We start from the raw sequence: 72089 nt of genomic DNA, 5'->3' as shown, positions 1-72089 counted from the left end.
TTAAGGGTGAACGCTCTGAAGTGCAAAGGTGAATGCAAGACACGCAGGTAAGTTCAAGTGAGTTTATGGTATTAATTGAAATGATGGAGTTATGGCAGGACTACATTTATGCTTTAGGCAACTCTGACCTTGTCGTACAAGTTGCCCATGAGTCGTACATATTATATTAGACGTAGTTAGAGCTCATAAACCTACACCCTGGTGTTAGTGCTCCCGCCCGTGGCCAGTGCATAATCCTTCACGTGATGTCACCTCCCGCACCTTACACTCATCTTGGATCAAAGGTAGGTGCACAGTCCTGTCGTACAGACCACTATAGGTGGTTCCGACTCGTATATGACCCGCGATTATTCGCACAGTCTTCATGTGATCGTAGCACTTGAGCATATTTATTTACACCCAGTCCTGTCGTACAGACCACCTTAGGTGGTTCCGATTCTTGTGCAGGTATACTTAATGAGATATGGATAAGTCGTACATGTCACTAGAGGTGACTCTTGACTTATGAGCTAGCATATGTGATGAGATATGGATAAGTTGTACCGGTCACTAGAGGTGACTCCCAACTTATGAGCTAGCATATGTGATGAGATATGGATAAGTCGTACATGTCATTAGAGGTGACTTCCGACTTATGAGCTAGCATATGTGATGAAATATGTTATGAGCTAGCATATGTGATGAACTATGTTTACGAGCTAGCATATGTGATGAAATATGTTTACGAGCTAGCATATGTGATGAAATATGTGATGATATATGTTATGAGCTAGCATATGTGATGAGATATGTGATGAGCTATGGATAAGTCATACAGGTCACGTGAGGTGACTCCGGCTGGCATACCATTTCATATTGATTTATTTCACATGGATTACTTATTCTTGTTGAGATATTTGACACAGCATAACTGTGAGACTGTTATTTTGGTTATGGTTTTGAGTTATAGTCACGTCTGTTATTTTCTAGGAAATTATATAGGTGTTACGGCGAGAGGCTACTGCCTTTGGTAATTGAAATTGGTTTGAAAAGTTTTGTTTCACTCACTCACATTTTCTATTTTTGCACCCCTCCAGGTTCTAGCAGCAGAGTTTCTTTTAAGCACATATGTCTTCTTATAATGGCATAACCATTATCTTACTTTAAATTATTGTACCTATGCTCTATATCACGTGTGAAATGGGTCCAAACCTGCTCACCGCGCACTCGAGTACTTTGGGACTTTTGGGTTTTAATTTATTCATCATCATCATACTTTATGGTTTCGTCACCTTTCAAGTGTTAGTCAGCACAGCTCGATACGGAGTCCTAGTGGACATTTCGGGTCGAGGTGTGTCAACCTATATCACAGGTTAATTAATTTATCTACTTATATGATAGATTTTTTATAATCAACTAAGATTAATGTGTCTTGCTTGTAGATATCTATGTTTTTTCTACCTTTTAGTTAGGTTTCATATCTTGCTTGTAGGTATAATATTCATTCATATATTTGTTACTTGAGTTAGGGCAGAATGTTTTACATATAGATTTATGTTAGTATATTATTTTTTTGTTATAAGATATTAATTATATTTTTTGGAGTTGGAAAATGCATAATATTAGAATATTTTAATTGATTTTAATATTTTTAGACAAAAATATAAAATGAGTATAAAAGAAATAAAAACATGTAATTAGATAACTTGACTCATTCCTAAAAACCATTTATATTTTTGGACCTGGATCTAAAAGCCCCTTTTAGTTTTTGAGATTGGTCGTATGTGGGAATTGATTTGGTATAAAATACGTCCTGATCCAACATAAAAGGATTCTGGCCTTTTCCAATATCTAGTTGAACATTCCAAATGAAGATTTCTTTTTTTCTTTTTTTTTTTTGTCAACATTCCAAATTACGATTGTTTACTTTAGACATGGACATTATCTTATAGTAATTGGAACTCCAGTTAAACCTGGCAATTTCTTACGCGACTCATTAATATGATACATAAATGATAAAAAATAATGGGTTTCGGGTCAACACGATAATTAATTCGGTCATTATTAGGTCACACAATAAGAACCTATTAATAACATGTCCTTAACAGGTTTACACCAAAATGACACGCGGGTTACCCATTTCGACATGTTAAGAAAAAAGTTATTTTGATGATTTTAATTTTTTAAACTACTTAAAAAAACTTACTATAAAATACAATTAGCCATAGTTTATATGTATATATTGCATATTAAAATATGTATTATGGTATTATTATTCTATAAAAATTGGAAATTTGAAATTTTTATTTATTTTTATAGTATACTATAGGCAAAGAGTGAGATTACAAAATTATCAAACAAACTAAAAATAAAAATATCATGCAATTTAAAAATACCAAACACATTAAAAAAATATAATAATTAATTCACAACAAATGCTCATGATCGCATCCTCTACGCTTTGAGGATGGGTACATCGTTGTTTGAATTTTTAAAACCATACAGACCCTCATGAATAGTATTTTTAAGGGAGTTCAAAATAAACCAATATCATTTCCCTTGTGATTGTTGAAAATTGAAGAGTTTTATTGTGAAAAACATGCAAGGTTTCATCAACCTTGAAACACAACTCCTTTCATTTTACATATTCTTGAACACTTGGTATTTTGTAATAATGTACTAATGTTTTTTCATTAGACTCTTATTTTGGGTATGTAATACTTAAAAGACAAATGTTGTTTTTATGTTTTGAAGTAATATTTATGTGACAATGTGATATACATATACAAATTTAGTATTATGTTTTCAATTTTTTGGGGGTCAAATTATGTTTTTCATTTTCATTATTTATTGATTTAAAATATATTTTCCTTAACGGGTCAAGTCATATTACCCATTTACTTTAATGGGTGTTCTAAGACACGACCCGTTAAGATATCGGGTATGTCACGAACACGAAAAACACGACACAAATGTCAGGTCTAACTCCAATATTTGGGAATCAATCTTACCGGCCTTGCCATCCTACACTTATAAAGAATCATTCTTATCTTCTTCTTCTTTTGTATGGAGTTTTTGGTGATTATATACATAACATAAGCACATAAACTAGTGAATTGTTATTGACATTCTAAAAATCTCATTTTATACTTCAGACTTTATATAATCAAAAATAAAAATACACTTGTAAGAAGTGCGAGATGAAATTTTTTAAATGCTAATAAGAGTTCCTATAAACTAAATCATACTTATCTAATAATAGATGATGTTGTGGGCACCACCACATAATTGTGGTAAAAAATCTTCTTGGAAACGAAATTTTTGATACAATGATAATATACTTTGAGGAGGAAGATAAAGTCCGGACTGCAAACTCAACAAAAATATAATTTTTTATTGTCATTAATGAGAATGAAACATAAGACCTTTAACTTATAAGTAAAAAAGAATATCACTCGAGCGTAATATTAATTGATTCTCTTGAAGAAAAAAAACAAGTTATGCAAAGATTTTGACGAATTGAGCTACGCCAGGTAAAGAGATGATTAGGGAAATGGATAAACCAAATAAAGTAACCTTTTACGTCACCTAGAAGTCCGTCCGATTCTTGGTTAACTAATTAGCTTACGACATATATGTAATGAGCTTTTCTTTTCCACATTTTGCCTTTGTCACCATCCATATATATCACATCCCAACATTAACAAACGTCTTTACTTATCTCTAGCAGTGATATTATCTAGACCATGATAAGAGTTGGACAAATTAAGCCATCTAGTGAAATCCAATTCAAAATTTATCAAGACCGACCATCAGTAACGATAAGTCATTTTTTTTTTCATCTTTGTTTTTACAAAGGAAATGATACCTAGCTAAAATAAGTGTCAACCCAGCGTAGCTTAACTACTTTTTCATTTTACTGATACGGTTGGTCGATTCAAACTTGAATTCTTTTCCACTATTAAAAAAGAATACTAAACTAACAACTACTTGATCAGCGTAAATTAACACGAGTTTCCACGAATGGTACATATAAAAAATTTCATTTTTCATGTTAATTTGGCATGCAAAGTCTCATTTTCTTTATCCAGTTTCTTTTCCTATGATTTTACTTGATTGGTATTTTTAGGCCCCTGTCGTTTTCGCATGCCGGTCTCTGTGTACATTTTGTTGATCATTAATGGAATATTTCTTAACCTCAAAATAAAAATATATTCTTTCTCTGGGTAATGATGATAAGATTGGCTGCAATTAACATCTTCGAAGGAGAAAAATGATAAAAGTATTAGAATTAAGGGTTAATCTTAGTTTACTACTTTGAAGTTTTTTTGTTTTCAACATTTGGTACTTGAAGTTTTTTTCGTCCCAATCTAGTACCTAAAGTCATAATTCTAAGACACTTTCATTCATCTGTTAAGTTTTCTATTAGAACCTCCGTTAACTGATGACATGACACCCAAGTGGACAATGACTAGACGACACGTGTCAATATGGGTCCACGTGGATATTAAAAAAAATTAAAACTAAAAAATATTAACAAAAAAAAAAAAAAAATCCTTACAAACACAATCCGCCTCTTACTCACCCCACCACCCCTGCCTCCCTTCTCCCTTCTCCCTCCCTTCTCTCCTCTGCATCCACCCATCCGCTCCCTCTCTACATCCACCCATTCGCTCCCTCCCTTCTCTCCTCTACACCCACCCATTCGCTCCCCTCTTTCTCTCTCTTCCACCTTCTTCATCTCCACCCGTTGCAAAAAACCTAATCCCCAAAAACAAGATCTTGAAGTTTAGGAAGAAGATTGCAGGAAATGAAGGGGTATTTCAACCTCTTCTATCCCTCAAGATCTCATCCTGGGATTGGGGGCGATCCTCGACATCGGTTTGGGCCTCGACGACTCCAAAGCATCGCTTCTCCTCCGTGAACACAACGATTTCAGTCCGACTCATTACTTCGTCGAAGAGTTTACCACTCACTACAATGAGACCGATCTCCACTGCTCCTAGGTTCGGGTACAATTTCTATTCATAATGCCATTTTGATTCGGAGTTCTTCATTTTTTTTAATTTCTTTGATTATTTTTGCTAACTCAGTGGTTTTAATTCAGGCGGCAACGACAACGAGGAGTCTGGAGGAGAGGAACACAAGGTTGGAGGACATGGGCTGGCAAATTTGGAATTTGATGTGGGTTTGGTGGAATTTAAGGGTTTTGATGTGGGATTGAGCTTCTTCAACTCGACGTTCTTGGTGGAATTGGAATTGTAGGTGGATTTCAAAATCTTGGTTTGGTTCTTGGAGGATCACATGTTGGGTTTGCAAAGAAATTTTTTTTCATATATATAATTTTTAATTATTAATACTCACGTAGGCCCATATTGACACATGGCGCCTAGTCATTATCCATGTGGCGTCATATCATCAATTAATGGAGGTTCTAACATAAAACTTAACGAATGTATGAAAGTGTCTCAGAATTATGACGACTTTAGGTACCAGACTAGTTGGACCACCAAGAAACTTCATGGTAGTAAACTAGGATTAACCTTAGAATTAAACTCTAAAAGTCTAATACTAATTAGTTTACATACTTATACTCGAGAAAGTGGAGTTCTACTTGATGAGCTATCATGTTCAGTCCTGACTTTTTTGGTGCCTGGGGCGAAGGCTAAAAAACGTGCAATTTTTCAATATACAAACATATAATAAAAGTCTAATGCTAATTGTTTTCTTGTATTTTTTTTAAGAAAAATCATTGATTATATCATCATATTCCAAGTCTTCAACCTCATCATTTTCAATGCATAAGATTGCTAATCCATTTAGTGTTGGAAGTATACCCACAAATCCACTCATTTGATGTAATAGCTTTTGAAATACTTATTGTGTTAAACTATTATATGTTTAATGAAGGGAAAATCTTATTGTTAATCACTATTTATTGTATTATGTGTTTAAGCAATAAGGGGATCCAAGGACTGTATTTAATCTAAGAGAGAAGTGATCTAAGTAAGTAAGATTAACGAGACCTTTCTCTTATGTTCATTCCTAAAACGTTCATAGCCATAGGATTGCCAATTGGGCATTGACAATCCGCTAAGGTTAGTATGTGTTATGTTAACTCAAGCGTGAGTATGACTAGTCTTAAGTCATCTAGTGTTGGACACTGAGACAAGCACATAGGTGCTCAAAAGGTAATCAAGTACACTGAACAACGATCAAAACAGAGTTCAAATATACATGTCATGTTAAAACTCGTAAGTTGCAATATGCAAAGTAGTACTTTGACCTAAGGCTGTTGGAAATATGCCCTGAAAGTCAATGATGTATAGATGATTCTTATACATCAAATGGCAAAGATACTAATTAGGACTATCTCAATAAACAATATATGTCCTAAATAGTGAATCCATGGACAATGGATCGATTGAAGAAGTAATCTAATGATGTTAGACTATAGAGACCTTCTTCACATAACCATAATGTCCAAAAAGGTTCCTGGTCATTGGATTGTCGGAGGGATAATGACAATACTTAGACCGGTACATACTGTGTTTGCTTCAAATGGAAGGATGGAAAGTCTCATCCCATTCGTGTGGTGACACTAAGACAAGTATGTAGGTGCTCATTAAGGGAATGAGTTCACTGAACACAATCGAACGAGAGTACTTGCATGGAGGTCTACTCACATGTCAAGCAAGTAACTCTAATGGTTGGAATAATGTAAGTAGTCCTTTGACCTGAGGCATCGTCGTTGTCTTGTGGCTAAGTACTTAATCTTTGATTATGTCAAAGTCACCCCATTCGTGGGTGTCCACGGCATAATTGGGGTTAAGCCACTTAGTCATGAAGGCAAGTGAATGCGCAACAAGGAATCTCTAATCCTCAATAAGAGAGGAAGAATACTTTAAGATATGATTCGGGAATCTTCGGTCGAAGTATCGAGCGTAATAAAGGAAAGCATTCCTATACGACTCAATTGAATCATATAAGAAGGAATAATCACATTAGGGGTTTGACATGATATATTCATACCCTAGTAATGTGATTGAGAGTATTGTTTTAGAGAAGGATCGAATTACATTGTAATTCCAACTGAATAGGTTCTCCGAACAACTTTTACATTAGCTTGGGTAGCTATGATATATGGTTAGATGTCACTCGTAGCTTGTGAGTTCTTCTAGATAATTAAATGTAGTCATCAAAGAAGAAGGTGAATTAAAAGGAAGTTTTAATTCACTAAGTGATTGAATTAAATATAATCAATTGGATTGATGTCAATCACCTCACTACCTTGCTAATTAGAACCTAAAATGATTGTACACCGATACACTCTTGTGGTGAGTAATTAATGGATGATGGAAATAATTAATTGGATTAATTAAGTGTTGTGATTAATTTAGAAAGTCTAAAGAAATCATAAAAGCTATAAAAGATCGTTTTGGGCTTAAAGAAACGTTCGGGTTTAATTGGGCCCATTGGGCTTTTATTCAAGTATTGGATGACTAGAAATAAATAAAAGCCCAAAGCCCAAACCAACACAAATGAGATGGATAAGCAATTAAATGGTTTAATTGAGAATGGTCAAGATTAATTAATTAGTTAATTAATTATACAAAAGGTTTGTATTGAGCTTTCAATTTAGTTTCGGGTCTCGGGGGCCCAAAAGTGTTTTGGTTCACAAGGCCCATTATGTTTAACTTGTATGACAACTAAAATAAAATGTCAATTTCTCACATATTCTTAGCTAGGACAAAAAATTTCCTTCATTTAGCCTATCTTGAGTCATAGTGGTCCGCAAGTAAGAGTTCAATAATTTCAATTTTGAAAAATTTCTTTATGCTGATGCCATAGTCACAGGTATAGTCAATAATACAGATAAGCAATCAACACATTTTGACACATGTCAATTTCTCTTACAAACTTTGCTATTTCCATGGATGTCCAAGGCCTATTAGATTGAAATGATTTTTCAGGTAACATCGTTTGCAATATCTGTAATTCAGAACATAAGACAGCTCCATCTATATCAATGGAATTTCCATGTTTAAAATGTGCTTCAAGATTCATGCAAAATTCTTTTAGCTCCTAATTGTCCAAAAATCCTTCAATTGTTGAAACCTGTGATTCAATTGAGAAAAAGCAATATCCACAGTAACAAGAAAATAATCTACTCTAAATGATTATTCAGTAGACTATTGTTCCCTCCCACTACCATCAATTTCATCATGATGTCTTTTTCTAGTTCTATGACGTTTAGTTTGAAAAATAGGGTCAATTCCAAAATCAAGTGCAATTTCTTTAGCATTACTCATGGCAGAAGCAAAATCAATTTCTTTGTAGTTTTCAAAAAACATAACAAGTGCTTCTAATACCGTCACAGCAACATCAAGACGCATGTCTTCAGATTGTAATTGTGTACTCACAATGCTAATCTTTAACAAAATATCATACCAAATAACCAAACTTAATACAAAGTCAAAATTTGAAAGTTCTCCTGATGCTAAGCATCTTGGATTCGTACTCAATTAGGGATTCTCAGTAAATTCCACCAGCTTAAACAAAGCACCTATTCCAGACACTTGAGATTTAATTGTTTTAACACTTTCAATGTGACTCTTCCATCGAGTAGTTGACAATGATTTCAAAGTTAAACCATCAATATGTTCAAGTAAAATATTTCATCGCTTTGTAGAGTTGGAAAACACAGTGTATACATTGACATGCTCCAAAAAATACTTTCGTTTATATCACAAACTATTAGATTAAGACAATGGGAACCATGTGGCATGTAAAAGGGTCTAGGATTTATGTCTAACAATCTTTTTTGTACACCTAGTGTTTCCCTCTCATATTAGATTGATTATCATAACCTTGTCCCCTCTTGTTATGAATATCAAGAGACTTTAGTACATCTTGCAACTCAATAAAAAGTCCTTGTCTTGATGTATTTTCCACACTTAAAAACTCCAAAAAATACTCATTTTTATTGATCTACTTGACAAGTCAACACATCTTAAAATTAAAGTCATTTGTTCTACGTGACTTGCATCAGGAGTACAATCAAGAATGATAGAAAACAAAAATTTGGCCTCTTTCATTTAAAAAAAAAAATAGCAACAGATATCATGTCAATTAAAATTTCAACATATATTATAAAAATTACTTGCCAATCGCCACTCGAACTTTGTTGCTTTACGGTCCTAATACAAAAGTAAAACTAATTTTAAAAAGCAAACTGATTAGTAAACCTAAAACTTATTTATAAAAAAAAATTAAATTGAAAAAAAATTAAGAAAAACTGAACGAAAAATAATAAAAAACAAAATCGAGTGAAAAAGGACAGTGATCGTTGAAATAAAAAATTTAGTGGGACTGGCCTTCTGCCTCTGGGTCGTCTGACTCTGGCTTGTCTAAAGTTTGTTTGTCATAGTAATAGTGGCATCAGGGGTCACAACCCTCACCACCTCTGAAATTCTGAAATGGTTTTGGCTCGTCCACCTTTGGGTCTGGCAGTCTGCCGAGCGTCGTGTGGTGATAGGGAACGACGTGAATCGGTAAGTGGACGGATTGGTAAGTGGACGGATGGGACGTCGCCACAAGCAAGGAAATTGCTTCAAAATTCTGGAACAAAAAGTTGAAGGTACTTTGGTTAGGTTGTGAAATTATTCGAAAATTGCTTAAATCTAAATTCTGGGTTCTGTGAGTTATGATCCTTGAATAAATTAAATGCTTCAGGATTTGAGCTTGGAATTTGAAAACTTGGAAGTGCATAATATTAAAGACTATAAAGTTTTCGAAGCGTCAATGATGAACAGAGTCTCAAATTCGGGCAAATTCACTGTACCAATTTTGTTTTAAATACATATATATGTAAAAAATAAAAATAAAAAATTTGGTGCCCCTTCTAGCCCTCGACCTGGGCCTTGTTTGTACCAGGCCAAGGCTGGCCCTGTGAGCTATTCATTGTGCCTCAAGTAATAGTAAGACAATAAAAAACTCTTGTAAAGGAAGTAATCCTATAGGCTTTAGTATTATAGTCATAGGTTCGTTAGAATTTTTCATGTCATGCCCCGATCTTGACATATGTTCATGATTCACACGTGACGCTCTGGGGTAGAGGTGGCGAGGAATAAAAACAAACAAACAGTCCTACAACATAGTATAATTTCCTCTTATTTTATGGCTACATCTAATCTAGCATAGCCATTTGTAGTTCACCCTTTGTTTACTTGTAAAACTATTAGCGTACCCAACATTATATCATTTTCAATCATTTTATATAGTTCTACTTCTAATAAAAGTTTACGAAAAAATCTGACACTGCTTCTTTGGCTAAAAATACTTATATAACTATAGTTTACCAAATACTTAACTTCTTTATTTCACATTTATTTATTATCACAGCACAGCAGAAACAGTTTTTAAAAAAGCATAGCAACCCCAAACTAGGCCTTAGACTTTTTTAGATTTTTTAAGAAGTTCAGTCTTATGCAGTTTATGTTAACTTGGAATTGGGATCCTAAATAAATAAAAATTATTAATTATATTTAATTTGGCTTCTAAAGCGTTAAAATTGAAATCGAACCAATAGTTTTTTGTTCGATTCGGTTCGGTTCGTTCAATTTTTTCGATTTCGGTTTCAGTATGGTGAACGGTTTTATTTATTTATTTTTTTTTGTGTTTTGGTTTTTGGTTTTTCAAATCCACCCTTAGAATTGAGCACTATACAAGGTTTATGTCCCTGTTCATACTGTTATATAAGTAAACTTATCATATATTGTATAAATAAGTGCATGTCTATATTTAAAAAATACATAATTGTATTGGGATACATAAATTGAAAAATAGAATGATATATAGATTATATTAGAACATATTGAAAACATGGGAACCATAATATAATGAGTGTTCACCCAAATATTCAACAAGTTGCTTCCAATTTATTAAAAAAAAATGAAAAAGGAAAACTATCTATTTTTTGTCTAAGTGAGAGTTGCGACCTAGATAGGCGCCTAAGTAGGTCTAGACGCATTTTCTTAATTTTCAAACACTTAAGCATTAATAGGAAGCAGTGGCCAACCGACTAGCACCTAGGCGGGGCCTAGGCGGTGCTAGGTGAGAGTTTTTAGAACAGTGCCGCTATCATAACCACAACCTTTGAACTCCACATTAGTTCATGGATAAGGACCAATGGTGCATAGAAAAGCCTTCACCTTTTTCAGTCCTCATTCTCATGTTATCTCTACAAGTTCAAGATGGTTTCTTCTCCAGGTAATGTTGGAACTTATGAGGGACCATTGTCTCACATCGCCCATAAACTCTATTCCCTCTTTATAAGTGAGTTCACTCACTTATTGTTTGAAAGGAATTGGGCCGAAGTCATGGACCTTGGGCCTTGGACTTGGGAGGGATTTGGGTGTATACTTTAAATGTCAAAGATGGGCATCTACGGATGGACAAAAAACACAAATACGATTTTTACATTTTTGTTTTTAAGATTCGGTTTTTTCTGAAAGGATAAGACTGTTTACAGAAAACAGTTACATCTTTTCTAAAAGGATAAGATTGAATTAAACAACCATAACTGTTGGTAAAACGTTATTATAAATATGAATGTCATATCAGAAACATATCAATACAATTCCATCGCACTCTTCCATTTTTTCACAGAGAAACATATATAAATTCGCCAAGAATCCAAATTCGAGTTCAAGAACTTGGATTAGATAGTTGTTTCTTGCAAGTTAGACTTCTGTGAACTACTGCACTGGTATAGGGCGCATTTTTGTCTTAATAGATTGCCACTGTAAGCCTCTATCTTCCAAAATCAAGTCAGTGATAATTGTTGTGATTTGTTTACAACTTCGTTTATTATTCATATTGTGGTGTGTTTATATATTGTAATTGTATTTCAATATAATTTGTGTAATTATATATATATATATATATATATATATATAATCTGTAATTGTTTGGTTCTAATAGGTAAGTGATTAAGGTGTTTTGATAACCATGAAACATATTAAAGCTTACAAAAAATGTCATAGTTAATGATATACTGCCTTCATGCTCCTTATAATTATTTGATTAAATTAAGAAATTGTTTGATTGTCTTTAACGTTAATGAAATTGATTTAGAAGGGAAGAAGAAAATTATTATTATATCCTCATTATAAATCGCATAGAGACACCTCTTTGGATTATATGACAAATGTAATCTTGATATAGAAGTTATGTCCGTGCATTCATAGTGTTAAGATTTAGTGATAGCAATCGAAGGTAAGAGATTGAGTTCAAGTTAGGTCTAATCAAAGCTCGTTTCACTGCTAGTTGAAGTGGTTTGGCTCCTAATCAAAGCTTACTAGCAATCGAAGGTTTGCAATGGGCAGACTGTTGAAATAAAACAACAACAATTGGGGATGAGAAAAGAATTGGGCCTTTTGGCCTTTGAAAATATGGGTTTCCCTCAATGGTTTTGACAGTTGTTGTTTTTTTTTTAAACAGATGGTTTTGACAATTTTCAATACTGTTATGATTTTTAGTTACATTATAACCTTTGAATTTATTATTACAGTATCTTCAATATACCGTAGACTTAGGAATCGGGTACACTAGAGACTTAAAAACTCATATGTTAAGTTTTTGGTCAAAGAAGGATAAATATTAAATAGCAAAGACTAGTAAGATTTGAGTTTTGACTCCAACCATCTCCAAATTAACATACGCAAATTGTTGAAACTCAAAATGATTTATGATCCCAATATTTTCTTCTCCAAACTAATTAATCAAATCTTAAAACTGAAAATATAAGAATATATGTCCAAGAGTACAAACTCACCACCCATTCTCGACTTAAATATTAAAATATACGTTGAAGAATATGTCTTGCATGGGAGATGCTTTTAATACAACAATTTTTTTACACTTCACTTCCTATGAATATGGCCATAAGTGTATTCTAGAGAAGATGGAACGTATCCTGAGTGGTCTGTATACTACAACCATATGCCCATAGAAAGTCACTATGTGGCCGGCCCTACCTCAGGGATTGCACACGAAATTACGCTTTGGTATGATCGTTTGAGACACCCTGGATGAATTGTGATGCACCGTATTCTCAAATCTTCATATGGGCATCCTCTAACATGAAGTTTAGGTTCGAGTTAGGACAATATCGCATGTCAAACCTGCTCCATGGGAAGGCTTATCATTAAGCTTTCGACTTCTTATATTGTTTTTTTACAAAGGATTCAGGGGGATATTTGTGGACTGATTCAACCTCCATGCAGACCATTTAGATACTTTATGGTATTGGTTAACGCTTCCACATTTTGGTCACATGTATGTTTGTTGTCCACAAGAAACGTTGCCTTCTCCAAATTGTTGGCTCAGGTTATTAACCTCAGGGTTCACTACTCTGATTATCCGATCAAATCTATTTGATTGGATAATGCTGGAGCATTCGCATCGAAAACTTTTGATGTCTATTGCATGTCGGTTGAGATTAAAGTTGAACATCCAGTACCCCATGTTCATACCCAAAACAGTCTGGCAAAGGCATTCATTAAGCGCCTTCAAATGATTGCTCCATCGTTAGTCATACATAACAAGCTCCTAATCACTACTTGGGGCTATCCAATATTGCATGCAGCCATGTTGGTCTGCTTAAGGCTTGTCGCAACCCAACCATATAACGCCCTTCAGTTAGTTACCGAATACGAACCCAACGTATCACATCTGCGAGTTTTTGGTTGTGTGATCTATGTGCCGATTGCACCGCCCTTACATACTAAAATGGGTCCTTAGAGAACGATGGAATGTATGTCGGTTATGATTCTCCTTCTATCATTTGATACTTATTACCTTTGACAAGTGATATATTTACTGTTTATTTCGCGAATTGTCACTTCTATGAGACAATCTTCCCGTTGTTAGGGGAAGAAAAGAACTTCAACGTTTTCGAAGAACGACGCGATTTGTTGTGGACGACTCCTAATTTGTTTCATTTAGATCCCCGCAATGCCCAGTCTAAGATTTAAGTGCAACGCATTCTAAATCTTCATAACGTAGCTCAGAGCATGCCAAATGCTTTCACTGATCTAGCGAGAGTGACGAGATCACATATACTAGCTGCGAATATGCCTGGAAAGATGGATGTACCAAATGTACGACAAACTTCCCTCTTGGAGGCTTGGGACACCCTAGTGGTCGATCCACGTACATTAGTTGTCACGCCCCGTTCCCGACATACATCCAGGATCGATACGTGTCGTCACCAAAACTTGTATCTCAAACTTATTCCGCCTCCGGAATATGGAAAATTACAACTCCATAATCAAATTTCGTAGTGATTTTTCGTATATCTTATGGCTACATCTAACCTCCTTGTTAGACTACCTACATACCCTCAATAGGGATCAAGCCATTCGTAGTTCGTTGTTCACTAATTTAGACATTTATTCCAATGCATTCTAACAGAAATACATAGCATTCTATAATCAATTATTAGAATTTGACATGCATGACATTACCAAGTTCAGGGCTACAAAACAAACCAATATTTCGTTCAAGATTCTCATTCCATTCATCATATAAATTCCATGTTTTTAGCACGATATTGCCATCCACAACATGTAACATATCAAATAACCAACGAAGCACATATTATTCTCAAGCCACATTGATCAACTAAAATAATCATTATAATAACTGTGGATGCAAATTTCTTCCTCCTTGATCTTAGACAAAATTGCACCTACAAAATAGTTAACACCTTTGGTTAAGGCCAAAAGCCTCACGCGTCCACGATGAATGGGGGGCTTTGACCGAAGAACCTTAGATGCCAAAGTTAGAATTTAGAGAGAAAAATGTTTAAAGAGTTTTTGGAGTTTTGCAAGAGTGTGGTCCTAGGTTTTTAGAGAAAATGGGGTTCAATATATAGAGCATGGTTGGTCCCCCTTTTGAGAAAATGTGGTTGGCCCTTTGGGGTATCTTTGTGTGAAATGGATGATTTAATTGGTAATTAATGAATTAATTAGGAATAAATCCATTAATTAGCCAATTAACTCAATTTATATGGAATGTTTTGAAGGTTATGAAATAATTACCTTGTGGAAAACATAGGATGAGGATGAATGAAATAACTTTGAATTTGTTACCTATTTTGGGCACCTTTGACTTGATTGAGGGATGATTGTCCACTGCTCACGCGTAGGAATTCTGATGTGCCTCGAGGGTAATTTTGTCCTTCTAACCCAAAAATCCTCGTGTTGCCTCTTGATTATTTTTGGCTCCACAAATGCCCCCACACCTGTTGGGCTGCTCGCAGGAAAGGGCAGCAGGTGTAGAGATCTTTTTGCTTGAGGAAACATAAGATTGTTTCCTATTTTGATGTTGATTCCCTCTTTCCTTGGAAATTAGATCTTCTAGGGAAGAGAGATAAATTTCTCTCAAAGCTTATTTAGGTCCACCTTAAGTGGGTTATTAAATCAACTTTGAAGAGCAATTTATTCTACCCTACAAGAGAGAGAGAGATAGAGCTTAGAGGATATTTGTTCCCCATCTTCTAGCAATCTTCTACATCTTGCCTGTGCAAAGGACCGTCTTTCGTTGCTTTCTTCGTCTTCATCGAGCCGCACCGAAGTAAGAAAAATTTAATTTTCCTTGTCTTCTTCTTGGATAGTGTTATCGCAAGGCAGTTGTCGAGGTGGTGCGGCACGTCGGTTAGCATGGGCCAGGAGTCGGCTCGACATAAGCCAAAAAGGTGTTGTTGCAGGGACCACTGCTTGGGTCACTTGGCTTGGCTAGTGCCAAGGGCAGCTTGCACGGTTGAGGCCTCGGATTAAGGCGTTGGGGCACAGTGCTAGGTGAGTCGCATGGTTCTTGTCCTTTGGGCTCTTGGTCCTGACGCGGGCTAGGGCAGCGATTGAGAGAAATGAAAAGGTCGCGGGTCTCATGGGCTGCTAGAATGCTGGGCATGCATGCCTTTTGCCTACTGGTCCGAGAGAAAAAATGAGGGAAAAGCTAGTATGAGTTGAGCTCCTCTGTTGAGTATCGTGAACGGCGTTGATTGCTTAGCCTGAACGCTGTCGTGGAGCCTATTATGAATGAAGGTAAAGAGGATCGAGGTGGATGCATTTGCTCGTCTGAACGCTGTCATGAAGCCTATTATAAATTAAGGTGGAAAGAAGATATCTTCCCCACCTACTCCAGAGATGCCGGTTGAGAAAACTGAAGATTTCATCTGCTGCTTGTGAGGGTCCGCATGCTACCGAGAATCCTGTGATTGACATAACTTCTTCCAATGAGAAGAAAAATGAGGGGCTGCTAGATTTGAGCATATGGCGCTTGCCATGTCGAGAATGGCCTGTACGATTGTTAATAGTATTGCTCAGTGTAGAGGTCTTGTCATGCCTTCAGTGTCGAAGTCTGTGCAAAGACGTCCGTTGTGAGTAAAGTCTGATTCTCCTTCGAAAAGGCTTGCTATTATGAAGAGTGATAAAGTGAACTATGTTGCTAAAGTGGCGTTAAGGCCCACTCCCTCTGTTGATGAGACTGATTCGCCTGCTGAGGAAGGAGGAGATTACTCACGTGGGCAGCTATGAGAAATCCACTACGTCGGCTTTTGGGGAAGCTACTGAGATCTGTGTGCTCTTGAAACCAGATCTGTTTAAAGACATGGACGTTTGTGCCAAGTTTGTTAATGGTGTTTAGAAAAGTTTGTTTGCCCAAGTTCCTTTGCGAAGCATACGACCCAATATAGAACGACTACTCTACTTGCTATGATGAAGATATAGCAAGGTTGCCAAGGAGGTGGTGAAGACTATGGCAGTTGAAGCTTATTCCTCGACCGAGGAGATCAAGAGGTTGGATTCTGAGCTCGTGGCTTTGAAGGGGTCTAATATTTCTGCTCCCACTTCTCTATAGCTTGAAACCGCTTGCCAAGATATTGTTGACTAAGCTTGACGCGATCCAAGTTAAGTATGAAAGTGCAGAGAAAGAGATTAGATGTTACATACCTCAGATTCAAGATCTTGAGCTTGCAGTTTCTGAGCTTTGTTTTGCTGTTTATGCAAATGATGAAGAGTTGATTGCTTCTTATAATCAAGTGATCCACTTCAAGAGAATTGTCAATAGGCTTGAAGCTCAAGTGTTGGAACTTTAAGGTGTATTGAAGATCAACGAAAGTCTGAAGAAAAAAGTGGATGAGTAACAGCGTGTCCGTGTTAGTCCACTCGAGGAGGATGAGCAGCTGAAGGGTGAGAATGATGGGCTCGAGGTTTCGAGAACTTTTCTATTTGTACAGAAAACTTGCTTGCTTTTACTTTTGAGGCTTCTATTAGTGAAGTAGTTGGAGAAGTTGGTGCCCAAGTTGAGGCAACTGGGGTTGAAGCGTTAGATGATGTTGCTGTTAAGAGTGTCGCGGCTGCTGAAAGTGTGGCGACCAAGTAGTCGTGGGATATCTAAGCTACTAAAGTGTAGTCTTCTAGGTAACCTTTAGGATTTTCTTTGTTTTTCCTTGTAGCTCTTGTTTTCCTTGAACTCCTTTGGCTTTTGCTAGTTGTTTATAAATATGCTTCATTCGCTTTTCTTCGTCTTCGCTTCTTTTGCTCATGCCCTAACCTTTAGACTTTATAGACTAGTGGCAAGCGTGCTACTTTTCTATAAGAAGACAGGCCCGTGTAGCCTATGCAGTCGTAGGTGTTGGTGTAGAACTTTGCAAAGTTGTTAGCCATAGGGTTGGCAGCTGGATGCCTTACTTACAGAAGCAGACAAGTCTGCGTAACCACTAGGCTGTTAACCTTGGCTTTCTCCAATTCTGTAGGTTGCGTAGCAAGTATTATAACACTTTAGGACTTGGTGTAAATTGTTCCGCGATTGGCAGAGGTGAAGCTTATCGACTACGTAGCATGTCTGCTGTGGATAAAGCTTCATATATGCACGCTAGCTTGTTTAACCTTTCACAAGAATGTGCGGAAGTATAAGTTTAGCATGGCTTTACTGCTCGAAGGGCAAGCCGTAGGTAGTTTTCTGGAAACTGTAGGCTACCTTAATGCACATTATAGCGGCTTTAAATTTTTAGGGCAGTCGTCTATATGGCGTACTGCGTAATGTGCCCCCTCCGTCTCTAGGGCCTGGTTCTCTACGGATTAGGCCAAGAGACCCAAAATCCTTCAGTTAGCTAAGCCTTGAAAAAGATCATTATGGCTACTTTTAGGAATCCCGATGCAAGCCATCATTCATCTAGTTATAGTAGGGCCACCAGACTCATCCACGTCTGGATATTCGGAGTGTAGAGTTTATTCTCCTGTCTTGGAGAGCTGACCCATATGGGTGTCGAGGAATTGGTTTACCCTATCATATTGAGAGCAATTAGTTTACCCTCTCGCACTGGAGAGCATGGTTAGTCCTTTGGGGTGTGCAATTCCTGCGATGAGTCCCTAAAAGGGGTGTGGTCTTCTTTTGAAGTGCATGAGTAATAAGTTGTTGTAAGCATGCGGTTGAGCCAAGTTGTGATTACTTCTGAATTCCTCATTGAAAAACAAGTGAAATGAATGAGAACTTAGCTGTAAGGTAGAAACTGCATAACTGATAGCGATTTTACCACTTGTAAAACAAAGGGTTAAACCATAGAAAATTCTTGCAAGAGAACAAGTGTTTGTAGTATATAATGGCTCAAGCAAGGTCGATCTCCTCAGGGACTGATATAAACAATTTACGAGTTTTTATGTATTTAACTTATTTAACTCTAAGAACTAAACTAATTTGATGAAACTAAATACTACTGGATGTGACTTAAACAAATATCTAAAATGGGAATTGGTTTATAGGAATAATGATTCAACTAAACAAAACAAGTAAATGAGAAAATTCAAGATAAAATAAATGATTGAAGAAAAATAGATTGACAATATGCTAGAGTTCAACCTTTACCAACAACACTCCTACGTAGCTTTTCCAATTGCTTAAATAATTGAAAACACACATGCTTTGAAGGTTGGATTTTCCTTGTGTATGTTTTACTTGTGACATTCAAGCTAAAACGCATACCACTACATGCAACTTATCCATGACATTTGGATTAAATATAAACATGAGTGATTCGTTAATCTTGGTGAAAATCCTTTTGTTAAACCATGTAATCCCTAAGAGCATGATATTTACCTTAGGAGAGTACAATCCTCAATCACAAGAAGCACAACCAATTTTAACGTGACATTCGTTCAAAATTGCATCCGATAACTTTTCTAAGCATCCTAATGGTGATCAAGCATCAAGGTACATAGATAGTTTAATTCAGTGATTGAAAATATCAAAGCAAGCATGTAACAACACTTAAGCAATTGAAAAATAAATCTACGTATTCATGTTGCGGCTCATGGCCTCACTCTAGCAAAATAAATTAGTTACACATACTTGTATTAATACATAAGAAATTATCCATAAAAAAAATAACAAAGAAAGAAGACACTCGTTTTTGCAAGACGAGCTCTCCGTTCCTTTTGCTCTCTGCTCCTCACTTCCTCTCCTCTGCCTTTCTGCTTCTTCCTGCGCACCGCCTTCTTCCCGCACTGCCCTCTTTTTCCCCCTTTTATTTTCTGCCGTGCTTATCTCCCCTCTCTGTCATCTTCTGTCCGTGTCCACCATTTCTTATTATTTTCCTTTTCTTTATTTCCTTATGTCAGTCCATCATCTCTGTCCTCTCTGCTTATTCTTTTCTATTCTTTTATTCTTTTCCTTCCACTCTTCTTTGTCTGCCAGTCTGTCCCGTGTGCCTTTCCCTCTTTTTCTTATCTGTTTTATGTTGCTTTAAACAATAAGGCAATGATTCTTTCAAAACATCACCCCGTGGAGACAAGCTCCACTTCCATTTCTCTTATTTGTTTTTATTAATTCCTTTTCTCCATTTTTCTTGAAAGTGATCCTAAAATAAATTTAACTGCACATTAACACAAAGTAAGGTAAAATGCTACAATTTTAACATAAAAACATCACAAAGACTTTAGAAATGTATGGTATAAATGCATGAAAGTGATCAATAACAACTGGACAGTCCTCGGCTTGTAAGGTGGTGTCTCTCGAGCTGCTTAAGTTTTCGGGCTATGATGTAGCGGGAGGTCACACATGGTACTTCCTCAGATTATAGGCGCTCCACTGTTTTTCGATCTTTTTGTCATTTCTTGGAGGCAAGGGTGTAATTACTCTTGCCGCCTACTCTGCTGATCTTGTATGGACCTTCCCATATGAGATCCATCTTTTTTAAGCCTTCCCTAAATCTTCGAGCTTTTCTTAGGACTAAATCTTCGAGCTGGAACTGCCGGATTTTGGCCCTTTTGTTGTATTTAGAGATAAGTTGTTACTGGTAGGCTGCGATGCAGGTGATGGTCTGCTCGCGCTTCTCCTCTGCCAAATCTAAGCTTGTGGCCATCTCCTTATTGTTCTGCTCAATGCTTGTTAATATTGCTTCTAAGCCAAATGCCAAAGAGAAATGAATCTCACTGGTTGCTCGTCTTTTGGTGGTCCGATATGCCTATAAACATCCGGGGAGTTCGTCTGGCCATTTTCCCTTCTTGTTAGTGAGGGATTTCTTGAGGTAGTCGAGGATCATCTTAAGGATATCTTGGCATGGACATGTGCTGATTGATGCCATACTTTTGGAAGAACTTTGCCACATCTTGGCCTACGAATTGCTGGCCATTGTCGGTGATGATGGACTGAGGGATACCAAATCGGTGTGTTCTATATCCGTTTGAGTCGTGGTCGTCTTGGGCTCTGCTCCTATCCATTTGGTAAAGTAGTCGGTAGCAGGTGGCATAGGTCATACCAGGTTGATTGCCCACTACATGAGCGGTTAAGAACTCATCTGCATATGTAGCTCGCTGGCAGACAATGCTGGTACTAGCTTGTAGCGTTGGCAACGGTCGTACTTTTGTACTAACTCCTTAGTATCTTGGTGCATGGTAGGCCAATAGTAACCTGCGTTAAGAGTTTTATGTGCTAATGATCGACCTCCAAAGTGATTTCTACAAACGTCTTCGTAGATTGAGCTTAAAACCTTCAAGTCATCGGGAGGCGTTAGGCAGCGGAGATATGGTTCGGTGTAGGATTTTCGGATGAGAATGCCACATGTAATAGCGTGTTGCCTTGATTTGGAGCTTCCTAGACTCTAATCTTTTCATGAGGTATATGCCACTGACCAGGTAGTCTACGATGGAATATTGTCAGTTTGGAGTTGTACTAACCTGTGACACCTCGGCTACTGGCTTTGCCTCTATGCTTGGCTTGTCTAGATACTCCATAGGAATAGAGCATTTAAGTTGGTGGTCAAGGGCGGAGCCTAGGCCAGCTAGTGTGTCCACGTGGATGTTGTCTGCCTGTGGAACTTGAGTGAGGGTGTAAGTCTAAAATGCCTCAAGCAGTCTGGCTAATGATTAGCTGGGAACCAGAATGAATTGCGAGCTTTTCACTGTCAAGTCTTTTGCCATTCGGAAGCCTGCTAGTAGGGTCTCGTATTCTGCTTCGTTGTTATATACTTTGAAACCTAGGCATTAAACCATCTGGATGACAAGGACTACGCCTGCTCTTGAACCTTTGTAGTTGGATGCGCCGTGGACATGCAAATGCTAGAAGTCTCCATCCGGTGGAACATGTGCGACTTGGGCATGCTCGACTATCTTTGGGGTGTTTTTGGGTCGCTTTGTTGCGTCATGAATGTGTGGTAGGAAGCCGGGGAGTTTGGGCCATATAACACGCAGCAGGAGATGCTCAACTGCCAGTATTGGACCACTCTAGAGTTAAATTATGGAGCAAGGGTTGGCTGGGACCGTGTGACACGTAGCAGAAAATGGTGCTGAACTGCCAGTACATGTTGCTCCTAAGTAAAATCTTTTAGGGCGACAAGGACAAAACTTACTTTCGAGTGTGTCATTCCAGTGTTCGTCTGCCCTTGGCGTGTCTTTTTGGGCCGAGTTGGTGCGTTTGTCAAAAAACTTTGCATTCGCCAGGGTCTTACGCCTTTATCATCGCGTGTCTGGATTGGGCGGAATAGTACGTCATAGGGATGACTGCATGCATTTGAAGGTAAAACTTGAGCTTCCGGGTTACAACAACTATCGCCAAAGTTAGCCTTTGAATTTCTAATAGCATCGAAGAGAGCTTTTGAACTGTAAAATACAGGTAGTCGGGCCCCCAGCTCTTCTCGTATGATGGTATAGCTTATTGCTACTTTAGATATTGTGAAAATGCGAATAAGTCATCCGCTGCTTCCAATTTGGATAATAAGGAGATGATGTCGGGTACTTCTTCAAGTCTTTGTATGTGTATTGGCGAGCCTTATCCCAAAATGCATGCTTCTCTGCCAGAGTTAGATCTTCTTTCATGATCAATTTTTCAAATAGCGGGTGGTCTGCTGGAAGTCTTTTTTGGAAGGATGTTCTAGCTATCGAGTCTTTGCATCCGACTATCCTTGCCTTCTTTGCTTTGAACCTCTTCATATAGTCGCAAAACGACTTTTTTGGGTTCTTCTTGACGTTGAACAAATGGTCGGACTTCTTTTTAATCGAGTGATAGGATGAATATTCTTTGGTGAAAACCAAAGAAAGTTCGTCGAAACTCTGAATGGATTGTGGCGGCAAAGTTTAGAACCAATCTTGCTCCTTGCCTTGTAGAGTGGTGGCGAATATCCTGCATATGAGATCATCGTTGTTTCGATAGAGGATCATTGCACTTTGGTAGTGCTTTAAGTGCTTCTCCTGGTCTTCATCCCCTTTAAAAGATGTGAAATATGGCATGCTGAACTAGCATGGATGCTTTGCCTGCTCAATCTTGTCCTTGAAAGGTGACCTGCTTATGTTGGTCATATTCTACGTAGTGTCTCGTCGGTGACCTCGTTGCGTTGGAAATTGCGAATCATTTGGTCAAGAGTTTCTCTACTTCTTTCTGAATTTGCATTTGTTGGGGTAACGGAGCTCTCAGCTGCCCCCAACCATGACTTACTGGTCTAGGCTGCTCTTCCATATGTTTGCCTCGTCTATGTCGCGGATACGATGCATGTGGTGTATTCCTAGTAGGCAAGCGAGTTCTTTGCATGCTGCCTGTTGAACTTAAGCCTGATTGAGTAACTACTTCTATCCGTCCGTCGTGCTACCTACTCAAATGTAAGGTAGAGGATGCTCCTTGCGAGCTTAACCGTGAATGAACATTTCGCTTGGAAGGTTGCTCATGTTGACTATCAAAGTGTGACCCCAACCGTGAATGTATGCTCGTCTGTGGGCCTAGTCGAGAATGCACGATCCTCTACGGGCTAAGACGGGAGTATACGCTATCTTGGGGCCCCAATCTAGAGTGTACATTGCCTGAACGCTCGGTTCGTGGCTGATTGAATGGTTGTTTGCCGAGACACTGCTAAAGAGGTTCTTTGTCTACCCTTGTCTTACTTCAGGACACCTCGTCTGGGTCACGTTGCATCTCGATGCGCTGCAAGAGCTGGTTCACCAAGGTCGTCTGTTGTGCAAAAGCGCTCGTCAACTCTATGACTTGTCGAGACAAGCGTTGTTCTCCATTTGGGTTGGAATAGCTTAGAAGGAATGCATCTCCTTGAGCAGTGGAAATGTCGTAAACTCCGGCTGCGAGATTTGAGTTTGGAAATTTCAAATCCATAGAAAAATGTGGTGAAAATGCTCTTGGTTCGACCGTCGGTTCAAAAATTTGGAACCGGGATGGTTAAACTAATCTTAAATCAATTTGGGATGCTTAGAAGGTCACGAGAGTAGGCTGGGTCACTAGAGTAGGCTACTCGGCGGGAGCAGGCAGGGCCACGAGAGTGGGCTGCTCGACTAGAGTAGGCTGGGCCACAAGAGTGGGCTGCTTAGCGAGATTAGGCTAGGTAATGAAAATGGGCTTCTCGGCAGGTATAGGCTGCTCGGAGTGTGATACACACGGGTGCGAGGCTTGGGCTCTGCTTGGCAACGCATTGAGTTCGCGTTGGGCTTAGAGTGACATGGCTTGGGCTGTGGCCTTGGTGTCATGAGCCTTGGATGGCACGACTCGGGCCGTGGTGGTGACACCATGGACCTCACCTCGGATGGCTACCGTGGTGGCCATCACGGTGGTTGCCATGGTGGAGCTTTGTGGTGGTGGTGCAGCTCCACTTATTGTCACATTTAGCCTCGTGGATCGTCACAGTCCTGTCTCTTGAATATTGGAATTTTCACTTGTTGAATTTTCTAAATTTCTAGCCATTGTACTTCTCTTTTACGTTTTATCAAAGAATTTTGGAAATAAAAAAATTCTAAAAAATAAAAACGTACGAAAAATCTACAAATGGACAAGAAAATAGAAAACCTTGGATGCGAGAGTCTTCTACGAGTGTGGGATTCAACTCTCAATGAAAACATCAATTTGTGGATCCAAATTTAACACCTTTGGTTAAGGCCAAAAGACTCACATGCCCATGATAAATTTGGAAGGGGGGGCTTTGGCCGAAGAACCTCTGATGCCAAAGTTAGAATTTAGAGAGAAAAGTGTTTAGAGAGTTTTTGGAGTTTTGCAAGAGTGTGGACCTAGGTTTTTAGAGAAAATGGGGTCCAATATATAGAGCATGGCTCGGTCCCTCTTTTAAGAAAAAGTGGCCGGCCCTTTGCGGTATTTTTGTGTGAAATAGGTGACTTAATTGGTAACTAATGGATTAATTAGGAATAAATCCATTAATTAGCCAATTAACTCAATATATATGGAATGTTTTGAAGGTTATGAAATAATTACCTTGTGGAAAATATAAGATGAGGATGGATGAAATTACTTTGAATTTGTTACCTATTTTGGGCACCTTTGACTTGATTGAGGGTTGATTGTCCACTGCACGCACGTAGGAATCCCGATGTGCCTCGAGGGTAATTTTATCCTTTTACCCAAAAATCTACATGTCTCCTCTTGATTTTTTTTGGCTCCACAATAACAACCATAACCAAGGTCATTCCACAATCCCGTCAATCAATCAATTCGTGAATCAAAGATACATGATCTGAGCATTTAATTATGTTAATCAATGAATGTAATAACATATCATTTCACAAATTTGACCAAGGAACTCAATATAATTTCCTACTTGAATTATGAGCATTAACATGGTCAATCTATTCTATATTCACAAGGTCTATTGTGGGTAATTCTCATTCACTTGAATCTAGGGTTCTAGACTAACCTTATGGGAATGAGCTAAAGCAAGGATTCCAGACCACTGGATGGAATCCAACAACACCGGGTTCTGAACCACTCAACGGAACCAAAATATCAAGCGGTTTCTCATAATCTACCCATACTTGTCATATGTAAAATCAGTGCCTACATCATGAAAATGGTGCACCGGCCAAATAGAACTCAGATATGCTATAAAGCTCGAGTGAGTGACAATAATACAAGTATGTATTGAATTTAGATTTCTAAGTTGAAAAAATCAAATTATGTCATACGGATATCAATTATTGAACCAAGGCATGTAATTGAACTTAGGAAGACATCATTGGCCAACTGGCCACGCGCCGTCGTGGGTGGCGGTTGGTCGCCCCGACTCGCAGAAAAATTCAACTATTTTCAAAAATTACCAAATTTTACAGACAATTAGATCTAAATGAGGGGAACAATTTTCATACCTGCAGCCAAGTCTAATTTGGCATGGAAAAGCCTTAATTCCACTGAAATCTGTCGGAACCCACCCTAGTAATGGTTCCACTTCAATTCGATATTTCTAGTGTTCCATTGCCCCAAATTATGTTTAGGGTTTGTTCCTGCGACCAAAACAAGTTGATTGATGGTGGTACTTGATGGTGGTACCTGCAAAAGTGACCGATTGATGCCACACCCCAAACGAACCCGTCAGCAAGCTCTGAGAGAAATGAAAGCCAATTTCACTAAATTTATGGGTGAAAAAGGAAGAAAATGGATCAGGGGTGTTTCCTCAATATTTCGCCCGATGAAATTTCACCAAAAAAAGGGGCCGGAGGGACTGATTTGGTGGCCAGGGTACACGGGTCGAAACAAACCCGATCCCTCCCCCCCCCCCCCATTTTTCTCCTTTCCCTCCTTTCTTTTTCCTCTGGTTGGTCCCCCTCCCCCAAATTTCTTCCTTCCTTTTCTCCTTTCTATTCTTTTCTTTCAATCACAGTCGTCCATCATTTTTTCATCACAGCCACACACGTGGCACAACTCATTGCTCTAGATTTTCTAGAGCCTTCTAAATGGAAGTAAAATTATCAAAATATCCCTGACTTTAAACGTTAATAACTTCTTTGTTATAACTCCGTTTCACAAACGGTTTACGCCTACGCGTTTGTGAGATCGAGCTCTATCCAAAGATATAAATTGTGACCTCGAAATGATAACAAGTTTTAAATAAATAATTTCCAAACTTCGTAAATAGTTTAATTAACATTTAAATTCAACAAAATTAATATAATTTCTCAAAAAATAATATAAAATCTCAATAATACAAATACGTGATAGGAGCATATTTATGCGACTTAGTTGGCTTGTTCTTGTGCATTTATGTCGTGTTTCCTTAGTTATTTTAATGTTTAAAGTCATTTTCGTGTGTTTTCAGACTCTAAGTACAAAGTATGCAAGAGGATGCATTTTGGAGGCATTTGGAGCATGTTTCGGGCTTGGAATGGATAGCAAATGCATGGGCCAAGTTGATGGACGAATTTGAGAACTAAAGAGGCCAAGAATATGAAGAATTATGGTCAAAAAGATGAAGAAAACAGCCCAAAAATCTGTCACCCCAACTTGCATTCCTTGCCATGCAAACCACATAGCATTCCCTTTGGATTCCATGTCATGCTTGATCACTCTTGTCCCCTACATAATTTCTAATTTCATGCTTCAATTCATTTAATTATTACACTCAATTGCTTGATACCTCTTGTTCCCTTCACTCATTAGATTTTAGACAACATTTACATCCATTACATGCACCAATTGATGCTCCATCATTCACATTTGGAATCCCATGCCTTGTGTACCACATGTTGCTGCACCTTTGACCCATTTATTGACACATTTTCACCTCCCTTTCCATCTCTATGCAATGTACACAATCATTCATGCCCCCTAGCTACAAGACCACTCCATTTTACCCTTCACACTTTGCATCATCACTTCATTTTCACCCTTGGACCATTGCACACCACACACACAAATTGCCATGCATTTCATCCTTAACCTAACCTGATTTTCTAAGGTTTTTGGGGCCTATAAATACATGTTTACACCCCTTGGCCAAAGGACAATCCCCCATATTCATCATTTTATCACAGAAATTCGTCCATACACACCCTAGGAAGCAAAACACCCCAAAAACACCATTCTAGTGCCTAGAAAACATAACAGCCACTCCACCTTCTTCCACCCTCTTTGCCTAGTTCTCCACCACCTTCCAACCATCAAACACTCTTCCACACTCACCCTAAACCCCTCCATATCATTCCCCATCCATTCTACACCATAAATCCACCTAAAAATCTGTCCACAAGCTTCATGCCGCAACAAGGAGGAAGGGAGATCTATTGATGCACTTGCTTTCCAAGTTGGAGCATTTTAGGTGTTTTCTTTCCTTTGATTTTAATGTCTAATTTTATGTATCTTTGTATTGCAAGAATGAGGAACTAAACCCCCTTAGTTGGGGGGTGATTCGAAACCATGTACATGCTTGCAATATGATTTGATTACATTCAGTTGTTATTTCATAAGTTGCGGATTCAATTCGTTCATCTACTTGATTGATAACTTATTTGTGTATGTTGATTGAGAGTGCACGCTTAGTTTTCATGCATGAATATAATGCTAGATTATGAGGGAGTTTCACCTAATAGTTACAATCTTATAATCACAAGTAGTGAAGGTCGCTTGAAAACGATCGCGTTGAATGAATTCTTGGCACTAGTTTCATGCTCATCATAGTAACGAATGCCTCGTCAACACTTATAGTTCTCATTGTGCTTCATGATTCTTGATTGTATCTTTATTGTGCTCATCATGTAAGGAACCTTTGAGGAATGCTTTGAATTGTTGTATGCGCTTTTCCATCCAATTCATTAACTTAAGGAGAACTTGAAGGTTAATTTAAGCGTATCTAATTAACTTGGGGTGTTGAGTTTCATAATTTATTGAAAGAACAACTGAAAATCATTTTGTTTGCAAGTGTGTCATGTGTGGAGAAGAACCTCCTAACTAGCCTTTTATCCATCCTTTTCATCCAAAAACGTTTTACAATCTGTTTTGTTTTAAAGTTTCTGTTTTGTTTTCAATTTTCGTCCAAAACAAATCCCCCTTTATTTTGAAGTCTTAGATTAGTTAGAAAGTGTTTTGATTTGTGTTTCTAAGTGTTTTGATTCAAGTTTTCATCCAACTTCGTCCAAGTTCTTGTTAGGTTCTCAAAACTGCCCAGAAAGTGGTTTTTAGGCAGTTTTGAGTCATTAGGTTGCTGTTTTGAGTTTTATGTTTGTTTAAGTATTTTAAAGTATAGTTTTGCATTCTTTGAGTCTAGTTTAGTGTTTTAAATTTTGTTTTTATGTTTTTAAGTCAGTTTTCAAGTGTTTAGCAATCCCTCCTAATCCCCGGCCTAGAACGATCCCTACTTACATACTTTACTACATTTGATAAAAAGAGGGTTTAATTTTGTGTGTTAACTTATTTTACGCATCAATACGTAGATTACAACAATGAAATCCAAGAATGGGATTTCATATTAGTGGCTATTCACAACCTTGGAAGAATAAACCCATATCCGAGGCTGTTGAGCCTACCGTGAATCCGACCATTGCCTACTCATTATATCCAACGCATGAGGAAATTCTAGATTATGGAAACGTCCTAGAGATGACGAATCTTCCTCCTAAGAGTCACTAGATTTTGGTCCACTATGATAGCTGGATGATGTTTGGTGTAGAGATGAGACGATAGTCGATGATGCATTAGCATATGCAATTGATGCGAAAATTTACTTAACACACAAAGTAAACCCTCTTGTATCAATTGTAGTAAAGAATGTAAGTAGAGATCGTTCTGGATCGGGGATTATGAGGGTTTTTTAATAACCTCTAAACTGATTTAAGAACATAAAAACAAAGTTAAAAACACTAAACTAGAATCAAATAACTCAAAACAAACTCAAAAGACTCAAAACAAGCTAAAAACGCCCAAATCTGCCTAAAAACACAAACTGAGCAGATTTGGACTCTAAACACACTTTTGGTCGAATTTTTGGTTTTAACTTGGTTCGAAACACTTAAAAACACAAACTAAATCAGTTTCTAACTAATATGACTCAACAAGGTAAAGGGGGGGTTTGGTTTTGACGAAATTGAAAACAAAACAATTAAATTAAAGAACTAATGAAATCTGCACGAATTTGGGTAAAACTATGGATGATAGGTTAGCTAGGAGGTTCTTCTCCACACATGACACACTTGCAAACAAAACGATGTCCAGTTGCTTTTCAATCAACCATGAATTCTCAATGCCCTAGATTAACTGTGAATTGCACTAATTAACCCTTAGATTTTCCTAATTTCATTGAATTGGATGATTGCATACAACAACCCAAAGCATTCCCCACAATTTCCCTACATGAATTGCATAATAGAGATACAAGCAAGAATCATTAAGTTCTATGAAAATCATAAGCATTGACGAAACACTTGTAACTATGAATTGCATGAAACTTATGCCAAGAATTTACTTAACACGATTGTGACGAGCAACCTTCACTACTTGTGAATATAAGTTCATAACAATTAGGTGAAACTCCCTTATATCCTAGCATCAGATTTATGCATGAAACTTAAGCGTGCACTCTCAACCAACACACACAAATCAGTTTTAATTCAAATGGATAAATAAATTGAATCACAACTAAAAGTAATCAAATCATATTGCAAGCATGAACATGGTTTCGAATTCCCCCTAGCTAAGAGGGGTTTAGTTCCTCATACTCACAAAGCAAAGATAAACAAATTTAGACATTGAAAACAAAAGAATGAAAACACCTAAAAACGCTCCAACAATCCAACTTGAATGGTAAGCACGTCCAAGGGTCCTCCTTCTTCTCTTTGTTGCGGCACAAGGTATGGTTTGATGGATGCGTATGGATATATGGAAGGGAATGGCTGAATGTGTTTAGGTTGGATGGAGGTCACAGCAAGGAAAGGGAAATGAAGGTACATGGAATTGTTTTTTTGTTGTGGGAATGTGTAGAATGGTTAAAAAGAAAAGACTCTACTTTGCGGCAGAATGTGTCTTCCTCCCTTCTCCCTAAACTATCCATGTGAATGTGTCTTTGGATGGATCTCCCCCATTGTTATGGTGAAGGGTCGATGTATTTATAGGCTTGGGAGAGGACCACCATCTAATTAAGGTGGTAGTGGTGTATGTTGTGGTAATGAGTGGATGTAATAGGTGTAGTGGGTGAGTGTTGTGGTAATGATTGGATGTAATGGGTGTAGTGGGTGAGTGTTTGGTAATGAGTGGATGTAATGGGTGTAGTGGATGGATGTTTGGTAATAAGTAGATGTAATAGGTGTAGTGGATGAGTGTTGTGGTAATGAGTGGATGTAATGAGTGTAGTGGATGGATGTTTGTAGTTATAGGTCAACACACTTGCACACACACATGCTGATTTCTAGCTTTCTAATCTTCAAAAACGTCCATCCTCATGTCTCCATGCTTGCACTATCCAATCTTGGCCCAAAAATGCTCCAAATAGCACTTTGTTGCCAACTTTGTTATTTAAACCTACAAACACACGAAAATAGCTTAAAGTACTAAAATAACTAGAATTAAACTAAGTAAATGCCAAGAAACAAGCTAACTAAGTTGTATAAATATGCTCCTATCAGCAATAGCTATTGAGATCATACTAAACGATGACATTGAACCCTCATTCCATTGATGAATGTCGATGTAGCACTGATTGGTCAAACTAGAAACAAGCGATCCAAGTCGAACTCGTTTCGTTTGCAAAACGTAAGGTGTTTAGGCATGTAGCGCTTATTCTTCTACATGTGAAGCCCGTTGGATACAACTGGGTTATCATTAAGAGTTGTTATGAGAAAAATGAAATTGTGCATTACAAAGCTCGTCTTGTTATGCAAGGCTTCTCTCAATGCCTTGGGATTGACTATGGTGAAACTTATTCATCCGTTATGGATGTGATTACTTTTTCATACCTTATCAGTTTGGTAGTTTAAAAAAACTGGATATGCAACTTATGGATGTGGTAACCACGTATCTCTATGGGGATCTAGATATGGAAATATATAAGAAAGTTCTCGAATGACTTACATTGGCTGGTTCAAATGGTTTTAGACCACGGAACAAGCTCTCCATTCGGCTGAAGTGTTCACTTTACAGATTTAAGCAATCCCGGGGGATGTGGTATAATCGTCTGAGTGAATATTTGATAATCAGGGGTATGTGAACAACAAACTATGCCTTGTGTGTTCATTAAGAAGTCACATTCCAATTTTATAATTGTTTAAGTTTATGTCAACGACATGAATCTCATTGGGACTCCTGAAGAGCTTGAGCAAATTGCTACGCAACTGAAGTCGGAATTTGAGATGAAAGATCTTGTGAAAACTCGATACTATCTTGGCCTTGAGATAGAGCATTGTTCGTATGGAATCCTAGTACATCAATTGAACTACACCTAGAAGGTGTTACACTGTTTTAATAAGGATAAAGTGTAGCCTTCGAGTACTCTTTTGGTCGTTCGATCACTAGATGCAAAATGAGATCCCTTTCGTTCGAATGTGGATAAAGAAGAGATTTTGGAACCCGAAGTTCCTTATCTAAGTGTGATAGGCACTTTATTGTATTAACTCAGTGGACTAGACCTGACATCTCCTTCGCTGTTAATTTTTTAGCAAGATATAGTAATGCACTGACACACAAACACTAAACTGGAATTAAAGACATCTTCTACTACCTTAAAGGTAAGTTGGATTTGGGTTTGTTCAATCCCTACAAATCCTTGAAAAGTTCCACAATCCCTCTCAGTTCTCAAGTCGATTCCCGCCTTGTTGGTTATGCTGACACAAGATACTTATTTGACCCACATAAAACGCACTCTGAAATGGGCTACCATTACCATTGGAGGCATCGTAATATCTTGAAGGTCAACCAAATAGACCTTAGCTGCCATTGCTTCGAACCACGCTAAAATACTCGCCTTGCATGAAGCTACTCAGGAATGTTTCTAGCTGAGAGCAGTTGTGGGTTACATTCGAAGCACTTGAGATTTTCTTCCCATCGTTGATGTTCCTACAATGATCTATGAAGATAAGCAGCATGTATTGAACAGCTGAATAAGGGATTCATCAAAAGAGACAACACCAAGCATATTGCGCCGAAGTTTTTCTTCTCACATCAGCAACAAGAGCATCAGAAGATTGAAGTCAAGCAAATCCATTTCCAAGACAACTTGGCCAACCTCTTCACCAAATCATTGCCGAAGACGATGTTTCAAAAGCTTGTTCAAAGAATAGGTATGCATAAAATTTCTGAGTTGTAGCATTGTTAGTTCTCTTTGGAATTATGTCAAACTCAAGGGGAGTATCCTTAAGTATACTTGCTTGATCTTAATATACTTTTTTTTCCTACAATTATGAGCATTTTCCCCTTTCGATTTTTGCTATCTAACGAAGTTTTGATTAGGCACCCATCCTGGGTTGGTCATATTCCTAATGTACGTCCTGTAGACGTTTCATTTGACTTTGCACTTTCTCAAGTACTTTTTCTTAGACTATGGATTTTTGTCCCGCCTCTGGTTTTATCATAGTTATTGGGGTTTTTGTGAGATTTAGTTCCATATGCAGGTTCCTTTGTCTAAGACTAGCTTGTTCCCAAAATCAATGCCAATGAGTCGACTTCCTCTACTATATTTGATGACGAATCTACTTGAGTATTTACACACTCAAGGGAGAGTGTTATTATTAAGCCCCAATCCAGACATACATCTAGGATCGACATGCGACGATCAACTTAGAGGGTGCCAGGGAAATGCAAACTAAATTACTAAACTAAAATTTACAATATTGACACAGGGCCAAGACATGCATGTAGGTTCCCAAAAGAAAGTCCAATGAAATATGAGGAAAAGTACAAGGTAAGACATAACAGTAACCTAACACTCCAAGCTTTGAATTCTGAATGCTACCCTAAAGCTTCTCATATCAATTAAAACTTGCACAATCGCCGCCTAAACTGTGGGAATGGTGCACTGGGCATACAATAACCCGAATAAGCTGCGAAGCTCGTGTGAGTATCAATAATTTGACGTATGTGATAATATTAAAACCTATCTATCGATCATAATTTATAAACATCAAATATCAATTCATTCTTTATAAAATCATAAACAAACCACAGAAATCCCAAAGGAGTCACACAGACATCCATCAACTTTGTAAAATAAACCACAAAGATCATAATCTATAATTCATACAATACACTAAAAAGTAAGGCTAGAGCGACAAGTTCGACTAAAGCTTACAATTCCAAGTATCAACAAATTAATGAAGTCAATGAATGTGATTTCATATCATTCAACGAAATCCAACAACATCAAATTCCGAACTACTCAATGGAACCAAAATACAAAGCAGGATTCTAGACCACTAAACAAAATCACGGAGTAGAAAGGATTCCGAACCACTCAACGGAATCGCGAAGTACAAGGGATTTTGGACCACTCAACGAAATCCAAAGCAAGATACGATTATGGGCCACTCAACGGAATCGCAAAGTACAAGAGATTCCAAACCACTCAACAGAATCCAAACGAAACAGGGACCAGACCACTCAACGAAACCCCAGTGAAACCCAGTTCTGGACCACTCAACGAAATTTAGTAGAGTCCAAGAAACATAACTGACAAGGCTCAAAGTAACAAGACAAAACACAAGTTACTCAATTTAGAACGTCTCAACAAAGTGAGAAATGGCACAATGAAACAAGATATGAAACTAGTTTCGAAGCAACAACTCCCCATGAAAATGGGTTAACAGTCTACTACTAGCCTTCACATTTCATCACATAATCCTAAACATGCGATTCAAATCATATCTCAAATATGCATTTCAAATCACATTTCATAAAACAGATCAATGGGATAATTTAAAAGTAACAATTTATTATACAACACATTTATAAAACCATGTTGTATCCATAAAGTATACGAGCACGTTTTTCAGGGCAATAACCACTAACACATATATTAAAGTTACTCACATGGAGTCTATGTTATGACTCTATAGCACAAATATCAAGGCATCACAAATGATCGTTGCCTATTTGGAAGTCAAATGGTGGCCAAAGGTGACCGAAAAATGGCTTGAAAGTCGACTGATCAGGCGAAAAACTGGGTAACTTGCCTGATTTCTTGGTCAAAATCAACGAGAAAAACGTCGGGAAACTCACGGCTCAAAACAGTGTTTTTGAAAATCAGTTCTTCTCAGATTTTTGCTCAATCTTCACAAATTAAAACCCAAGACTCGGTTTGTTGTGGTGAGGAGAGAAAAGTTGTGGTGATTCTAGTAATCAAAATGCCAAAATTTGAGAGGTGGACGTGGTGCGGTGTTCACGGGAGGAAGAGAGAGTTCGTGAGTAAGGTGGAATAGAAGAATCCCGAGGGATAAAAGGAGAAGGAGATCATTCCAGAAGATTGGGGACTCCTCCCTTGGTCCCACGTGGCACCCAAAACAAAGCCACATATGTTCCAAATGTCAAATTACCAATTTGCCCTCGACGTTCAAAGGTTCGTAAAATCTTCATTATAAATCCGAATCAAATTCCGTTTGCGCCACGTTTTCATATTGAGACGTACTATATGAATATGCCATGAAAGGTGGAAAAATATGTAGGATCAAATACTATCTCGAAGAATCATGTTTAGTCCATTAAGGATGTTTTCATCTTTTTATTAATCGAAAAAATTATACGTCGTAAATATAAATGCGTTGAGACTACGTATACGAATATGAAATATGTAATTTTGCAGTGAAATCCGGGGACAGGATTTCACAGTTATAGATATTATATTAAAGTGTGATTGTGTAAATCCTAGATAGATTTGATTACTAGTTATTCTCTTCCTATTAGGACTGTATTTCCTTAATGGACAAGGATTCTTCTCTTCCTTATTATTATAAATAAAGGCATTGTGTAGAGAGAATAACACACCATCGAATATCACATACTTCTCCACACACTCTCTCTCTTGCCACACCTCTCTAACCATTGTCACATAAATTGGCCACAACTTTTATAGAGTTGTTGGGTGAATTTTTATATAAATATATTTTTTAATTATTTTAGCTGTTGGATTTAAATTTAGGCCGTTAAATGTTTTTTTTTCATTGGATTTGATCACATTATATCTCATGCATTAGATTTAATGAATTTATAAATATAAAACTAAAAATTAACGAAATTTGAATCTGGACCGTTGGTTCCATCCAACGGTCCGTTGCTCCCCACCGTTTGATGAAAGAAATAGTTGTTGGGCTCATAATGTTGGCTGACACACCCACGTGCGTGAGACCCCCACGCTGTCAGCGTCTCGTGCTTTAAGGGCGTTGGGCGCATCTGTGCTATGCATGTGTCTCCTTCCAGGGTGCGTCCACGCCCAATAGTGGGCAAGCCCACTAACTTTAAATCTTGGCCGGAATTTGCCAAAAAAATAAATTTTAGCCCAAAACTCATTTTTGGCTCAAGAGTTAAAGTAAGTTGGGATAAATTTAGAAGCTAAAATTTAAATTTTACCCCCAAGTTGATAGGATCCCCTTTTTTACGTCCCCATGTCCCTCCGGTGTGGCGACGTGGGGGCGTAAAAAAGGAAAGAGAGGGATGGGATTTCTCTCGCTTGTACTGTATTAGGTTTGGCTTTTTCAATTACTCCCAATTTGTGAAATATGAAATAGAGTAGAGTATTTTATGTTTTTGAGGAATGCATACATAAATGAATTTGTACAGTATAAAATAAATTGAACATTTAGGGTTTTTTTTTTTTTTTTTATGTTCATTGAATCATTTCTATAACTCCAATGATTATAAAATTCAGTAGAGAAGAATGTTTCTTTTGTGAACAGATGTAAGTCTAATTGAGTTAAATTTGAAGAAACTTTCTTCAATAAACTTACATTTACAGAAAATTTAAAAACACGTGGAAGTTCAGAGAGGGAATATGAAGAGCCTTCCCGTCAACGGTGGGTCCGAAGTCCCAAAACGAGAGTCTCGGTATCAAAGTATACCGTCCTTACCGCTAAACGCGTCCCTCCAATGATCCCATTTCTTCCCTGTCAACCCTCGAATTTACAAATTCCAGATAAACACAAAAATAAATTAAAATCAAAATAATCACACACACACACACAGATAACAGATCATCACGCGCCAATTCGATCCAGCTTCCGCACCGGAATCTTGTAGAACAATGGATCCGCCCAAGCCCACCACCGAGGCCGACGCCAAAACGCACACTACGGCCGCCCAGGATCCGAACCCGAAAGCCGCAGCCCAAGCTCCGAACGGGGATAGGAACTGGGCGAGCTTCGTGACGGCCTCGCAGGCTCAGGCTCAACCGACTTCGACGGAGGCGGTCTCCACCCCCACGGGTTCGGGGTCGAAGAAATCGGTTCATTGGAGCCCGGAATTGGTGTCGGAGTCCCACAATACCGCCGCTGCGTCGGATCATTCTTCCCATCAGGGATCCAATCCCTACGTGGCTCCCTCCCCTATGCTCTCACAATCTTTCTCATTCAAAGGTCAGTATCCGTGCTTCCGTATTTTCATACGTATTTTTATATGTATTTTCATTCGTATATAGATTTGAAGATTGTGTATTAGTATTTGATGTGTATGCGTGCATGGTTAGATTCGGTGGACACTGTACGGAACGTGTTTGGGAGATGGAGGAAGTCGGTGGGGGAGGCTACTAAGAAGGCGGAGGATCTCGCTGGAAACACGTGGCAGCACTGTGAGTTTCTGCTTGTTTTTTGTTTCTTCTTTTTCTTGTTGATCTCTGCTGATTTACTATATATCAATTAATTTGAATGTATATATATTTCGAAATCATGGGAATTGTATTAAGATTAGGTTCGAATCGGCGTAGTTGGTTGTTTTGTTAATTGCCATTTAATGGTTTTGGTGGATTACTATCATTGATTTCTTACAGATTTATTTAGGGGTTCACATTTCAATTTTTTGACGCCTTACTCGTTGCTGGTTATTCGGATTAAGTACAGGTGTGTGTGTTCTAATTGTATTTGGTAGATCTTTTGTTTGACATGAGAATCAAAAGTTAAAATTTGGGAGGAAGATTAGCCAAAATTCTTATAAAACGCTTAGCGAGGTGCTTGAAAGTTGTTAAGTACATTATGGTTTTTAGTACCAACCTCTAGTTTTTCTAACCGTTTGAACTTAATCCCATCGAATGCTTTTGTTTTGTTCACACTGAATGCCCAGAAAAATGTCTACTTTCGTGAGAGAAAATGGGATTGCAATCTACTTGATCTCCCCAATTTGTTTTTCTCTGTTTATCTTACCACTTTCTATGTTTTAGAATTTAGTTTGTGCATTTTGTTGATCCTAAGCATTGATTGTGATGGATGAAGTCAATAATCATCCCGTTTTCTTTCAAGCTAGTAAAAACAAGCCCCAGTTTCGCTGACGCTGCCATGGGAAGAATTGCACAAGGAACAAAGGTCCTTGCAGAAGGTGGTTACGAGAAGATCTTTCGATCAACTTTTGAGACAACTCCCGATGAGCAACTTCAAAATTCATTTGCATGCTACTTGTCCACATCAGCTGGTCCAGTCATGGGAGTTTTATATGTTTCTACTGCAAAACTTGCCTATTGTAGTGATAATCCCATTTCATACAAAGCTGAGAGCCAAACTGAATGGAGCTATTACAAGGTAAGTTTGCACATGCCTTACTATTGTGTCGTTTGAAGTTTTTTCAATTATGGGATTTCATTTAACTAGCAACTATGTTGAGGGATGCATTATTGAGTAATTTGTAGTGTTTTAAATTAGAAAATATTGATAGTTTTTCGTATTAGAAAATCGTGCAACTAGCCATCTTGGGGAAATACACTGTTGTGTTCTAATTTGACTGTGACTTTTTGTCTAAGTAGTGAAGGAACATAGATTTGACAATGATAGGACTATATAACTTTTGTTCTGGTGTAATTCTATTGGAGCTTGTGAACCTCTGTTCTGCAAGTATTTCTAGTCCATTTCAACTTTGTTTACAGAAAGTCTTCAAGACTCTTACTAAAAAAGAAATAGATGTTGCATAGAGTTGGGCAAGTGCCGAGCTGAGTATTGGCTTGTTAGGAAAAAAAATGTTCATGATTTTCAATCTTCAAGTGAGCTTGTTTATGAGATTGTTTAGCCTCACATTAACCTTTTTTGTTATTTGACCTCAAACAATGAGGACAATAGAATCTGGAATGGATGTTCAAAAGGAAGTTTGTCTCGAGGGGCATGCATAAGAATAACATGCTAGATCCCAATGGATGAGCAGCATTTTTTTGTTTGCAAGTTAGACACTTAAATCTTCAACATGATTTGTGTTATAGAATTTCGGGTTTGATAGTTTGGTTCTGTACTTTTGTTCTTTGTCATCTTCAGTGAACTTGTGATCTTCATTATTTCAACATTGTTGAAGGTTTTGGCTAGATTAGCAAGTGAATTCACCTATAAATAATTACCACGTTGCAGGTAGGATTGATGTTTCAATATATCGGGGGAGGCTATAGTAAATAATTATGCTCTGTTTTCTTATGTTCTCCCTTTTATGATGAAGGTGTGATAAAATAGGGTAAATTGCGGTTTGATCCCCTGAATTATCGCCCCAGTTGAAATTAACCCCCTAAACTATTTTTTTTTTGGTAAATTAACCCCTAAACTATTTAAAATCAGTCAATTAACCCCTTGCCGTTAGATTGCGGAATCAATTCCATCAAATTCAAGGGCAAATTAGTCATTTCATCATCAATTGTTACTTGTCAGCTATGACCACCAATAAAATTTTGACACATGGACAGAGAATAATTTAAAAACATATAGCATAATAAGAAAACATAAAAAAACAAAATGTTTACATGACAGACCATCTCACATTATTATTACACATTATTTTGTTTTCACATGTCATAGTCTCATTGGTGGTTATAGTTGACAAGAAAGAACTGATGAACGAAAGACTAATTTTCCTTTGAATTTGACGAAATAGTGGAGGGAATCTACTGATAAGGGGTTAATTGGCTGATTTCAAAAAGTTCAGGGGGTTAATTTACCAAAAAAATAGTTTAGGGGGTCAATTTCAACTAGAGTAATAGTTCAAGGGATCAAATGATAGTTTACCCTATAAAATATGCTGAGTCGCACAACTGCTGGTGGTAGTATTTCTGTAGTCATATCATGTTTGTACTTTTATATGTGTTGTGTTGTGTTATGATTCGTGAAAAGAAAGACGAGGAACAACAAGACGAGGAACAACTTTGCAGATTGCATTGGCAGAAGGAAACTAGGGAGTGGGGTTAATTTCAGGAGTGTTAATGCTATCTTGTAGAAATGTTTTGTTTATTTTATCTCGATGATATGTGGTCTATTAGACTTTATACTTGTTTATCCTATTCTTTTACATAATAGTTTTGGTGACTTGGTGTTTTCAGAAGATATTACGTTCTAATTCTGAGTTTTTGTTTGTCCTTGGTTAACGAGTTTTTATCTGTTATTTGAACTAATTTCCCATTACTCTCGAATATTAATAGGTGGTTATCCCGTTACATCAGCTTAAAGCAGTTAATCCTTCATCAAGTAGATCCAATCCTGCTGAAAAGTACATTCAGGTTATCTCCGTCGATAACCATGAGTTCTGGTTTATGGGATTCTTAAATTACGACGGTGCAGCCAACTGCCTGCAAGAAGCTCTCCATGCGCGGAGCTCATCGGTTTGATAAATTCTTTGCGGCACAGAATTTTTTTCCTTTTTTGCATCGTAAGATATTTTATAACTGATAAATTTATAGATTAAATTATTTGACATTGTACGATCTTGACCTTTTGGTTATGTATGCTGCTACATTTCTGAATTTTGTTTAAAGTCGTGTGAAAATTAGATCAAGTAATATTACATTTTCCATAAGATTGTACTTCTCGAGGAGTATGGCTGGAATGATGTTCAGGGTTATTGCTGCTTTTTTTAGTCTATACAAAGGAAAAATATGTCCCTACCCGATGTTACTGTCGTACCCTTCCTATCTCTCAATTACACGACGGATAGGAAGAAGGGTAAGCAGTCGCACCGGCACGGAAGTTTCTTTCATATGGTGTATGGTGGTTCTGTGTGTACATAATTGATGTGAAACTTCCAAATCGCATAAAATCTTATAAAATTTTAGTACCTGATGGGAGGCGTTACATTTTGGGTAATGGTAAGGGGATTATATTTGGTAAACCACATTGAAAAATTATAGTAATAGGGGTATGACCAAGTAATACATACTATCGTCTACCATCTCTCTGGCATTTTCCATTACTTAATAAACACATCCTTTGATTTATCGGCACGACCAATTAGAACATTAATATGATTAAATTCGACATGGGCTGCATGAGCCCCATCAGTTAACTAGATAAATTGATAAGTCTAGCATTCCTGACCCACCAGGCTAAATTGGTAGTTTCTTGGTTACCATCGGCTAAAATTAAAGTTCTCTTAAAGAGCATTTTCATAGAGTAAAACCTTCTCATAAGATATAAGGTTTTTATAAGGCTGATCTATCTTCAGCTACACGAATTCATTGAGAAACGAAGTCATACGCACGTAAGTTCATGGCCATATCGACTATTCCAAGAGAACTCATCCATAAACTGGTTACTGGTACAAGTAACATTGAAAAATATAATTAACGTTTATTGGAAAAAGCAACCCCAATGATTTGGACCGAACTAGAAGAAACTACCAACATAAAACAATAACACAAAGAAATCCAAAGCAATTAATATATATTTGTTTTTCCTTCCTTGAACCAATAATTGGACATTTGCATGCCTAAACATCATAAGAACCCTAATAATTGGACCTTATGCCAGAATCAGAAATATCAACAAAAACCCCTAAAATAAACCTTCATAAGGACAACATTTATACAGACCTTGTAACGGCGGTCCGCTGTCTCAGTACTGCCTTTTTCTTCTCTTGATGGCTTCGGACACTGCCGGAAACCTTCTTGAATTGATGGCGAAGCAAAGGCTCCCATTCAACACATTCCGAAAAACCCACACTGTCACAAAATCAATCTTCTCAACCAACCCGCGATCCTGACGAAAACTGTTCCAGCCTCCAGTGAGGACATTAATCTTGGACATCCAAGTTTTGAACACCATGGGGTACTCTTTACCATCCATGTCATAAATTGTGACATGAACGCCTTGGTTAGGGTCTTCGCCGTCCTTCAACAATGGGAAGATGTGATTTTCGACATCTTCTTTGCTCATCGAGAGCCTAGATTGGTCATCCCTCACATCACTACTTGTCAGTTGTTTCTCAAAAGGCTTGCTATGAACTTGAATCAAGGGTCGTAGACTTGGGACTGGTGGGAGATCAGGAGGGGCATAGTTTCCATAGAGCAAGCCTTGAATTCCTTGTAGTTGTGGTTCTCCCAACATCATAGTTTTCTTAACTTCTAGAGAGCAAAAGAAAACAAATTTCTTAGCCGATTGTTTGAAGATTTTCAAAAGTTGTTAATGTTTGGGATATAGGAAGGAAAAAGAACAAGAGGGTTAAAAAGGACCTAAAAGTTAGGGTTTCTGGGCTGTTTACTTCAGTTTCAAGTAACCCATTGGGTATAGGAATCAGAATATATTTGGCAAGTTTTTTTCGGAGCCAATGAGAGGGTACGTATGGAAAACAATAGGATTTTCTTTAATGTTGTATAGGGATTCTTACTTTTTAATTTGATTTTGTACAAGATTGTAGTCCTTGCAATTGGATTTCCGATCCAAGAAAAATAGTCTCCCATTGGATTGTTACTTGGAAAGGACGTAGGCCTCAATTTGTGGTTCCATTAGTTACAAATTTGTCAGGCCCAAGGAGGAACCTATAAGGTACCATAGGGATGAAAAAGCCCAAACTAAATCATTATTAGTTGTTGGGGCCTTGATTGAATGAAACTTAACAAATCTCTATCTTATTCAGCGTGAAATAAGTCACTCGTGAGTGAAAGAGAAATTGACCAACTAAAATAGATAACATTCAGGCTATTTAGTGAGAAACAATTGCCATCGAATGTGCAAATTCTCAATTACGCACAACTACTTAAATTTGCATCTCTACATTTTTTTCTTCTGTTTCTTATGTAATTGATTCAGTGCAAATGGAGGCCAAAACGAGTTAGGGGTGAGGATCGGAGATCAAGAAATACCAAAGAGCGACCGTTTTCGTTACCTAGGATCTATCTTGCAAAAGAACGGAGAATTAGATGGAGATCTCAACCACAGAATACAAGCTGGATGGATGAAGTGGAAGAGTGCATCCGGCGTGTTGTGTGACCGCCGTATGCCACTGAAGCTCAAGGGAAAATTTTATAGGACGGCAATAAGGCCGGCGATGCTGTATGGCACAGAATGTTGGGCGGTGAAACATCAACACGTACACAAAATGGGTGTAGCGGAGATGAGGATGCTTCGTTGGATGTGTGGGCACACGAGAAATGATAAGATTAGGAATGAGGATATCCGGGGTAAAGTAGGAGTAGCCGAAATTGAAGGAAAGATGAGAGAAAATCGGTTACGGTGGTTTGGACATGTGCAAAGAAGGCCTACTGACGCTCCGATTAGAAGATGCGACTATGGGACAGAGGTTCAAGGCCGAAGGGGTAGAGGAAGACCTAGGAAAACTTTGGAAGAGACTCTAAGAAAAGACTTAGAGTACTTGGATCTAACGAAGGACATGACTCAGGATCGAGCACAATGGCGTTCTAAGATTCATATAGCCGATCCCACTCAGTGACTTGGATTTTCCAAGTCTCCAACCGAGAAGTTTTCCTCACTCGGGAAATTAAGGGAACACTACCCCAACCTACATGCTCCACTCAGAAAGCTTCAACATACAAGCTTCAACAAAAGAAAATTCAAAGAACTTAGCGAAGAAGGCTTTGGTGTATTTAACACAATACGTTGAAATGAAGGAAAGCTTATTTATTGATATCCCCGATAAGCTCCAAATATGTACATATACATGAGTCAAAATAAACACAAAAGAGGGAGCCTTCACAAAGGTTGCTTAGGAGAAGTCTCAGCAGTCGGTAGAGCCCCAGAAAGAGAAGGCACCGGAGGGGGATCATTTGGAGCCTCAGTACTGGACAGAACCCTAGAAGGAGGAGGCATCAGAGGTTGATCATTCGGAGCTTCATTATGCGGTACAGCCCCAGAAGACGAAGGCAATAAATGCCTTTGGAACAAACCCACAAATCTCTGATGATCAAGTAAAACATGACCATCAGTTTCCTTCATCTGGTCAAGCTTCCTCTTCATGTTTGTAGCATAGTCATGTGCGAGCCGGTGCAACTGTTTATTCTCATGCTTGAGCCCTCTAATCTCCTGTTTGAGACTCATCACTTCAGCCGCCAATGATTCAACTTGGCGGGTTCGAGCAAATAGGCGTTGGGCCATATTAGACACAGAACCTGCACACTGAACACTGAGAGCCAGCGAATCCTTAACAGCTAACTCATCAGACCGTTTGGAAAGTAGTCTGTTATCTTTGGGGGTGAGAAGGTTCCTGGCCACCACCGCAGCGGTCATATCATTCTTCATCACGGAATCCCCAACGGTAAGAGGACCAGTAGGGGAGACGAAGGATGGGCGCCATATGTTGTCTGGAGAAGGCGGGGCTGCCTCTTCAACAAGGTTCAAGTCAAAACGACGGTCGGAGGGGCCAGACATTTTCAAAGGTGTTGAAGAGAGAAGAGGTCGGACAAATCAAGATCTTAGAAGTGCAAGAATGAAGCTTCTACTGGTGGAGATTCAAGTGTGCTTTGGAACTTAATGCCAGCCCCTATAAAAATCTGCACTCGACGGAGCTTCAGAAATCGAAGAGGCGCCTGCTCAGAAATCGAAGAGGCGTTTGCTTTCTCAAAAGCTGGGCTGCTTAGAGATCACGAGGGTTGATCTCAGAAATCGAAAAGGCGTTTGCTTTCTCAAAAGTTGGGCTGCTCTAAGACCACGAAGGTCGATCTCAGAAATCGAAGAGGCGCTCGCTTTCTCAAAAGCTGGGCTCCCCAGAGACCACGATGGCCGATCTCAGAAATCGAAGAGGCACCTACTTTTCCAACCTTGTCAGCACCTGTCACACGCACACTCAGCTTTGCAGAAATTATGGGCATTCTGTCGAAGACTTCTGGGGAAGTAGAAAACTCATGAATCTTACTGTTCAATCACCCACTTCCCACACGCAACAATAGCTCATGGGTACCACAGATAACTTTGCCAAAGTTCTCTGCCAAAGTTGAGCACGTGAAGCTTGCAGCTCCCACTACATCGCTCTGACCAAGAAGGGTAAAAGAATAGCAAAGAAACAGCACTAACAAAGTTTAGACCCATAAATTTTGAAGGTCTAGCTACCATATTATTACCCACAAGGGTAAAGGAACAGTACCACTGCTGGATAATTGGAAAGTCCCTGTGTGTCAACCTCTGTGCTTCGTGGCAAGGTAGACTAGCAAACATGCCCAACCTTTACTCACATTCGAGAAAACACTCCCAATAAGATTGCTTGCTCCAAAATCGAAGAGGCACCGTCCTCCGAATCTCGAGAGCCAGACTCCCAACATGACTACTTTCTTAAAAATCGAAGAGAGGGTAAAGGAACAGTACCATTGCTGGATAATTGGAAAGTCCCTGTGTGTCAACCTCTGTGCTTCGTGGCAAGGTAGACTAGCAAACATGCCCAACCTTTACTCACATTCGAGAAAACACTCCCAACAAGATTGCTTGCTCCAAAATCGAAGAGGCACCGCCCTCCGAATCTCGAGAGCCAGACTCCCAACATGATTACTTTCTCAAAAATCGAAGAGACACTGCTCCCCGAATCTTCAAGAGCCAGAGCCCCAGCATGATTACTTTCTCAAAAATCGATAAGGCATCGTTCTCCAAATCAATCGAAGAGGCGCTCGCTTTCTCAAAAGCTGGGCTGGTCAGAGACCACGAGGGCCGATCTCAGAAATCGAAGAGGCACCTACTATTCTAGCCTTGTCAGCACCTGTCACACGCACACTCAGCTTTGCAGAAATTATGGGCATTCTGTCGAAGACTTCTGGTGAAGTAGAAAGCACATGAATCTTACTGTTCAATCACCCACTTCCCACACGCAACAATAGCTCATGGGTACCACAGATAACTTTGCCAAAGTTCTCTGCCAAAGTTGAGCACGTGAAGCTTGCAGCTCCCACTACATCGCTCTGACCAAGAAAGGTAAAAGAATAGCAAAGAAACAGCACTAACAAAGTTTAGACACATAAATTTTGAAGGTCTAGCTACCATATTATTACCCACAAGGGTAAAGGAACAGTACCATTGCTGGATAATTGGAAAGTTCCTGTGTGTCAACCTCTCTGCTTCGTGGCAAGGTAGACTAGCAAACATGCCCAACCTTTACTCACATTCGAGAAAACACTCCCAACAAAATTGCTTGCTCCAAAATCGAAGAGGCACCGTCCTCCGAATCTCGAGAGCCAGACTCCCAACATGACTACTTTCTCAAAAACGAAGAGAGGGTAAAGGAACAGTACCATTGCTAGATAATTGGAAAGTTCCTGTGTGTCAACCTTTGTGCTTCGGGGCAAGGTAGACTAGCAAACATGCCCAACCTTTACTCACATTCGAGACAACACTCCCAACAGGATTGCTTGCTCCAAAATCGAAGAGGCACCGCCCTCCGAATCTCGAGAGCCAGACTCCCAACATGATTACTTCCTCAAAAATCGAAGAGACACTGCTCTCCGAATCTCGAGAGCCAGACCCCCAGCATGATTGCTTTCTCAAAAATAGAAGAGGCATCGCTCTCCGAATCTCGAGAGCCAGATACCACAGACCACTTTTTCAAAGTGCTCTGACAGAGTTAAAACATGTGAAACTGGCAGCTCCCACTACCGTGCTATGACCAAGCAGGGTAAATGAATAGCATTACTACTTGTTAGGGAGACTCCTATATATGTCGACCTCCATCCCCAACGAACAGGCAGACCTGCAAAAATGCTCAACCCTTCATCATATCTGAGAGGGCACTCCCAACGAAGCCTTTCGAAATATTCAGCTTTCTTTCCCCCCGATAATACCTATGCAAACAAGCTATACTAGAGCAAGAATATCTCATATCATCAGGGTTAAAAGCAAGAGTATCCCATATCATGCTTTTTCCCTGTCTTTTCCTTTGGCCTTGTTTTTACCTGCAAGACAAGGAGAAAGAGAGCAATCAGTCAGCACTTGGAATCAAGCTTCCAGCCAGGAACTAACTGCCTGGAACCCCTTACCTGATTACTTACCTGGCATTGCTCTCGAGTACTCATCTTCAACATCTTATGTTTCCAGGGAAGATTCCGCATCTGCTTGAGGAACAGATAGGGCAAGTGCGAAGGATACAAGGAAGCATGTGGATACAAGCGTAACAGCACACGTGCCGATACATCCATTACTCTGTCAAAAGCAAAAGTATCCCATATCAGCAGGGTGGAACGTACTCTAGATTTGATGGACTTGTTTTGACCCTCAAATTCTTCAGTCGGCCTTATACTCTGGAGGAAACCAGAAAACCCTCCAGCTCAGTTCAAGAATAAGCCTGTGGAAAGTTACTTCTTCAAAAGCAAAAGTATCTCATATCATCTCTTCTCATTTTTCTTCTCTTTATCCTTCATGCTGCTGCAAGATGGGGAGAAGGTGAACAATCGGTCGGAGCTCTGATTGCTTACCTTGTTTGTCACCTCTTTCAGCAGACCCCCTAGCTCGGCGACTTGGGGGACTCCTACTACATGGTTTGTATCGCGCTTGACCAAGCTTGAAACTACAAGTAAGCTTCAAGTGAAATTGATACATTACCTTGTGCATCTCCACCAGTTAAAGATACCACCCCTGGATGGAGGAAGAGTACTTCCAGAGAAGATGCCACATCTACCTATGAGACAGATAAGGCAAGTCAAGATGACACCACACTCCGATACTTAGAAGTTTCGTGATTACGAGATCATTCTCCCACAATATTTCCTAATGTCATTTGTACTAAATCATTCACTTGTACTCACTAAAGGAGAGCATGAACCTATGTACTTGTGTAAACCCTTCACAATTAATGAGAACTCTTCTATTCCGTGGACGTAGCCAATCTGGGTGAACCACGTATATCTTGTGTTTGCTTTCCTATCTCTATCCATTTATATACTTATCCACACTAATGACCGGAGCAATCTAGCGAAGATCACAAAAAGCGACCGTTTTCGCTACCTAGGATCTATCTTGCAAGAGAACGGAGAATGAGATGGAGATCTCAACCATAGAATACGAGCTGGATGGATGAAGTGTAAGAGTGCATCCGGCGTGTTGTGTGACCGTCGTAGGCCACTGAAGCTCAAGGGAAAATTTTATAGGACGGCAATAAGGCCAGCGATGTTGTATGGCACAGAATGTTGGGCGGTGAAGCATCAACACGTACACAAAATGGGTGTAGCGGAGATGAGGATGCTTTGTGGGATGTGTGGGCACACGAGAAAGGATAAGATTGGGAATGAGGATATCCGAGGTAAAGTAGGAGTAGCCGAAATTGTAGGAAAGATGAGAGAAAATCGGCTCCGGTGATTTGGACATGTGCAAAGAAGGCCGACTGACGCTCCGGTTTGAAGATGTGACTACGGGACAGAGGTTCAGGGCCGAAGGGGTAGAGGAAGACCTAGGAAAACTTTGGAAGAGACTCTAAGAAAAGACTTAGAGTACTTGGATCTAACGGAGGACATGACACAAAACCGAGCGCAATGGTGTTCTAGGATTCATATAGCCGACCCCACTTAGTGGGAAAAGGCTTTGTTGTTGTTGTTGTTGTGTTCTTATGTAATTGATGTATATCTTGTCCTACATCAATGGTTAGAATGAGATTCAGACTTCTTGCTATTATGCTCATGTGATGGTTCATGTATACACAAATTATGTAGAGACTCAAGATGCCTTTCTTAACAACACAAATTATGTAGCCACTTAGTACTATGGTCTGGTGATGTTCCTTTTCACCTAGAGTGAGAGGTCTTAGATTCGAATCTCGTGGATGACAAATTCAATACCAAATTAGGCTGCTCATTGTGTGATTTTATCGAACTCCTCCCCTTAATATAAAAATGTCAATGTACTAAAAAAAACATAAACATGAGGTTTAACGTACATATAAGTTGAGACAAAACTTAAGAGATGCTTATGTTGTGTTTCCAAGAGGGGCTTTAAAGCTACAAAAACTCATGCAATTAGCAGTTAAACCATTCAATGCATGTTGTATTTGATCCAGCCATGTTTTCAGTGTGAGACTTTATTATTCTTTAACATGATCTACAAAAATAAGATAAAATGACCCGAAAGTGAGGGAACTTTCAAGCGACACCTTTAATGTCGTTATGTTTTGGTAATGGAATTGTAGTTCATTAGTAATTTGGTACTATTCTTGTTGTGCATTTTCAAAATTGAGTCCAAAATTTCTTTGAATTTTAAAGTCTGGCATCCAAACGTAGCATGACGAAATTTTAGGATCACAATAATCTAGATCCTTTTATAAGATAAGGGTCTATCTGATAATCATTTCATTTATTTTTCTTCAATTTTTAGCATTTAGCTTCTAACTTTTAATTTTTATTATAAAAATTTGAAAATTTGAAACTTCTTTGATAAATGATATCAGTTTTTCAAATAATTTTTTTTTTTTGAAACTATTTAAGAGTTGATTCCTTAACTTTTTTAAGTTTTATTTTTTAGAAATGTCAAGGGACTTTATCAAAAGTGAGGCTTTTTATAGACTCTCTGCCAAATCAAAGTTTAACATCAATTTCTGTGTCAACATTATAAAATATTGTGTTAAAAAACATGAAGTGGCATAGAGACCATAGAGAGTTTCACTTTTGAGAGAATTCCTTGAGCATTTATCTTTATTCTTATGTGGAATTTGAAAACGAATTTTTATCATACAATGAAACGTCATGGTAGAACAAGTCTGAAGTAAATCTTTATTGAATCTTTTGAAGTTGAGTGCATTTTTGCTCACCACCATAAACTATGGTGTATGCTCCCCATACACGTTAAATTCTACCACGTATCGTTTCGGCTAACCATGATTAATTTCTATACTAAATGTTCCTTTTCTTCTTTTTTAATTTTGAAAAATATATAAAAAATAATAGTTTCTATATTAAATGAACCCAAAGTTTCTTATATATTGAGATCTGCGACAAATTTTGTTCAAGAAGAAGAAACACTAGAGCCAAATATTTGATATATATATGAGAATTAATAAGTACAAATCAGCCATGATGTAGGACACTTGCCTTGCACGCAATCAATCAAAAGTTTGGAATCACCTCACTCGCATGAATTACTCTGAGTAACCATCACTAATTACACTGTAAAAAGGTGGATGAATAAATTAGTTTCGAATTCATTATTAATAAGATTCAAACTTAAAACTTTTCACTTACAGATAAAGAAGAAGGTTATTGAATTGTAATACGAAATAATAGCATGTTTTCTAGCTTATTGGTCTTCACTTACTTATGATTCAAGAAAAGGCCGGCCTCGATACTTGTAGGTCTTCACCGTTGACACGAGATGATGATGGTGATTATGCGAGTGGGGCTGGGCATCAAATGTGCTTTTTCTCTCTTTCGGCATTGATGATTCCTACAAATCCTACTTTGATCATTCTAATTATTGGCCCTATAATGTCCAAATCAAAACATCTTCAAACATTAAACTGTTTACAAACATGCTTACATAATAGATTAGATTTAGATTATATCACATTTGCACGCGCAACTATCTTGTCTTAAGATTTCATTTCACCCTATAATTCGACCTTAAAGTCGGATTAAAGCAATTGCGGTCAGATTACACAAATTAGAAATGTCTTGTCTTAGGATTTCATTTCACCCTATAATTCGACCTCAGATTAAAGCAATTGCAATTATATTACACACATTAGAAATCTTTTTTGTCTAGTTAAAACATAACATTTATTATGGAATGTTGCTTCATTTCATTACGTTTCAACAAAACAATGTATTCTAACTAATCAATCTACATGCACATGATCAGTCAATTAAGTGGCATCCGATCACTTTGTTGGAGAATATATCAAGTTCGACTTATACGAAGTATTGATGACTAAGTAACCAGCTTAATACTAGTTGCGGCTTATTGTAAGTTATTTAGTGGACTAAAGACCCTTGTAAATAGTTATTTTTCTCGTCTATTACACCATTGCTCAAATACGATGATTTTTCTTCTTTTTTATTTTCCAAGAGTTTGCCTTCAGCAATTCAACTTACCAAGTAGTTTGGTCTTTTAAACAATCTTCATCACTCGATTCCTTAGAGTCAATCTTCACTATTTATTTTTGAACTACTCAATAGTTAATAGTTTCATACTACTGAAGAAAATTTGCTGACTCATTTGGAAGTGCTTTTAAATGAATGAAAACGCTTTTAAAGAAAATATTTTTGAGTTTCAAAAACACTTTAAGTACTTTTTAAGGATTCACTTGCATTTTTGCTAAAGATTGGTTCCAAAAGTATGTTCACTAAAAGCTCTTTTAGTTATTTTCAAGGTTCTAAAAGACGGTAGACACTAGTCAAGCGGCGGGTTAGGGTTTAGCGCCTAGGTGCCTAGGCGGGCGCTTGGCAGACTAGATAGATTTAAGTATATGTATTATATATCGTATAAATAAGTATTTACTTATACTGAAAAAAAATACATAAGTTCATTGGAATACATATTGCAAAATATAATGAAATTTAAATTATAAAGTATTAGAACATCATGAAAACATAGGGGAAAAAACATATAATGTGTGTTCATCTAAGTATTCAACAAGTCTCTTACAATTTATTAAAAAAATAAAACGCAAAATGAAGGTTATCTATTTTTTGTCTAAGTAAGAATCGACCTAGGTAAGTGGCTAGGCTAGTCTAGGTGGGCACCTAGGCGGTCTAGGTGGGCGCCTAAGCAGATCTAGGCGCCTTTTTTTTTATTTTTCAAAGGCCTAGGAATTAATTGGAGCGGTGACCGGTACCCTAACACCTAGACATGAATCCTTAAAATAATAATTATTTTAAAAGCACTTTCAAACAAACTTCATAGCGCAAGGTGTGAGTCTACGTGCTGCATCAAATCCATTGTATATCCCAGTGATCTCTACGTCAATCAATAAGACAGCTGATCATTCTTGTGTTGAACTAATTAAAGGGTGGGGAGGCCAAAGGGGATTAGTAATGATCTTGCTTATGCATCAAATATATAATTGAATTACAATTACGGAATACTTTGATGTTTATCAAATATTGGGTAATCAAAAAGTTGGTGGGACCCACACGGATTTTGAAATCTAACCCCAAAATTTAGAAGTAATAGACTCTCATCATTTAGGTGGTATTTGAATTCCAGGTTGTAGTGGGAATCATAATAGATTTTCTTCCATTATACCCTCACTTATTTCTAAAATATCAAGATTGACCTTCATATTAACCCAACACCGCCAATCACTACTAGAGCCTCTATCCAACGGCCATCCCCCCTCTCTTACCATCGCATCCACCCTCCTTAGCGCCACAACCCAGACTCACTGCAATCACTCCCCACTATCTCTCTCTGTTTGTCCTTAAGAACCGGAAAATCTTGAAATCAAATGTACTGGACTTACGAGAAAAGTAGAGGAAAAAAAGAAGAAAGACAGTTACGATGGGTTCTCTGTGATGAGTTTGCCATCAGATGAAGGATAGTGATATTCACACTCATTTTATCTCTCATACAACTTTAATAATTTTTTTTTATTAATCTTCTTCAACTTATTTAGTACAGGTAAAAAATTAAGGGAGTGAGAACTAAAAATGGGTGTGTAAATAGCACTACCCAATGAATTGCATTTTGAAACAAAAGTGCTACTCTTATCACCTAGTTGTATCATCTTTTTAATAGAGATAAGACACACATGCGTTGCGCGGGCTCTATCTCTATTAGATAAATGATACAAATGATGATACAACTAGATGGTAAGTGTAGCGATACTTAATTTGAAAAATAAAAATAAAGGACCGTCCGGCTGAACTCGCTTTTAGAACCAGTCTGGCTAGCAATGCAATGGCTAGAAAATCCCATTTATTTATTTACAGAAACTAATTATTTGGCCATATTTTATGTGAACCTGATAATCCTGCTGCTGCTGCACTGCACATTTGGAAGCCTTTATGAATGCTTCATGGCATTCATACATAACCCTTTTCCTTTTCTCAAAGTACGCAATTCTACTGTTCCATTAAGTAATGATGTCCTTGATGAATCATGATAACCCTCTCTCCATCAGTCATCTCTTATCAGTCATGATCATGCTTTATGATCTAAGTGTCTGATTATGAAATATAATAAATAGCTTCATTGCAAAAAGCCATGTCGGTGCGTGGCCTTGGACTTTGTTAAATGGGCAATCATGGGTCTGGTCTAAGATTTAGGTAGGCCGCCTTTACTTTTGGTGTTCCAAAATGTTCTCGCTGCACTTCTTCTTCTCCTGTTCCGGCCCCTTGACAGGTTATATTTAGTGTGTATTTTCGCTCATCGTCTTCGAGTTAGTGTTTGATTAGTATAAATTTTGATATTTGTATAGTTGATAAATTAAAAACAAATTTATCCAACGGTAATCAAGCTCATTTGGGTTTTTAGACAAAGTGAGACTCAAATTTAAAGAAATTATGAGGTTTGGCATCCGGATTATGTGTCCGTGCAAATCCCAGGTACAAAAAAACCATACCTCTAGGATTTGTCATACTAACCTTTTTCCGATTTTGGTCTCACTTTCCCTCACACCAACCTCAATATTCTGGTTTCCCTACCCAAGAACTTGTCCCAAATTTGGGTTAAGGTGGAGCCAACTAGAAATTTTTTTTGTTCATCCAGGAAAAATGAGATTTAAGTTTTTGAGTCCAATCATCTCCAATGCTAGGGAGATCAAAATTTTAAGACAAATTTACAAACCAAATTATGTGATTGTAGGTGATTGGATTATTAATTAAGTGTTGATTAACGTGTTTGTTTCTTATTAGTGATACATTATTTGGTTTAAAAGGTTTAATCTCCATAACATTATTCTTTCCTAATACATATAGATATATTAACTTTACATTTTAGAAATTTTGCCCAATTAAAACTCAAATATGAGTTTTGAGTCCAATATTTTATTCTTCAGTGCAAAAACTCAAATCTTAAAACTCAAAATGACTTTTACAATTTGAGTATTTGAGTTTTAAGATTTGAGTTTTTGCATGAAAGAAGAAAACCAAAATACATAAATCACCACCTTTTTAGGACCCACTATGAAAATATAGGCCTAGAATTGAAGTCTTTGCATTGGAGATGCTCTCAGCAGCTATTATTTTTGTTTTTATTGCATGTTTAAGGTTTATGGTCCTAATCACTTGTAGGCTTTTTATTTTTATTTTGTTGTTATTTTCATTTCTGCACTTTGTGGAAGTTTTGAAATCTTCTTTTTCATGGTTGCATATTTACCAACAATTCAAGCTATTGATCCTAGTGACTCAATAGTAAACAATTAGTATGAAACAAACTTAGACATCTTAATATTAAATCTTTACAAACGTAAAAGATGTGTGAATATACCTAATCATATACATTACTCGGACGATTTGTAGTTAGGAGGGGTTACTAGAAATACTTGTACACAATCTGTCAATTAGAGCATCTTCAAGACACTTTTCATATTAATTAACTATTTGAGATCAAAAAGCAACAAAATGATCACTAACTATTTCATATTGACTAACTAAACTTATAGTGAATAGTCACGTTAAATTTGACTAAAAGGAGAAAGAATATAACCCAGAGCTAAGCTTAATGAAAATATAACTCTCACTACTAGTAAAAACTCTCTTCCTTTATTAGCAGCCCTCTCTTGAGAAAATTATAAAAAGTTCATGATTTTTAGTAGTTAATATTGTTCGAGATACTAAGTTAAATTGGTTTAAACAAAAACATTTTTTAGAGAACAGCTAAATTAACATAAATATGGAGTCTTCGCGATGCCCTTAAGAAGTAGGTCATCAGGGTTTTCTCTGATACAAAAAAGAAAAAATAATGAAATCATATTTTCTAAAATGCCAACAAAAACAATTTATTCCTTAAGAAAAAGTAATTTGCTTTAGTTGCCCAGAGTCTTGACTAGCACAGCTTCTGCAAGAATTAAATTATCACGGTAATATTCATTTTCGGATCATGATAACCTGTGCTTAAATTTTTTTCAGTATAAACAATGATAACTTGTAGGACAAAGTAATGACATTGATGAACAGATGAGGTTCATGCAAATTTCATAAGCTTACTCATTACCATCACCAAACAGGAAGGGATGGGCAGCCTCAGAGTGTTCAATTACACGCAACAACACATGCAACAGCTAAACGAATAATCACTCACTCACTCCTCACTCACTCAAAGACGAGAGAAAGAAAGAGAGAATATATACATATATTTATATACATACATACATGCACACAATTTTGGTGTAAGCACTGGATGCTAGTGGAGCAGGCATTTGACATTGTCAACCCAAATATAGCATGCTGTGATTGTTTTTTTTTTTGGCTTTGTCCCTCTATTTTCTGAAAAAAAATAATTAAAATGTAAAAGTTAGCATGCATGCTTAACATTAGGGCTGGGCTTCAAAAAAAATAAAAAAATAAAAACCGATTGAACCGCTCCGACAGTTTAGTTTGGTTTTATTTGGTTTTTTTTTTAATTATTATTTTTAATCTTCGCTGGTTAAATTGAACCACACCGACCTTCGGTTTGGCAATCGGTTTCCAAAATTCTTAGGGTGCAATTAGTTGAACCGATCCACATATATTTAATTTTATTTTTTAATCATAATTAATACATGTAGTAATATAAATGGTTAGTTATTTACGATTTACCATGTTTCCACCACATGAAAACAACACCTGATTAGTTTAAGAGTCCCTTTCGAGAAGAACTAGGGCACCATTTATGTTTTTCTTTAAGCAATCACTCATATTGGTGCTATTTCTGTTGCTTTTGGAAGAGAAATTTATTATGTATTTTTTACACAAACTGAAAACCAATCCAAACCAACCCGCCACATTCAGTTAACCAACTTGATCTGTTTTGGACCTAGCTTGGTCAGTTTCGGTTTGTAATTTTGGCCAAACCAACTAGGTCGGTTTGGTTTAGGTTTTAGCCCAAACCAACCCGAACCCACCCCTACTTAACATTTACCCCAAGCCGTAAGTATTTTTTTTGATACATCCAAACTCACAGGCAACAATATTTCAATTTTAGTTACAGACATACATTTCCTGAATGAGAGATTCTACTCATCCCAATTTGGTTCATGTGGTCTAAAATGTCCAGTCATGAATCATCACCATGTAGCTAGGTTACCTTAGGTAGCAATTTACCCCAAAGCCCTAAATAACGATTTTATTACTATTATTATTATTATTTCCTTGAGGGATTGAACCATTTGTTGTTTGGCATTGTATCTGAAGTACTAAAACCGCGGCGGCTAAAGCTTTGGCGCTACTTCGTGGGTGTGAATTGGGTGCCTCCTTGGGTATTAGCAATACAATTCTCAAATCAGACTCTCTCGAAGCCGTCTCTTGCCTCTATGATTCACTTGAAAATAGCAGTTGAGAGGCTTATCATATCTTGGTAAGGGTCAAACAGCTGAGTGGGGCTTTCCAGAACTATCGCTGGTATTGGGTTCCAAGATCAACCAATATGGCGGCGAATGTTCTTGTGTCGGTTGGTTTTCCGGAAATGTGTGATTTTATTTGGGTCGATAGGCCCCCATCTTCATTGGTGTAGGTTTTGAGCAATGATGGTCTTTCGTGTCCGCATTAATTTTGCTATGCCAGTGTTTGGGGTGACGCTTTCACTTGGTTGAAGCATCATCTTGACGTATCCCCATTCACTGCTTTCGTCTTTGTTTGTCTTGCTTGGTGTTTGCCTCTCGGTAGGCTTTCGTGTATCTATTTGGCTTCTTAGCCCGGGAATGAAGTTCCTAGTTTCCAAATAAATAAATAAATATTCACAATAATTACTTTCAAAGGATTATAAAAGAAGACCCTTCTTTTCATGGTGGATATCGTTCTATATGATCTAGCCAAGGTCATGACTCCGAGAGCAACTTATATGGAACGGGGTCGCTGTTATGTGGCGTTCCAATTCAATAGTACATTTTCATGTAGAAAAAAACTTACACATGACAATGCATTATTAAACAAAGGACGTCACGTGGCTATGAATTCGTTTCATATAAGTCATTGTCCATTTTTATAAAGAACCTTGCATTAAAGAGAAAACCCGTGAATACAACCATTTCCAATATTGTCAAATAAAAGCACATTAGAAGCAAAGCTGGGAGTACAATGGTCCCAAATATTGCAATCAGAGATGAGGAGACCCTGACGGACAAAGGCATCCGCAACAAAATTAGCATCTCTGAAAATGTGGTTCTACTTTATGTTGCAGAATTTGGACGCCAACCACCTCATATCTTCAATGAAGGGAACCAGGTTCCAGGGGGCGAGCCAAGATCTTTAACTGCCTGAATGACAAGCATAGAATCGCCCTCCACCGTGATATTCAGATATCCCTTCCTTATAGCATACAGAAGACCGTCCCTTAAACCCCTCGGCTCCACTTCCGATATAGTGGCACCATCAAAATTCATAGCTCAACCACCAATAAGATGCCCAATGTTGTTTCGGATAACAAAACCAGCCGCGCCTTGTCCTTAGTCACAGAACCATCAAAATTCAACTTAACATAATTTTGATCAGGAGGGTGCCACTTAATAACCATGGAATTATCGTAGTTATTTTTCTTATGCTCATTCGCATTGGATTTAAGATACCAATCATCCATGGCGATAGCAAATGACTTGAACCGACTCGGAGTAGAATTGATATTTCTGAAACAATTGTTATTTATCATTCCATATTTGCCAACACATTAAGATAATCTTACTAAGGTCACTAAGCTCCTCCCTGTCAGAATGATCCAACGAATCCAACCAGACAAGAACATAAGCAAAATTATTACTAGCCAAATTACAAGGTCTTAACGAATATAAATTCCCAACCAGCTTCGTGACCTGGCAATTAATAAACAGATGCATCTGATCTTCCTCAGCATTATTACACATAGGGTACAACATCCTTCACAAAATCTATTAGGGAGAAATAACCACGCAAACATTTTAACTTTGTTGGGGGCCCCCGCAGGGGGGGGGGAGGGGGTGGGAAGGTAAGCTTCCACATCTTTTTAATTAACCTATGTCTTAACGTTTGAAGAGAATTGTCGTTTTGAATCTAAGTAACGGACTTAAAAGAGAAGTTACCATTAAGAGTGGCACCCCAAATGCGCTTATCCTTGGTATTTTGTATGCGGATTGGAATATTGCAAATTTTCTTAACCAGCTCATTACTAACTACATTGCTAAGCTTATGTCTATTGCAACAATTGTTGTCTATAAAATCACTAACCTTCAACTACCAATTTAAACTTTGTCTATTATCATTAGGTATCAAATAGAAGAGAGGGGAAGGAAAAACCCAACTATGAGTCCAAAATAAAATATCCTTACCCACCCTCCATCTCATAACTCTATGTAAAACATCCCTACACTTGAAAATGATTTTCTCTTATCTTACTCTCAAGGAACCCTTCCACTCTAAGATATTTGCTCTTACCTAATCTCACCCACCAATTATCTTTGTTTGTACCATACTTGACCAATCCCGAAACTACTAAGCACCAGTCAACGTTATACTGTCAAGGACCCAGAAGAGTTTCCCTCCAACCAGGAGGCCAATCACAGCGCGACACGTGTCAACAACAGAAGCCAATCATAGCGCGAGAAGCCAATCACAACATGACACGTGTCAATGTCAGAACGAAACTAGAAACTCTCTTCTATAAATAGAGATCATTCTCTCACAATATTTCCTAATGTAATTTGTACTAAATCATTCACTAGTACTCACCAAAGGAGAGCTTGAACCTATGTACTTGTGTAAACCCTTCACAATTAATGAGAACTCCTCTACTCCGTGGACGTAGCCAATCTGGGTGAACCACGTACATCTTGTGTTTGCTTCCCTGTCCCTATCCATTTACATATCCATACTAGTGACCGAAGCAATCTAGCGAAGGTCACAAACTTAACACTTTCGGTTGTACCAAAGTCCTCACTAATTTTGTGCATCAACATTTGGCGCCGTTTGTGGGAACGACACTTATTCCCACTCTCTTCAACTTTGTCAAGCTGGTTTCCATCATTCGTACACTCTCTTGTGACTAGGCATCCCTCTCCAACATGGGGAGCGAAGGAAGCCACAGCACACAGAATGACACCCCTCTTACACCTAGTGCGAAGCAACGAAAGAAGGAAGGAAAGATGGTTGCTCTTCAAGCTAAAGTCGATGAGCTAGAAGCTCAAAACAACAAGATAGCAATGAAGAATGAGGTCCTCCAAGAGCAGTATGAGAAGCTCTTTAAGACGCTCCACGAAACTCAGCGTACTCAAACACGTGAGCTCGTTACCCCTATGGACATCAACCATCATCTGGGTGCCTCCCAACATGGAGGGTCAACTTCCTTCGACATGGGTATCCCTGATGAGGAGATAGCTAATCACAAAACATTGATCAACATGAGACTTCCCTCAACTTAGCTGCTTCGACCCGAAGCAGGAAAAGTGGAGGAAGACACCTTCTTGCAGAAGGGTTGGAAGGATCGAAAGTCGTTTATCGTGACTGCCGAGACTTCCTAAAGCAATGTCGAGAGAATCCCCTTCACATATGCTCGAAGATCAATGACCCAGGGGTTTCAGAAAGACTCGGTCCCCTCCCACGACCCAGGCCAGCTGCCAATCTAGGGAAGGAATGACAGGTCCCAGAGGAACATGAAGGTACAGAGGACTCTGAGGTATTCCAACAGACTCACCCTAGAAGTCAATACGGCGAGTCTAAGGAAAAATCACATGCCCTTGCTCAAACTTTCCTACTTCCAAGAGGCGATGGAGACTTACGAAAGAAAATCCCAGTGGTACATGACTCCACTCAGGACCCCCTTGTCCTACAGCTCATTGAGGAAGTAAACAAGTTGAAGGTCGAACGTCAGGCTGAAATACTTGACTGGAACCAACCCAGGCCTGGCCCTCTCACAAGGAGGATCTTCGACACCCCCTTCAAGCAAAGACAAAACAAAAGCTTGGTTTACAACACTATGCTGGAAGGGAGGACCCAGTTGAACACCTTAACCTTTTTTAGTCCACCATGGCATATCGAATGCACACCGACGAAAAGCGATGTCTTCTCTTCCCCTCTACCCTCTCTGGCGGAGCTCTAAACTGGTATTGCCGTCTTTAACCTGAGACAGTAAACTTATTTAAGGAACTGAGGAAATTGTTTGTCTCCCAACACATTTTCCAGACAGGTCGCTTGTATTCTGCAGATGACTTGTACACTATTCGCCAGAAGTTGGACGAGTCACTGCGAGAGTATGCCGGTCGTTTCAACCAGGAGTATTCTCGCTACGTTGAGGCAGATGACAAGACCACCCTTAAGGCCTTCACGGTAAGCCTACGTGATTGTTTCTTCAAGTACATGATCAATGCCAACACTTGGAACACTTACTTTAAGGTGATGGTACAGGCTTACAACCATGGCTCTGCCGAGGCAAAGACATATCAAGGGAACCCCCCATAGCCACCCCTTTATCAGCAAGTAGCGAGTGGAAGCCAGATCCAACCAAATAAGAAGATCTCGACCTTCCAAACGGCAGCGGTGCCTCCCCCTGCCTTACTTAATACTTTGCCAAGTCAACAGACATATCAATCTCAGGGCAAAAGGAAAGATTTACATCCTCACCAGTCTCATTTTAGTAAAAGGAGTAAGGGACACTACCGCGATAACCAAAGGTATCGCCATGATAATCTCCGACCCCAGGCAGTCAACACAATGGATCAAGCAGGTGCCAGGACAACCCCTACCTCGAGGTATGAGGCATACACACCTTTGAACGCCACATGCGTGGCCATTTACCCCCAGCATAACACACCTGATACTGAAGCCCAAGCCGAGGCACCCGAATTACAAGCCCACGAAGAACACGTGCACGTTTTGCTGCTACCACGAGCATAATAGCCATGACAGCGACATGTGTATCACCCTTCATGATTATATTGAAGCTTTGGCACGTGAAGGAAAAATTGATCAATTCCTCCTTCACCCACCAAGGGGTAACCGTAACCAACACCAGGTGAATGTGATATATTCCATAAGTGGTGGCACACCCATATCTAAATCTTCCAACAGGGCCATGAAAAATAGTGAACGAGCTTTAAGGTCTGGCCACCATGTGTTTCACGTGGAAGACATCAGGGGAGGTAAGTATCAAAAGCCTAACTGGGATCCAATATGTTTCTACCCTGAGGAAGAAAAAGGTATCATCTACCCTCACAATGACCCACTGATAGTGGAAGCTCACATAGCCAACTTTGAAGTACGACGAATCCTGGTAGACACAGGGGCTTCGATCAATATCATGTTTGCTGAAGCTTTCAGAGCATTTAATGTAGCTGAACACTTGCTCGATCACTCCATTTCCCCTCTAATAAGCTTCTCCAGTGATATCGTGCAACCTGTGGGGAGCATACACTTACCTTTCACCATTGGTTTAGGCCCTTACACAGCTACCATTACCACTAACTTCCTGGTGGTTGTTTGCTCAACGGCATACAATGTCCTCTTCGGACGCACATGCATCAATTATCTCAAGGCCATGGTATCCACACATATGTTGTTGATGAAATTTCCAACCCCTTATGGAAATGGTTACATCAGAGGAGATCAACTTGGTTCACGATCATGTTACAACACTTAAGTCAAGCAACAACACCTGCATGTGCCCAAGGAAACCTTTTCTATACATGACTAAGTCATAAAGACCAGCCCAGACGAAGCCAACTTGGATCTTCACGATGGCAACAATCAACCTGACGATCATCGATATGGCTCTTTCACCCAGCAAGCACAACCCACTGAAGAGTTGGAGAATGTCTCTATCTTAAAAGATTATCCGGATCGCATGGTGAAGATTGGCACCATTTTGTCATAACCCATTCGGTTGGCATTGATCTTTTTTTGCAAGAGAACACTGAGGTCTCCGCCTGGTCATACGAGAACATGCTAGGCATCTCTCCCGATATCATCTGTCATCGCTTAAGTATTGACCCCAAGACCAAGCCAATGAGACAGAAGTGAAGATCCTATGACGCTGAACAGTATAAGGCAATGAAGGCAGAAGTTGAAAAACTCAAACGCATAGGCTTCGTCCGCGAAGTCAATTATCCAACGTGCGTAGCAAATGTTATCCTTGTTAAGAAGAATTCGACCAAGGAAAGTCTCCTGCTCCAAAAGGTCTTGTGGAGAATATGTGTCGATTACACCGACCTAAACAAATGATGCCCGAAGGATAGCTTTCCTCTTCCTGATAGGAGCATATTTATGCAACTTAGTTAGCTTGTTTCTTGGCATTTACTTAGTTTAATTCTAGTTATTCTAGTACTTTAAGCTACTTTCGTGTGTTTGTAGGTTCAAATAACAAAGTTAGCAACAAAGTGCTATTTGGAGCATTTTGGAGCATTTTTGGGCCAAGATTGGATAGTGCAAGTTCATCCAATAACGCAAAGCACGAAAATCAAACCCATTTTGGCAGTGGGTGGGTGGGATTGTTTATCCAATATGGCAGTGGGTGGGTCACGGGGAGGGATGATAGGTGGTGAAAGCAAGTTAGAGAAATGAAGATTTGGAAACCTGTTATGTATAGATGGTGAGCTAATCACCGGGGTTCTCGGGTAGGGCTAAAAATGGGGAAGATTATTCCTCTTATACATATAGAATTCTTTGTTCTTGAAATGAAATTCTAGAGGTGAAGATTGGATTGTTTATAACAATTGTTCTTTGTACTTCTACTCTCAAATCCATCAAAATTCTTCACCCATTAAAATCCTAGCAAATCCTTGATATTTTCACTACACCTAGACTTTTGAGGACTTTTTAAAATCCTAATTGACTATCCATAGATTTGGATATATTCTTTAAAATCCCTTAAAATCCTAATTTGACTACACTATGATTTCAAAATCTTTCAAAATCTCATTGACTACTCCGGATTTTAAAGTATATTAAAATACTACCAAGTCTTATCAAATCCTAAATTGACTGTACCCACAGGAATTGAATTGAGCACAAACGCCCAAAATCAAGACTCAATGGGAATTGAGAGCAGAGCTTACAAACCTCTCGATTCCCAAAAGCCTCTAACCTTCATTGCCAAAACGAGATCGATCTCTCTAATTTGTGGAGCTTCAAAGATGGAACAGATGTCTTCCCAATCGCAATCTGCAACCTCTTTCTCCAACCAATGATGTGAAAATTATGTTGACACACAAATTAACCCTCTTTTTATCGATTGTAGTAAGTATGTAAGTAGGGATCGTTCTAGGCCGGGGATTAGGAGGGATTGCTAAATCACTTGAAAACTGACTCAAATACGTAAAAACAAGTTTAAAACACTAAACTAGACTCAAAGAATGCAAAACTAAACTTTAAAGCACCTAAACAAACAAAAAGACTCAAAACAACAAACAAACACTCAAAACTGCCTTAAAACACTTTCTGGGCAGTTTCTGACACTCAGGAAGAATTTGGACGAAAATTGATTATAACTTGACTCAAGACACTTAAAAACACAAACTAAATTGATTTCTAACTAGTATGACTCAACAAAGAAAAGGGGGATTGATTTTGGACGAATTTAAAAACAAAACAAAACTTTGTAAACTAAAACAGATTTTAAAACGAATTTGGATGATTTGAATGGATGGAAGGCTAGCTAAGGGGTTCATCTCCACACATGTCACACTTGCATATAAAACGATTTCCAATTGCTTTTCAATAAACCATGAATTCTCAATGCCCCAAGTTAATTAGGTCCGCTTAAATTAACCCTCAGATTTTCCTTAAGTTATTGAATTGGATGAATTGCATACGACAACCCAAAGCATTCCCCACAAGTCCCCTACATGATTGCATAATAGAGATACAAGCAAGAATCATTAAGTTCTATGAAAACCATAAGCATTGACGAAGCACTTGTTACTATGATTGCATGAAACTTATGCCAAGAATTTACTTAACACGATTGTGATCAACAACCTTTACTACTTGTGAATATAAGTTCATAACGATTAGGTGAAATTCCCTTATATCCTAGCATCAAATTCATGCATGCAAACTAAGTGTCGACCCTCAATCAACATACAAGAATAAGTTTTAATTCACATAGATAAGCAAATTGAACTCACAACTTATGAAACGCAATTAGAAGTAATCAAATCATATAGCAAGCATAAACATGGTTTCGAATCCCCCCCTAGCCAAGGGGGTTTAGTTCCTCATACTCGCAAATAAACAAAGATAAATAAATTTAAACATTAAAACAAAGATAGAAAACACCTAGAAACGCTCCACAATCCAAGCTCCTTGAATGGCATGCACGGCTCCAAGAGTTCTTCCTTCTTCTCCTTTGCAAACTCACGGCACAAGAGGTATATTTGGGTGAATGGTGTAGTGAAAATATGGTAGAGGATGGTGACTAAATGGTGCAGCAAAAGATGGTATTTATAGTTTTTTAATTAATGTAGAAGTGTGAAAAAATATATATAAATGCTTGTAATGACAAACTTTATAACTTTCATAAAGAGCTTAACTTCGAAATTCGCCACTATAATCATAAAAATCATAGATCAAAATTTAACCGCTGATTGTTGTTTACATTTACGCTTCATTGTTCTCATCAAATTTTGTTCTTTCAGATTTTCTTTTTTGAAAACTTGATCTATTAAAGGATGCAGGAAGATGAACGGTTTGGATCATTGATATTATATTCAAAGTTTTACGATTAGTAAAAATATTGCTTGATGTTTATAAAGTTTCTACAAACTATATGACATCGACTCAAATTTCAATTAACCGTAAATATCTAAACCGTTCATCTTACATCCACCAGATGATCATGATTTCAAAAAAGAAAATTTTAAAAATGAAATTCAGTAAGAAGAATAAAGCGTAAATGGCAATCGACGGTTAAATATAAATTTAAGGTTTATGAATTATAATGTTGGATTTCGAAGCTAACCCCCTCATGAAAGTTGTAAAGTTTGTCACTATGAGTGATTGTATATTTTTTTACATTTTTTACACTTCTACAATAATTATTATTAATTTTGCCCTCAAATAAAAAACATTATTCATGAACATTTGGAGGATTTTAAAAATCTAAACGATAATGTAAGTGTAACTATTATCTACTCGTGGAAGAATAATGATGAATCACGAGTGTTTATATATTCTTTCACATTTTTCATACTTGTATGTATGTCTTTTTAATTTTTGCCTATATAAATATTATATTAGTTTATTTTAATTTTGGACAACAACAAGTTAAGTAAAATTTATCATAGTAATGATAATAAGAAACTCTCGTAATAAAAATAAATAATGACTAAAACTATTTTTTTTAAACTTATATAGAATAATAATACAAAACTATATATTTAATATGGAATATATTGTATATATTAATATGGCTATTGTATTTTATAATAAATATTTTAGTAATTAAACTTTAAAATTATCAAAATATTTTTTTTCTTAACGGGTCGAAACGGGTTACCCGTGTGTATACCCGTTAACGGGTTCTTAACAGGTCACCCGATAATAACCCGATAAGTTATCATGTTGACCCAAAAACTGTTATTTTCGTGTCATTTCACCATGTCGTGTCAGAAAACTTCCGGGTCTAAATATGGGCTTCCATCTCCATGTATACAAGAAAAACCAAAGCATAACTAAATAAATAAAATACATATATAATGAGTAATACACATATGACTATAGGAGGCCTAGGAAAGTTTTAATAAATAAAGGAGATGACCTTTATGATCCTGGTGCCTAACGACAACAAACCAGTGGGCAGTGGACAGTGGCATCGGTCACTGGTAGGGATAGAAATGACAGGCAAATAGGCATGCAATCTCTTTACACAATTACTACTGTTTGAGAACCACCTATGTCATGTTTTTTTTTCATATCCAAACTCCAAAGTGGTGTTCATAAGAACAGCTCTCTGACCCATATATCTTCATATTCACAAGCATCATGACTATAAATTAATAATAATATTACTTGTTAATATCTTGTGCTGTATATATAGTTTACCCAATTACCCAATTCAGTGAAAATGGATCATGATAATATATATAGAAAAAGATGAATCCATTTTTGAAAAAAGAAAAAAAAAACTTTAAGCTACTAAACCCTAGTAATGTGATGACTTGTCCCATCCATGTTCTGATTCAGTGAGCTGTACAATCGAATTGCAAGCATGGAATAATGATGGTGTATAAGAAAAAAGATAAAAATAAAAAACAAAAATAAAAAAAGCTAGGTTATAAGTAAAAGACATGCAAATATTGGATGTGAAGAAAGAATATTGTTTTGTTCATGTAACAAGCCAGAAAAGACAAACAAAAAGATCATGGGTTATATGTTGTCGATGATTCGTTGGTGGTGGGGGTGAGGCTGCTGACGGTGGTGTTGCAACACGCAACAACCAAGATGCAACATACAGGGGGCCACTCTGTATGTTTGGAGAGAGAGACTGTATGAAAGAAAGAAAGGCTGCCACATTAGCAAAGAATATAAGAAATGGAAATCACGGTCGTCCCACTCTTTCTCGTATTGTCAACATCCACTTCCCTTTTCTCCGCAATTCTCTCTTTTTATTTAACAATCTTTACATTGATTATTTCACATGGCAAAGTCTCAACTGTAAAAGCTTTAATCCTGCTGCGTTCTGTTCTGTTCCGTTTCGTTCATCTTTTTAAGATAGAGAGTCTGAGACGGTGGAGTACTGTAACAGTAGCGTAATAAGAAGAGGGAAGATGATGACACAGTGGCAAGGGAATATGTTAATTATTTAAATAATTGTATTTTAATTAGGGTTTGGTGGGAAGCGTGTAAAGAAGATGAGAGGAGAGGAGAGGAGATGATGGGATAGATGATGATGAAGATGATGACATCACAATGAAATTGTCCTTTTCCTCATTCTGTCTTTTTTATGTTTTGAGGGAGCGGTTTCCCGCCAGCTGACACACTCAAAGTTGCAAATTACAGAAAGAATCATAGAGAGAGAAAGAAAGAGGAGAGAGAGAGAAAGGGAGGAGGAGGGTGCACGATGATGGTGATGATGATGTACTGTTTCTCTCTCTCTCCGAGTCTGTGGTCTCTGTGGCTTCGTGTCAGCTTGTCCCGTCAGACGTTTCCCCACCTCTGGTTGGCTGTTTTTAGAGGAGGCCCCTCCTGATCTTGGAAATTTTAACCAAAAAAACTCTTGATATTATTTATTTTAATAAAAAATTATATTTTTATACTATAAAATCATTTCTAAACCATTTTCATTAGTTTTCATTCTAATCTTTCTCTCTTTTTCTCTCTTCTCTTAAACAGTTACGATTAAGTCATGTTAACATTTTATATTGATTTTTTTATAGAAATAATAAGACAAAAAAACAAAATGTGGAAGGAGAAAAAGAAATATAATGAGAATAGGAGAAAAGAAAATTCTACTATGTTTTTAGGGATGTGGCTGGCTGTCACATTAACACCCAAAACTCTGCCCTTTACTTTAAACACTTTGATAACTCATATATTTCATACACACTACAAAAAAAGTAGTCATTACAGATGAAGATTTTTCAAGGGCCCAAAAAAAACCGTCGTAAAAAACACATTTTACGACCATAAAATATGAGTCGTCGGTAACATGGCATGAAACAAATTTGTATTACCAACGCACATGATATCCTCGGAAAAAGTCTCAAGTTTCGTCGAAATTGCACTTTTGTTTGGCGGGAATAATTGGCGCCAATTGTATTAACGACAAGTAATGTTCTTATCGGAAATAGAATGGTTATTTCTGAAGGTTGACTCATGTTGACGAAATTGATTTAGTATTTTCGAGGGAAAAAAAGTCCTCTCGGTAATGTTTTTATAATTTTGAGGGAAAAAAAAGTCCTCTCGGTAATGCTTTTATATTTTCGAGGGTGATTAGTTGTTATCGGAAGTAATCATATTTTTCCGACAAAATTTTTTCTTTGTCAGAATACATTTTAAGGCATATGGTTTTGTTGGAATCAATTATTTACTAAAGGTCACATGTGTCGTTTGAATATTCTTGAAATAAGTTTGATGCTTAATTTAAATTCTACAATAAATAGATCATATAACTTAGAATACATATGGAGAAAATTGGACCATTAAATTAAAAATAAAACCATTGAGCAAAAAAGTGTATAACTTAATATAGTATTCTATGATAAATAAATAATTTGCATGCCTTTGTTAAATCATAACATTTGTCATTGACATTGAACAAAGTATAACCATATCACTTCCACAACTAAATTTTCATATTAAAAAAAAAAAAACACACACACACAATCACAATGAGAGCTTATCCCACAATTTCATCATCTTCGTCATCATTTTGGTTGGCTTGAATACCCCCATGCACCTCTTCTTCTTGGTATGGTTCATCATCATCATCAACATTAGGCATCTCATAAACATTTCTAGGCTTCGTTTCCACCACGTAACTCCAAGCCTTATTTTTAATCTCTCTCACATAAAAAGCTTGGGTTGCTTGGTTTGCCAGCACAAATGGCTCTTTAGTATTCAACTTGCGAGTTGTATTAATACTAATTATTCCATAACGATCTATCTTATAACCTGTTCCTTTTCGTACAATGTCATACCACTCACAATTGAACAATACAACTCTATTGCCTTCTGTGTAATGAAGCTCAACCACGTCTTTTAATACTTCATACCAAGACACACTAACAATTTGTAAAACTTTTCTGCATCTCTATTTGGGTCCTGTGGACAGCCTTCTTCTACTAAACCATGCATATCATCATCTTGTTCCATATTGATCACATCATTCTCACTACCATCACTATCACTGTCACTGTTGCTTTCATCAGTCTCGTCATTCTCATCCTCCCCATGCAAATGCCATCTAGTATAATTTTTTATAATTCCATTATAAAGAAGATGTTGTTGTACTTCAACCTTAACTTTTTTGTATCTATTACTACACTTGAAGGACATAAAATTTTAGCATCGTCCGGCTGAAGATGGTTGTATGCATAATCAAGAAAAGTTTCAACTCCGTTAAAATAATCTTCGGATGACCTCCCAGATTGCATCCAAGATTTATCGATTGGCATTTTTCCCTGCATGGAACAAAGTTCACACATAGTGTCTAATTGGGGGGACACACACGTGCAAGAACCGAACAGTCTTTATCGAATGCTATAAACGTATTGCGTTTTTCAATATTATCGTCAAAATCAGTTAGGTATATAAGCACAGTAACCAAAAAAAAAAAAAAAAACAATAAACGCCAATATGCTTAAGGGCAAATCAACAAAATCCTCTTAGTGTTGATAATCCAATTCATAACTTGCATGCCAATAAAGAAGAAAAGCAAATAAAGATTCTAAATTCAATCTCACATGGACCTCAATTAGTCATAAACCACATAGAAACAGATTTCAATAGAATAGAAAATACGAAATTCAATCTCAATAATTAAAATTCCACACACGCCCAAATGCTAACTCTTAATCTCCCCCCCCCCCCCAAAACCCAAACATATAGAAAAAGTTGAAAGTAATTCAGATATGTACAACCTAACTCCCATATTCCTGCTTCTTAGTCAATCCCTACTAGATTTCTAGATGGATTAGACATTTATAATTGATTATGGAGCCAACCCCAACCGTACATGGTTTCTTCTCTTCTTTTTAGCAAGACTAAGACAACCCCTTCAATTTGACCCAAATAAAAATATATTTCCGAAACACCCCCCCAACCCATCCCCACAGACTCCCCCCCCCCCAAACAGACTTGCAAAATCAAAACTATAAATCTGAAAAAATAAAGGTTGAAGTCACAATTAATTGGAAAATAGAACAAGCCAATAAATAACATAACAATGGAACGGAAGAAAAAAATTCAAGAACGTCCAGATGATGGAAGAAATACCTAGAGTTCAGACGTCCGACGGAATGGAGGGAGAAAGTCAAGAATGCCCAAACCATAAGACGGAGGAATTGGAGTTCACAAATCCAAGAGTTGTTTATCCCAACTAAAATTATATGTAGGTTTATTTTGGGTATAATTAAGCAATACTAAAGTGGAGGGATCGTATACATTAATTTGGGTATTAAAATATTACATACACGCAACAATAAAACTGTATTTTTGACAAAAAAAAACCACAAAACCATATTAAAATAGTATTATCCATTAGTGCAAATATTAAATTGAAGATCGAATTCGTTCGTCACACTCTTATAGGGCTTAGGAGTAGTTGAAAAAATCAGCTGGGGTTAAAATAACCGTTAAATCGTCAGTTTGCATTTATAACCGTCAAAAGGTCTCGTCTCGTTACCTAATATGTGAATGTCTGTTAGATCATATAGAAACAAGTTTGACGGTTAGATCATTCAAATTAATTTTCCAGACTGCAAATATTAATTTTTGATAATGTTCAGGGTTTTGGCTTTTTTCCTTAAATGAATGGTATGGAACAATATTATTTTATATTTTAATAAAAATGTTTGTAGAATTTAGTGTTTTGCCGTTTCCCAAAAATAAATTTGGCTTCCCTCATCTTTTTCCCACAATTCCCAAACTCTAGTTTTTATGGAATTTAAGCGGTTTGGCTTTTTTTCCAAATTAATTAGGGTTTTGGCATGTCCCTCCCTTTTCTCCCACAATTTCCAAAAATGTTTCCTAAAATTTGTTCGGCCCACAGCAAAAAAAAAAAAAAAAAAAAAAAGAGGAGGGAAACTACACTCTTGATTAGATTAGGGTTGCATCTATGCCATTATTTATATTAATGCCTCCAACCTTCAAAGGAGGCAACAAAAACTCTCCATAATCAATATTCAAAGTGCACAACCGTGAGTATACAGGTAACCCTAAAGTCATGTTTGTCTAGTTCGTCCAGTTTAGGTTTTGTGACAATGAGTTCTCCTTGTGCCAATTTTAAGTTTAGGGTTTATGTATATATTAAATTTCAATTTTATTCATTTTTCATGGCTGCTGGGATTTTCTAACAATTAGGGTTTATGTATATATTTTGCCTTCTGCCATTAAAACCCTAATTCTAGTCAATTTTATTTTAGCTTTCATGGTTTCGTTTTTTCATTTTTCTATCTTTCGGTACTATTGGCATCAAATTTTCTTGTACTTGTATGATTGATAGATATGGTAAATAAGGGAAGGAGCCAAAAAAAATTCATCAAGCACACGTCGTCTGTCATCTAGACTCTCTTTAAACCAACATGATACCACCACTAAACTACATGACAATGAAATGCAAGAGACCCAACATGCAAATATACAAGGTAATTTTATATGTGGATTTTTAATTTATATGTACAAAAAGAAAAGCTACAATGGGATTTTGTCTTTGCCTAATCAAGTCTGGGTTCTTGGCCATCAGAAATTATTTTTGATTTTGTCTAAACTACATGTCAGTTTCACTGGCATGGAAAAGAATAGTATAAGACCCATGGAATCATCCTGGAATTTTTTTCGGAAGACATCCATGTTTCTAGCACATTTCATTTTATTTGGGAAGACATCCATGTTTCTAGCAGAACGACGTAGGTCTAGAAGAGCGGTTTAGATTGGTGAATTTCAGTGTAAATAGTGTAGTTTTTTTAATTTGGTAGTTTTTAGGTCTATGACTAGACGATCAAACTTGTAGCTTTTCCATGATATATATGATGGATTAGTTTAAATCATTCTAATTTCTAACAATTTTTGTGTTTAATAACACGCATCATGAAATTAAAAAAAATGTATGGGTTTGATCATAAAATTTATAATCAAATACCTGAAGACAAAGGAAGATCAACTAAGAGGACTAGATGATTCGTCTCCAATTTTTTTCTCCCATCCCCGAGTTCAAATAAGCTTGATAGAAATTAAAAACAAGTAAATCATATGCTCAATTGAAAACTTTATTCTTTGGTTAACAAAATAAATAAGTCAATTTCAAGTAGGCCAACTCTTAAATCTTGATGTTAGGCTAAAAACAATCCAACCATGTTTGCCATGCACTTGATTAAAAACTATTTTTTTGCAGTTTAAATTAACTAACCCGTTTGCCTCACACTTATTAAAATCATGATGAAAAAAAATAAACAATATATGCACAAATTTAGTTTAATTTGGTTCGATTTTTAATAATATATCCTTAAAAATAGATTATATCAAACTAGTGTTGAACGGTTAGATATAAAACCAATTATTAAATTGGAATGTATAGTTTAACTTCAAAGTATACTTGAAGATAGAAGAGAGTGATATTTCGTTTGCTTAATTTCATGATTCCAAGGTTGTTGGTTGTTTTATAAACTTTGTCCTATGCTAAAAGAAACTAATTCTCTCATAATTATGTCTTATTTAGCTTTGTGTTTTCTTTGTAAAATTGTAGCCACGCCAACAAGAGGAATGAATCAAAATAGAGCACCGCGCACTACTACTCATTCACCTACACCCTCTTCAA

General features: G+C 37.6%; 2 protein-coding genes and 1 long non-coding RNA gene across 3 annotated transcripts; 2 read left to right on the top strand and 1 right to left on the bottom strand.

The window, feature by feature from the left end:
- The first annotated feature begins 4595 nt into the window (after nt 1-4595).
- LOC114821652 (uncharacterized) lies at nt 4596-5338 on the top strand. The gene is made up of 2 exons (XR_003769335.2): nt 4596-4991; nt 5087-5338. It is a non-coding gene; the product is annotated as an uncharacterized lncRNA (long non-coding RNA).
- Nucleotides 5339-36103: 30765 nt separating this feature from the next.
- On the top strand, nt 36104-40188 carry LOC103416096 (GLABRA2 expression modulator). The gene is made up of 4 exons (XM_029094139.2): nt 36104-36797; nt 36908-37009; nt 37678-37949; nt 39815-40188. Exons 1-4 carry the CDS (start codon nt 36467-36469, stop codon nt 39998-40000), a joined length of 891 nt encoding a protein of 296 aa, XP_028949972.2. The 5' UTR covers nt 36104-36466; the 3' UTR covers nt 40001-40188.
- Nucleotides 40189-41222: 1034 nt separating this feature from the next.
- On the bottom strand, nt 41223-41717 carry LOC108171200 (putative B3 domain-containing protein At4g03170). Its single transcript, XM_017327001.3, has one exon. The coding sequence runs from the start codon at nt 41715-41717 to the stop codon at nt 41223-41225; it is 495 nt and encodes a 164-aa protein (XP_017182490.2).
- Nucleotides 41718-72089: the final 30372 nt, after the last annotated feature.

The sequence above is a fragment of the Malus domestica genome, chromosome 15 (genome assembly GCF_042453785.1).
Source record: "Malus domestica chromosome 15, GDT2T_hap1".
Lineage (NCBI taxonomy): Eukaryota > Viridiplantae > Streptophyta > Magnoliopsida > Rosales > Rosaceae > Malus > Malus domestica.
This window is presented reverse-complemented; position numbering and strand designations above follow the sequence as displayed.

Bases quoted from the DNA above. Each gene is read 5' to 3' on its own strand.
- LOC103416096 (XM_029094139.2), top strand. From the start codon at position 36,467: ATGGATCCGCCCAAGCCCACCACCGAGGCCGACGCCAAAACGCACACT. The intron at 36,798-36,907 runs GTCAGTATCCGT...GTGCATGGTTAG, and splicing joins ACAATCTTTCTCATTCAAAG to ATTCGGTGGACACTGTACGG. The intron at 37,950-39,814 runs GTAAGTTTGCAC...GAATATTAATAG, and splicing joins CTGAATGGAGCTATTACAAG to GTGGTTATCCCGTTACATCA.
- LOC108171200 (XM_017327001.3), bottom strand. From the start codon at position 41,717: ATGATGTTGGGAGAACCACAACTACAAGGAATTCAAGGCTTGCTCTAT.